Source organism: Lampris incognitus, chromosome 11, assembly GCF_029633865.1.
Source record: "Lampris incognitus isolate fLamInc1 chromosome 11, fLamInc1.hap2, whole genome shotgun sequence".
NCBI classification, from domain to species: Eukaryota; Metazoa; Chordata; class Actinopteri; order Lampriformes; family Lampridae; genus Lampris; species Lampris incognitus.
Window position 1 is genome coordinate 31631394 of NC_079221.1, and position 72089 is coordinate 31703482.

At 44.0% G+C, this 72089-nt stretch overlaps 2 protein-coding genes across 2 annotated transcripts; one reads left to right on the forward strand and one right to left on the reverse strand.

Moving 5' to 3' along the window:
• Positions 1 to 21184: 21184 nt before the first annotated feature.
• LOC130121196 (melanoregulin-like) lies at positions 21185 to 44479 on the reverse strand. Its single transcript, XM_056290066.1, has 6 exons — positions 44453 to 44479; positions 44285 to 44316; positions 36346 to 36607; positions 30228 to 30318; positions 29761 to 29927; positions 21185 to 21262 (listed from the first exon to the last, which is right to left on the reverse strand). The coding sequence occupies exons 3-6, from the start codon at positions 36604 to 36606 to the stop codon at positions 21185 to 21187; spliced, it is 597 nt and encodes a 198-aa protein (XP_056146041.1). The 5' UTR covers position 36607; positions 44285 to 44316; positions 44453 to 44479.
• LOC130121197 (carboxypeptidase O-like) lies at positions 38455 to 54003 on the forward strand. The gene is made up of 11 exons (XM_056290067.1): positions 38455 to 38534; positions 39129 to 39192; positions 40561 to 40662; positions 41540 to 41650; positions 42260 to 42376; positions 42778 to 42871; positions 43350 to 43449; positions 43856 to 43958; positions 44479 to 44563; positions 53190 to 53270; positions 53417 to 54003. Exons 1-11 carry the CDS (start codon positions 38455 to 38457, stop codon positions 53641 to 53643), a joined length of 1164 nt encoding a protein of 387 aa, XP_056146042.1. The 3' UTR covers positions 53644 to 54003.
• Positions 54004 to 72089: the final 18086 nt, after the last annotated feature.

Consider the following 72089-nt stretch of genomic DNA (forward strand, 5'->3'; position numbering starts at 1 on the left):
ATGGAACCCAGGAGAGGTCAGAAGTTTCCTTGGCCTTGTCACATACTGTGGTCGTTTCATTGCAGGTCTAGCCACCCTGACACAGCCTCTCAGAGAGCTCACAAAGAAAGACCAGCTGTGGGACTGGTCCCCAACCCACCAGACAGCTTTTGACAAACTCAAAAATGCACTGAACAGCGACACAGTCATGGCCTATTTTGACCAATCGAAACACACAGAAGTTATTGTGGACGCAAGCCCTGTAGATCTAGGGGCTGTTCTTACCCAAACTGACTGATGGTACACTGCACACACTTGCCTATGCCAGCAAAACACTGTCGCCTGTAGAACAGCGATACTCACAGACTGAGAGGGAGGCTTTAGCTATAATCTGGGGCTGCCTTCATTTCCAGCTATATCTGCTCGGATGCCCATTCACAGTGGTTACTGACCACAAGCTGCTGGTGCCCATGTTTAACAAGCCATCTTCCTCTCCCCCTCCCAGAATTGAACGCTGGCTACTAAAGCTACAGAACTTCAACTTCTCTGTGACCTACAAGGCAGGTGTTGGCAACCCAGCAGACTACTTCTCCAGACACCCAGTCCCCACACACGAGTCGAATAGCACACATGCCACCGAGCTGGCTGAAGCACACGTGCGTTTCATCATTGACCATGATGTTCCCCGCGCTATGACACTGCAGGAGATCCACACTGCCACACAGTCTGACCCATGCCTCCAGCGGGTCATAGCTGCGGCCAGAACAGGACAGTGGCACACTCTTCTGGAACAAACAGCAGACATGTCTCCAGCCCAAAAATCACTCCTCCGATGTTTTCATGCACAGAGGTCAGAGCTCATGGTGTCCACATCTGATCTCCTTCTCAGAGGTAACAAGCTGGTAATACCCTCATCCCTGCATAACCGAGTGATTGACATTGCTCACGAAGGCCACCAGGGGTTGGTAAAGACAAAGAAACTTTTGAGGGAAAAAGTATGGTTCCCTGGTATAGACCAAAAGACAGAAGACTGCGTCAAAACCTGTCTTGCTTGCCAAGCAGTGACAAACACAACACAATCTCACGTACCACTCCAGATGACTCCCCTTCCAGCTGCACCCTGGACTGAGATGAGTGTGGATTTCTGCTCATTGCCAAATGGAGAGTACTTACTTGTAGTGATGGATGATTATTCAAGGTTCCCGGTGGTGGAGAAGGTGTCCACCACATCTGCAAAAGCTGTTATACCAAAGCTAGACAGCATGTTCTCATTATTTGGCATCCCAGAAGTTTTCAAGAGTGACAATGGTCCTCCTTTCAATTCTGAGGACTTCTCTAGGTTTGCTTCATACCTAGGCTTCCACCACAGAAAGATAACCCTTATATGCCCCAAGCAAATGGGGAGGTTAAGCGCTTTATTAAAACGTTGAAAAAAACGATCCAGATTGCCACACTTGAATGCAAAAACACTCAACAAGCACTGAATCGCTTCCTGAGAGCATACAGAACAACCCCACACAGCACCACTGGGAAACCACCTGCCACAGCCATCTTTAGCAGGCAGGTACGCACAACACTACCCAATGTCCAAAACACAGCTCCAGACAAGCTTATGAGAGCCAGAGACACACAAGCAAAAGAGAAGATGAAAGGGCATCACGACAAACACTTCTGTCACCCATCCCCTGCTCTGAAAGTGGGTGACCATGTGCTGGTGAAAAGACTGCGACCAGAGAACAAATTCCAGTCCTTTTTCCATCCGGAGCCGTTTCAAGTCACTGCAGCAAAAGGAACAATGATCACTGCTCAACGGGGGCAGCAGGTGGTGACAAGAAATGCGTCACACTTCAAGCGAGTGTCCCCCACACTTGGTCCAACTGGTACACTGGGAGAGGACAACAGCACGCGGAGTGAGACTGACCCAAATTACTTTGTTTACAATGATGAACCCAACCCAACATCAGGCCCAGTGACCTCAGGCGCCCCTCGCTACCCAAGAAGGGTTGCCATGAAGCGGCCAGAGTACCTTAATGATTTTGTGCCATAACATAACACCTTGGACTGTGTTGTAGTGGAGCATTAGTTTGGTTTTTGTATGCCGTTAATTAAAAAAAAAGTTTATGTTGTGATACCTCTAGTGGGATTTGATACAAAGAAACTTCAACCCCTATCCTATAGTACGGATGTAATGTTTAAACTTCAACCCCTATCCTATAGCAGGAATGTAATGTTTACTTTCTTGGGAATGTTGGAGGGATGTGATGTTCAGTATTAGGGGAATACACCTTTAAGGACACAGGGAGTTATGGGATAGTAAACAGAGCAGCCACGGGAGCGGGAAGGTAGATGAGAGTCAGTCGGATTATGTGCACGTTATGCGTGGAGCGAAATAAACATGCCGAAGTTCCACGGCTAATTCAGAAACGGTGTTATAATCTGTGAGAGTGAAAAGTAGGTCATTACAACAACCAGACAATTCCAGTTGATCCTCTCTGCCCTCTACCTGTCATGGAGAAACCTTTCTCAAGAATATATATTGATTGTGTTGGCCCTTTGCCAAAAACTAAGAAAGGTAAAGAGTATCTCCTGACTATTATGGATGCTGCCACCAGATTTCTGGAGGTGGTGCCATTGAACTCAATTAAGACCAAGGTCATAGTGGAGGCTCTGCTCCATTTCTTTTCTTGGGTAGGTTTACCACTAGAAGTCCAACATGATCGTGGGTCCAACTTCACTTCTGGTGTATTCCAGGAAGTGATGCACGATCTGGGAGTTAAATTATGTCATCTGCCTATCCTCCTCAGTACCAAGGTGCAATCGAGAGGTACCATCAGACTTTAAAGTCTATGATTAAGTCCGCGGTGGCGTAGCGGTCTAAGCGTCGGCTTGGTGTCGATGCAGTTGCCCACTGGGGACTGGGGTTCGCGCCCCGGTCTCGTCAGATCCGACTATGGCCGGACTCGATGAAGCAGCAATCATTGGCAACGCTGTCTTCGGGAGGGGGGCGGAGTCGGATTGTGTTCGTCATGTGAATGCGTCTCTGTGTGTGTCGGAAAAACAGTGGTTCGGCTTGGATTCGCCTTGTCACGAAAGTGGGGAGGCGCTTTCCTTCGAGACTGCCGGCCGGAGAGATGCAGTTGGCGAACGCATGCAATACGAGGGTGGGTGTTTGAATTAAAAATAGGGATCAATTGGCCACTAAATTGGGAGAAAAAAGGGGAAAATCAGAAATAAATTTATAAAAAAAAAAAAAAGTCTATGATTAAGACCTATTGTGTTGGTTACTCAAATGAATGGGATGTAGCTATGCCATTTTTATTGTTTGCTGTCAGAGACTCGGTGAATGAGGCTACAGGTTTTAGCCCTTTTGAGCTGGTTTATGGACATCAAGTGAGGGGACCACTGAAGATAGTGAAAGAACAGGTGTTGCAGTCAGCTTTGCAGAAAGGTGCTCCTTGTGGGGTTTTGGAGTATGTAGCATCCTTCAAGGACCGGCTGCATGCAGTTTGTGAATAGGCCAGGAGTAACTTGGAAGCAGCTGAGGGAACGATGAAGGCTCACTATGATAAAAAAGCAGTGAAGCGTACCTTCAAAGCAGGAAACCAGGTTCTGGTGTTGTTGCCCATGGGTGGAGGTAAGCTGGGGGGGAATTCTATGGTCCGTATAAGGTTATCAAGAAGGTGGGTGATTACAATTATGTTGTTGAGACACCCAACCGGAGACAGAAATCACGACTATGTCACATCAATCTCTCGAAACTTTATTATACTTGTGACATTCCATCCCCTGTGTGTATCACATCTCAGATTACTGTGGAAGAGGAGAGTGAGGATGGTGGGGTTGGATCAGTTGAACCAGTTACAGCTAGGCTTAAGAATTCCAGTGCCCTGGCCAATCTCAGAGAGTCACTGAGTCATCTCACCACAGAGTAGAAAGAGGACGTATTACATCTGGTGGATCAGTATAGTCCTCTGTTTAGAGGTGCCCCTGGCTTAACAAATTTTATAACCCATGATGTAGACACTGGTGAGGCAACCCCCATTAAACAACATCCATACCGGATTAATCCACAAAAATGGGCTCAGGTGAAACCAGAGATGCACTACATGGAATAAATTGGTGTGTTCAAACAAGGCTCAAGTGAATGGAGTTCTTCCTTAGTCCCTGTTCCCAAGCCTGATTTAACTGTGCGTCCTTGCATTGATTACCAAAAGATAAATAATGTAACTAAAACAGATGCATAGCCTGTATTGATAAGATCGGCAATGTGTGTATGTGTCAAATTTTGACTTGTTAAAGGGCTACTGGCAAGTCCTGTTGACAGAAAGGGCAAAATATATTTCTGCATTTGTGACGCAGGAGAGTTTGTATCATTGTCAGGTTCTCCTGTTTGGCATGAAAAATGCGCCAACAACCTTTCAGATTGCAGAACACTGTCACATATCTAGATGATGTGGTTTGCTGTAGCAACTCATGGTCTGATCACATGGAACACATGAGACAGCTGTTTGAATGTCTTAAACAAGCGGGATTGGTAATCAACTTGCCCAAATATGAGATTAGAAAGGGGCAAGTCACATATTTGGGGCACCAGGTAGGTCAAGGTTCAGTGAGACCGGGAACTGAATGCCAAGGTGCATGCCATTTTAGACCTGCCTGTTCTGAAAACAAAATGCCAGCTAATGCACCTTTTGGTCATGTGTGGCTTTTATAGGTGGTTTGTTCCCAACTTTGCAGCTGTGACAACACCACTTACAAACCTGTTGAAGAAGAGAGTTAAGTTTAGCTGGTCAGCGGACTGTCAGACAGCTCTGGAAATGGTTAAAGCCATTCTAGTTGTGAACCGGTGCTGGTTGCTTTGGATTTCTCTGTCCCATTCAAGCTTGCAGTGGATGCTTGTGATGTTGGAGTGGGGGCGATGGTGCTACAGACTGATACTATATCAGGAATAGACAGGCCTGTTGCATATTTCTCTAAGAAACTGAATCACCATCAGAAGCAATATTCCACCATTGAGAAGGAGGCCCTGGCTCTTGTCCTAGCAGTCCAACACTTTGAGGTGTGTCTCTAGTGCCAGAGCTGATCAGGTAGTCCTCACTGATCACAACCCACTTACATTCCTGTCAAAGTTCAAAACATCCAGTCAGAGAGTGTTCCACTGGAGTTTAATTTTACAGCCATATAGCCTGAGGATAGTGCATTTGCTAGGCAGAGAAAATGTTATTGCGGACGCCATGTCAAGGTGATGAACGTGTGGTTTGGGTATTTTGAAAAGGTTGGGAGTGCATTGTTGATAGTAATGAACGTGAATCAGTTGAGTCAAAAAAAAAGAAAGAAGCAAAACATGGATTAAATTATAATTGTACATAGTCTTGTTGTTGTTTTAAGAAATGAGAAAATTATTGATATAAAAAGGGTAAAACAAAAAGGAAAAAAAAAACAAATACATTGAAACCAGCACTTTTTTTTTGTTTGGTTGTTTGTTGTAAGGGGGGAGGAATGTTAGAAGTGATGGAGGTTATAGTTGCCCTTTCCCCTTCCTTTTCTTGCATACTTGGACTGGTTTTCATTGAGAAATGATTGGAGGTGTGGTTAAGCAGTGTTTATAAAAAGACATCACTGTGAGGTGCCGGTGCATCCCCTGGAGTTAATTAAAGCCGGCAGTTTGCATACATATGCCTGAGGATACGTCATTTGGAACATGCTGTCCAGGACACTACAAGTCCACACCTTTCCAGTTCAACACCATCAACCTAAACTGAACTAAGTCTGCTGCTTATGGGAGCTGAGACCTGCTAACTGCTAGCCTGCTACCTCGGTAAGCTAGCCTACCTCCCAGCTATTTCTTTAGTCTTGAAAATCAGTCCTTCTTTCTGTTTCTTCCCTCGTTTTTCATCTTTTCTGCACACTCCAGGTTAGTACTAATATTGGATGCTCAACCCTTAACCCCTAGACCCGACTAGTCCATAACAATATAGACTTGAGCTCGTCAGCTTTCTTTGAATGAAGCGTGCTCTTTAGTGGGTAGGTGTCTTTGAACTTGGGGTGGATGGTGTTTGTGGCGCCGCTCTACATTACCCATTTTTGCGACTGCTACAGCCTGGTGACAAATCAGGCAAATCGTTTTGTCCTTTACTGTAGTGAACAGAAAATCGTGTACCCATTCTATGTGAAATTTATGTTTTTTGCTTTTTCCGTTTTGCCTCTGCCATCATGTATTGTTAACTTGATAGCTTGTGAGTGTAACAAAAAGTGCCTGAGCTAGTTAATGCGGGAGTCATGGACATAATGTGTCTGCTGTTAACCTAGAAACTGTATTTGATTGGCCAGATATACCCCTTCTCTGCCCCTCGAACACCATCACTACACACAGGGCTCACACAGGACACATTTGAAATTAAAATAAATAATAATGAATAAATAGAAACGTTTTGACATTTATGGGTTTTTTCCGCTGATTTTGAAAACTTCTCACGATCGACTTGGAATGCTTCCAAGATTGACTTGTTGACCACGATTGATGGGTTGAGGACTCCCGCTGTAGATCCTGATGAGGTGGATCTGTGAGTCAATGTCTCACTCATTCATACAGCTTGATGTCATCCATGTATAGGAGGTGGCTGATGGTAACTACACTTCTGAACCTGTATCCATATCCACTTTTTGTGATGGCCTGACTGAGTGGGTTCAGGCCCATGCAGAATAATAGTGGGGATAGTGCATCACCTTGTTTTATACCACATTTGATGGTTACCTGTGTGACTGTCTTTAAATTGGCCTCTAGTGTTGTTTTCCACTGCCTCATTGAGTTCTCAATGAAGGCTATTGAATCATAGACTTTCATGTCGTCAACTCAGGCTGTTTTCAGGTCAGTATCTCTGGTCTTAGAGTCTTGGGTGACTGCTCTATCAACCGTCTTCTCCATAGCTGCCCCCTCCCTCTGGAACCTCCTTCCCAAACACATCAGAGACTGTACCGATCTGTCCACGTTAAAATCATTAATCAAAACTCCCCTCTTTCAGAATTGCTTATGTTTTTGGTGTGTTGCTTTTATGTTTATTTTAACTTATGTAAAGCGTCTCTTAGCACGTTGAAAAGCGCTCAGCAAATAAAACGTAGTATTATAATTTTACTGTTAAAATAAAGTGCTTAATTGGAAAAACCATGTCATACCAATACATATGAGCAGAGAGCTCTTTGTGTCTGTATGTGTGCATGTGTGTGTGTGTGTTTATGTTCTTCTGTCACTTTGTTTGTGGTTGATTGAATTATGAAAATAAACATGAAGTTACAGAATCTTACACTTAACCTAAGTTGAAAAAAATCAAGTCTGTGTGTGAGAGAGAGAGAGAGAGAGAGAGAGAGAGAGAGAGAGAGAGAGAGAGAGAGAGAGAGAGAGAGAGAGAGAGAGAGAGAGAGAGAGAGAGAGAGAGAGAGAGAGAGAGAGAGAGAGAGAGAGAGAGAGAGAGAGAGAGAGAGAGAACGAATCAAAAAGAGAATGAGGTAATAAAATGTTGGTTTGGCTCATCCAGGGGTCCATAGAATCATGCAATCTGAAATAGAATCCGATTAGAATTCCAGAGTGGGTTTTATTTCGGAGACAGAACATCTCTCTCTCTCTGTCCATGTCCTCTCCCTACATCTAACCTCAACACAGCTGCACATGTATCCACATGTGGCCTTACTCACACACACACACACACACACACACACACACACACACACACACACACACACACACACACACACACACACACACACACACACACACACTGTCTGGTAGTGATATCTTAAATATAGGATTAGAAGTATCTCAAAGCTTTAAAGAGCCATATGTTCATGTTTTAAACTGCTAATAACTATGTGTGTGTGTGTGTGTGTGTGTGTGTGTGTGTGTTTCAGTTTCAATGGCATCAAAAGCAGAACCTCTCTTCCTTCTATACTATCATGACATGATGTCATGCACAAAGCCAGGTAGCTGTTATTACAGAAAACTATGTTTTAAATTCAGTCGAGCAACAACTTCTCAATTTAATTTATGGAATAATGAGCGTCGTTTTGTCAGAAAAATAAAAATCCATTTGTACTTTCTAGAATGTTGATTTAAAAAAAAAATGTCTCCCCTGTCCAATGAGATGTTTTATCATTGTCGCTGTTTTGAATTGGTGCTATCAGGTCCATTAGATATTTGTTTGGGTTTGACTGGAGGTATTTTCACCTTGAAGACCAACATATTGAGGATGGGTTACATGTCGGCCATGTCTGAATGTGTCACAGGGTTTTTGCTTTATCACGGTGGAAGTGTTGAGGTCCAGCTGGATCCCTTTGTTATCTTGGTTGCTGCACATTATCTGTGCTGTATCATGTGTCATGGTGCATTTAAGTCGTGGCACACTACAATGTTCCTAATTTGATCTTTATCAATCACAGCGATGATGCCTTTGCTTCTGATGGACCCCGAGGGAATGATGAATAAACCTGGCATTCAGGCGGGCCTGAATACAAGTCTGTCATGTGGTTTGTGCAGATAAAGGTGAGGCCGCCGTCGAGAGAACATCAGGTGACGGTTAAAAGAAATACGCTGGCCAGGTGTTGATAGGAGTGAGTCACTCACTCTTCTGAGAGAGAGAGAGAGAGAGAGAGAGAGAGAGAGAGAGAGAGAGAGAGAGAGAGAGAGAGAGAGAGAGAGAGAGAGAGAGAGAGAGAGAGAGAGAGAAACAGAAAGAGAGACAGACAGACACTGTGTGTGTGTGTGTATGAGAGAGAGAGAGAGTGTGTGTGTGTGTGTGTGTGTGTGAGAGAGAGAGAGAGAGAGAGAGCGAGAGAGAGAGAGAGAGAGAGAGAGAGAGAGAGAGAGAGAGAGAGAAACTACAAATTCTCTTTCCTCACAACCCCTGATATCTTTTCTGTCTTATTTTTCTCTCTCACACTCATTACTTCTCTCTCCCCCTGCCTCTGCTATTTGTCTATTTTTCTGTTTTTGTATTCTCTTTTTGGTCTTTTCCTGGTTTTTTTTGTGTTTTTTTTTACTGCGATTTTTCAACTGTATTTCTCTTTCCTTGTTCTCTTACATCTGTTTGTGCTTCGTGTCAATTCTTCCTTCATTTTTAAAGCATTACCTCAAATTGTCCTATTTCTGTCTTCACCGACCTCTCTGCTGTCTTATCCCCTCCTGCTGTCCACACTTTTTATCGCTGCCTTGTTTAGTTTTTTTTTTTTTTTGGTTTTTGGTTTTATTTCTCTGTTTGTGTTCCTTTCTCTCTCTCTCACACACACACACACACACACACACTGATTACATTCATTCCCTAACACTTTACCCTAACCTTAACCTAATCCTAATTCTACCTTAACCCTAAAACCAAGTCCTAACCCCAAAATAGAGCCATAAAGAAGTGTGGACCTGTCAAAATGTCCTTATTTGGTAAAAATATCCTCGCTGTGATGGCTACAAACTAAAATTGGTCCCATCAAAGATAGAAGTACAAGAGCACACAAACAAACACAGACACATGTATATCTACACTCGTACACTCATATATACACAGACAGTATCCATACACACACACACTCATACACACATATACAGTATGTAGGCAAACCGTCAGACATCTGGGAGTGTCTGCTTTGGCTGGTTGGAGGGCAGGGCTTGCCTTCACAGCTGTGTAGGGGCTGAAAGACCTAAAACCACCTCAGAGAATAAACACACATGCACACATCTGGACATATCCTCTCACTCCCATGTCACCAATGAATTTCAGTATTCAAACTCCGGCCCGTCAAAGCTGTGTGGATGGCAGTTCATGGGCTTTAAATCCAGCGGGATCCCCCATTCATCCCCAGACAAAGAGGATTTATCTTTTTACAGCACAAATGAGTTGTTTATTCTCATTGGACAAGGTCTGTATAACGTGCGCTACAGCAGAGGTGCTGTAACAGAGTTTAACTTATAATGTCAACTCATAAAAAAGAACAAGAAAAAAAAGAAACAGGAGTAATAGTCTTGGAAAAGCGCCCTTCCTATTCATTCCTTCTCCTCCAGGGGAGCTCTAGCATGTAATGAATTTGCAGCTCTTCAGCTCTGACTTTAAAAATGTGTAAAAAAAAGAAAGAAAAAAGACCAGCCCATCCAAGTTACACTGAGGTCAAGGCCATCTCTCTCGACTTCCTTTAACACTCTGATCTGAAGAGAATAAATCAAGATATTTAGAGAGCATCAGCTGACTTGTGTAATTACTGATCTGCCATGAACGATGACCACAGATACACTGCCTGCCCTGCCCAAAACATCTGGCCTGTGTGCCTGTGCGTGTGTGTGTATGTGTGCACATGTAAGTGCAAGTATGCGTATATGTCAATAACATTATGAATGCTATTCATTTGCACGTGCATACATGTATGAGCTTGTGCATTTAGTTGCACAGCCTACATACTTACAGGAGCATGAGGGGTTTGGAAGTTGTTCAGTTTGAATCTGGCTTCATCAGTGATTCGGATGACTAGATAACAGAGATCCATTTGAAATGAAACAGTCACCGGTGCTGTTGTGTCAGGACCTTCTCCACCGCCAAAGAAATCAAACAAATTGCCTCAAATTACAGCGCATGTGTGTACCAGTACCTCTGTTTTGTGTGTGTCAAGATCTGTATGCTTAGACATTCATGTTAGTGGGTGTGACCATAATATACTGATTTATGTGCAATAAATTATCCTCACTGAGTTGAGGAGTCAAGGATTTGAGAGGGTTAAAAGTGGGGATCTTATTCAAGCAAATTATCAAATCAACTCAAAGATTTACATATTGGAAATGTGGAAGAAAACGTATCTGCTGTGACAGGTTAGGGTCTAGGTGTTAATTTGGAGGCAGGTTGAATCTGGATAAGAAGAATTAGATGTTCATAATAGACCTCTTCTTATTTCTGCAGACAGAGAGCCCAGGAGAATGCCGAGATCATGTTCAGTGATTGAAATGCATGTGTTGATTATTTTTTTACATTTTTTAATTTATTTATTTTCTGCTTTCCCCAATTGTACTTGGCCAATTACCCCACTCTTCCAAGCTGCTCCACCCCCTTTGCCAATCCGGGGAGGGCTGCAGACTACCACGTGTCCTCCGATACATGTGGAGTCGCCAGCTGCTTCTTTTCACCTGACAGTGAGGAGTTTCACCAGGGGGATGTAGCATGTGGGAGGATCACGCTATTCCCCTCAGTTCCCCCTCCTCCCTGAACAGGCGCCCCGACCGACCAGCGGAGGCGCTAGTGCAGCGACCAGGAGACATACCTACATCTTGCTCCCCAGCCGTCTGTAGGGACGCCCGACCAAGCCGGAGGTTACACGGGGATTCGAACCAAGGATCCCCGTGTTGGTAGGCAACGGAATAGACTGCTACCCAGGCGCCCCATGTGTTGAATTTAATAGACTTATTCACCTGCAGTGGATTAAATCTGTCCGGCTTCCCTGTGAAGTTGTCCAATAAATATTAAAACAGTGAATACTGTTTCCAAACTGACCTTTCCTGAAGTGCCTGAACACCATCACATTTACCTCATGTGGTAAGGCAAAAAGAATATGAAATTATCAGTAAAACACAAATTAAGGTTGCACATACAGTACAAGGACTTTGCACTGTATGTGCAGGACTTGACTTGGTGGGATACACATATTAAAAAAACACATGAAACAATAACACAATCTTTTTAATACTATTTGTACAAAAGTATTGGGACACACCTCTTAATCATTGAATTCAGGTGTTTCATTCAGACCCATTGCCACAGGTGTATAAAATCAAGCAGCTAGCCATGCAGTCTGAATTTGCAAACATTTGTGAAAGAATTGGTCGTTCTGAAGAGCTCAGTGAATTCAAGCGTGGTACTGTCATAGGATGCCACCTTTGCAATAAGTCAGCTCATGAACTTTCTTCCTTGCTAGATATTCCACGGTCAACTGTAAGTGGTATTATTGAAAAGTGGAAGCGTTTAGGAACAACAGCAACTCGCCCTTTTCTGTTCCAACATGACTGTGCCCCAGTGCACAAAGCAAGGTCCATTAGGACATGGTTGGGTGAGTTTGGTGTGGAAGAACTTGACTGGCCCACACAGAGCCTTGACCTCAACCCCATCGAACACCTTTGGGATTTACTAGAACAGAGATTGCAAGCCAGGTCTTCTCATCCAACATCAGTGCCTGACCTCACAAATGCTCTTCTGGATGAATGGGCAAAAATTCCTACAGACACACTCCAAAATCTTGTGGAAAGCCTTCCCAGAAGATTGGAAGCTGTTATAGCTGCAAAGGGAGGACCAACTCCAATGCCTATGGATTTAGAATGGGATGTCATAAAAGCTCCTGTAGGTGTAATGGCCAGGTGTCCCAATACTTTTTTACATATAGTGTATATCCATCCATCCATTGTCCAAACCGCTTATCCTGCTCTCAGGGTCGCAGAGATGCTGGAGCCTATCCCATTAGTCATTGGGCAGCAGGCAGGGAGACACCCTGGACAGGTCGCCAGGCCATCACAGGGCTGACACACATTCACACCTAGGGACAATCTAGTATGGCCGATTCACCTGACCTACATGTCTTTGGACTGCGGGAGGAAACCGGAGCACCCGGAGGAAACCCACGCAGACACGGGGAGAACATGTAAACTCCACACAGAGGATGACCTGGGATGACCCCCAAGGTTGGACTACCCCAGGGCTCGAACCCAGGACCTTCTTGCTGTGAGGTGACCACGCTAACCACTGCACCACCATGCTGATATGTGATGAGTGCGTGATGCACGAAACAAGCTTGTACTGTAACGTATAAAAGTGTTTTTTCCTACATCTATCTTAATATTCCGCTCCTCATTTGTTGAGCACTTTCAACAACAACACCATTGATGGCTTCTGGAAAAAAAATGCTATATATATACACTACCGTTCAAAAGTTTGGGATCACCCAAACAATTTTGTGTTTTCCATGAAAAGTCACACTTATTCACCACCATATGTTGTGAAATGAATAGAAAATAGAGTCAAGAAGATGAGCGAGATGCAGGGATGTAACACTGTGCAGCACTTTCTTCATTTACTTTTTGTATGTGGCCACTGTTGGCATTGATACGATGTTACGCTATTGATGTTGAACACAGAACATATGTGCTCATTATTACCTACATTCCCATAGTCCCTTCCTCACATGATATCCCCAAAAATGGACGGCACGGTAGCCCAGTGGTTAGCACTGTCGTCTCACAGCAAGAAGGTCCTGGGTTCGAACCCCAGGGTTGTCCAATCTTGGGGGTTCATCCCGGGTCATTTCTGTGTGGAGTTTGCATGTTCTCCCCGTGTCTGTGTGAGTTTCCTCCGGGTGCTCTGGTTTCCCCCACCATCAAAAAGACATGCATGTTAGGGTTAATACTCCTGTCTGTGCCCTGACCAAGGCAATGGAAAGAAGAACTGGAGTTGGTCCCCGGGTGCTGCAGCTGCCCACTGCAGAGAAAGAATTTCCCCATGGGGATTAATAATGTAGTCCCAAAAAAAAAAAGTATATATAAATATATATAGCGTTTTTGGGGGGGGAGGGGGGACCGTCAATGATGTTGATAAGAGTGCTCAACAAATGAGGAGCGGAATATCAATAGCAGCTGATTAGTGCTGATTATCACTGGCAGCTGATGAGCATGCGACACACGAAGCAAGCTTGTACTGCTATGTATTAAAAGCTTTTTTTTCTATATTTATATATATATAAATATATATTTATATATATATATATATTTATAAATATATATTTATATATATATATATATATATATATAAATATGTGTGTGTGCGTGTGTGTGTGTGTGTGTGTGTATATATACACTACCGTTCAAAAGTTTGGGATCACCCAAACAATTTCGTGTTTTCCATGAAAAGTCACACTTATTCACCACCATATGTTGTGAAATGAATAGAAAATAGAGTCAAGACATTGACAAGGTTAGAAATAATGATTTGTATTTGAAATAAGATTTTTTTTACATCAAACTTTGCTTTCGTCAAAGAATCCTCCATTTGCAGCAATTACAGCATTGCAGACCTTTGGCATTCTAGCTGTTAATTTGTTGAGGTAATCTGGAGAAATTGCACCCCACGCTTCCAGAAGCAGCTCCCACAAGTTGGATTGGTTGGATGGGCACTTCTTTGAGCAGATTGAGTTTCTGGAGCATCACATTTGTGGGGTCAATTAAACGCTCAAAATGGCCAGAAAAAGAGAACTTTCATCTGAAACTTGACAGTCTATTCTTGTTCTTAGAAATGAAGGCTATTCCATGCGAGAAATTGCTAAGAAATTGAAGATTTCCTACACCGGTGTGTACTACTCCCTTCAGAGGACAGCACAAACAGGCTCTAACCAGAGTAGAAAAAGAAGTGGGAGGCCGCGTTGCACAACTGAGCAAGAAGATAAGTACATTAGAGTCTCTAGTTTGAGAAACAGACGCCTCACAGGTCCCCAACTGGCATCTTCATTAAATAGTACCTGTTAGAGCCTGTTTGTGCTGTCCTCTGAAGGGAGTAGTACACACCGGTGTAGGAAATCTTCAATTTCTTAGCAATTTCTCGCATGGAATAGCCTTCATTTCTAAGAACAAGAATAGACTGTCAAGTTTCAGATGAAAGTTCTCTTTTTCTGGCCATTTTGAGCGTTTAATTGACCCCACAAATGTGATGCTCCAGAAACTCAATCTGCTCAAAGAAGTGCCCATCCAACCAATCCAACTTGTGGGAGCTGCTTCTGGAAGCGTGGGGTGCAATTTCTCCAGATTACCTCAACAAATTAACAGCTAGAATGCCAAAGGTCTGCAATGCTGTAATTGCTGCAAATGGAGGATTCTTTGACGAAAGCAAAGTTTGATGTAAAAAAAATCTTATTTCAAATACAAATCATTATTTCTAACCTTGTCAATGTCTTGACTCTATTTTCTATTCATTTCACAACATATGGTGGTGAATAAGTGTGACTTTTCATGGAAAACACGAAATTGTTTGGGTGATCCCAAACTTTTGAACGGTAGTGTATATATATACACACACACACACACACGCACACACACATATTTATATATATATATATATATATAAATATAGAAAAAAAAGCTTTTAATACATAGCAGTACAAGCTTGCTTCGTGTGTCGCATGCTCATCAGCTGCCAGTGATAATCAGCACTAATCAGCTGCTATTGATATTCCGCTCCTCATTTGTTGAGCACTCTTATCAACATCATTGACGGTCCCCCCTCCCCCCCCAAAAACGCTATATATATTTATATATACTTTTTTTTTTGGGACTACATTATTAATCCCCATGGGGAAATTCTTTCTCTGCAGTGGGCAGCTGCAGCACCCGGGGACCAACTCCAGTTCTTCTTTCCATTGCCTTGGTCAGGGCACAGACAGGAGTATTAACCCTAACATGCATGTCTTTTTGATGGTGGGGGAAACCAGAGCACCCGGAGGAAACTCCCACAGACACGGGGAGAACATGCAAACTCCACACAGAAATGACCCGGGATGAACCCCCAAGATTGGACAACCCTGGGGTTCGAACCCAGGACCTTCTTGCTGTGAGATGACAGTGCTAACCACTGGGCTACCGTGCCGTCCATTTTTGGGGATATCATGTGAGGAAGGGACTATGGGAATGTAGGTAATAATGAGCACATATGTTCTGTGTTCAACATCAATAGCGTAACATCGTATCAATGCCAACAGTGGCCACATACAAAAAGTAAATGAAGAAAGTGCTGCACAGTGTTACATCCCTGCATCTCGCTCATCTTCCTTAGAGCTCGCTCCTGACCTCATTTCAGATCAACAGTCTGATTACATTGAACACCAAACGGATGACAACAATTAGAGCAGCACAAGGATGAAGGATTTGCTTGTAAAGTGAATGCATGCGTGCACCCACACACATATTAAGACACGTAAACGCATGCAGGGACCAGAAACGCATATTCCCTGGTCCAGTAAAACGAAGAGTGAACCAGCTGAACCCTCTGAACTAGGTCATCCAACCCCCGACCTGTTGAAACACTCCAATTTTACGAGGTTGTGACCTACGAACTTACTGCACTTAACATTTATAATCAGATCTGCAAAACAGAGACCTGATAGCTATATTATGTTCATGTCAAATTGACTTAAGTCAGGGCATGGTGACTAGTTGACCTCGTTAACATGTAAAAGCTCTAAGTCATCACGTCTAAATCATGCTGAACACAAAGGCCTCTGACATGTTTTTCCTTCCCGTGTTCCCATTAGAAACCCAGTAAGAAACAAGATGTGTTTTAACAACAGATTTGGACTCTGTTTTCACATCAGAGTCTGATTCTTATCAATTTAGATGAAAAGCAAAGCTGTATGGCACGTGGTACTTGCCATCATGTTTATACTGTGACTACTCTCCTGGCTAATAATGATCCCGTGGGTGTCCCCGCGGCAATAAGCATATAATGTGAGTCACCTGGATCTCATTTTCACCGTAACCTTTTATTAAGAGCTTTTAAACAAGGGCAATGTGTAGCTTTCAGAGGTGATGGATTAGAATGACTTACACAGGCTGTTTTAGGTGCCCACGATAAGAAAATTCATGTTAAGAGGGTCCAGGATGATGCAACTGGACAAAAACACAGAGGTCATGACCCCAGAGTCTGGGGTCAGCACGATAAACTGCCTAAGACAGAACCAGCTAATGAAAAACAGCTCACGCTCAGACACACACACACACACACACACACACTCACACACACACACACCAGGAGAAAGGGAAGGAATGGGAGAGAGAGTGAGTGAGTGATGACTGCCTGAATGAGAGAAATAAATAAAGGAGTAGGGATGTGACAGAAGGACGGTGAAGAAAATAGATGCGGGAACAGCGTTTGCAAATAAAGGAGGAAATAAGAATGACACACAAGAGGTCAGTTAAAGGAGAGAGAGAGAAAAACACCCTTATCAGGGCTGACTTGTGTAGCCCAGGTCCTTAATGACACCGCAACGTTGCAGTGAACCTCCAGCTACCATTTAACAGCAAAACACGGAAGAGAAGCGTAGTGAGAGCTAAGAGAAGAATACAAAGTCCAAAAGAAGGGGAAGCTCTCAGGAGGAGTGTGGGGATATTGTACAGGGGAAACACAGCGAGACAGTAAATGCTGTAGACTATCAGTGAATGTAATGTCATATTTTTGCACCCTATTTATCCATGTCCATTGACTATGAGTACATGTTTGTTTAAGACATTAACAGGATAAATGGCACAAATTACGTTATGTGACGAAGTGCCTTTTTGTTCTACATGCCTGATGGTCCGTTGTCTCTGAGACATGTATTTGTTTAATCCCTGCTGAAGCAACTGGCTGATGGATGATACTCCCATGGTGTCCTCACATGCAGCTATGAGTCAGAGCAGCTGCAGGTAAACACCATGGGCCAGTCCTGGTTCTGTCTTGCTCAAGGGCACGCTGGCTCAAAGAAGCGAGTGGATTTTTTCCCCCGCTTCAGTTTTTACAGCCATCAAGTTACACACTCAGTTAATATGAAAATACTGTTCAGTATCATAACATGTCCAAAAAGATTCATCAGACTGAAATGTCTTGCAAAGATCATGCAACTCTAAAGGTTATAAGGGTCAAATAAAATGACAATACAGAGAAACTGATAGGACTGTGACAATCCCGCCACTCTGTATGTAATACTCCCAGTGTACAAGTAAAACTGACAGGGTCGAGATAAACAGGCAGGAGTAGTGGCTAGAGTGACAGACTGACTATTTGGCTTTACTAACAGTGGGCAGAATAATCTACCAATAAACAGAAAGACAGACAGACACACACAGGCAGACGGACACACAGGCAGGCACGCAGGTAGACAGACAGACGGACAGGCAGGCAGGCAAACAGATGGACAGTCAGACTGGCAGACAGACAGACAGCCAGGCAGGCAGTCAGACAGATAGACAGACAGGCAGGCAGGCAAACAGACGGACAGTCAGACAAACGCACACAGGCCAACAGACAGACAGGCAAACAGACAGAGAGATAGACAGACAGACAATCTGTCAGATTCATAGCTGCGGTCTGACTGCCCCTAATATTGTGGTGAGAAAAACATCTCCCACAATTTATACATTGGTGTGTGTTTGCGTGTATGCAATATTGTTAAATGGACAATGCCCCCTTGTAGGAGCCTCTGACAAAACATTTGACCTTCAGTGGAACTTGTAACAATGGCCGTCTGTGCATCTACCTGTCATGCACAGCATGCCCTGGTCCAGGCCTTTGGCGGATTGTATCCCCCCCCCCACACACACACACACAAACTGGTTCGTAGGAGGTTAGTGGGTGAGGTGAACAGTGAGAGGTGAGTCTTGAGGTTCAAAACCCAGAAAAAGACCACAAAGCACTCCTAAAATGTATTGGACTCATCGTTTACGCTCCCCTTTTTTCATATAACCCATTTCTACACATCTTTCATCATCTTGCCCTCTTTCAGTCCAATAAATGGAAGCAGACCAATAAGAATCTCTCTCTCTGTCAAAGTTTAGAGGAAAAATTTAGAATTTCAAGATTCAGCGATGACGTAAAGAGCATAAAATCTCACACACACACAGACCTACACATACGCTGACATTGTTTGGCATGCTGTAGAAACTGAAGTGATGCGCTTACAGACACACACATGTATGCCAAATTTTTTCTTTTCTCCTCTTTTCCTTTCAGTCAAATGCACGCACACACACACACACACACACACACACACACACACACACACAGAATGGTATAATGAGAACAAGGTGTGAGCAGCACAATGCCTGTTAGCCTTGCCAAAGCATTCGTCCGCCCCACATATTGCTTCCCTCCCCCAAAGTCTCCCCCCATTTAGTTCCACATCTGTTTCCCAAACTCGGAGGCCTAGGAGAGAACAATATCTAGGTCAGAATAAACTCTGTGTGTGTGTCTGCATGTGTGTGTGTGTGCGCGCGTGCGTGTGTTTGAGTACATGTCTGTGTTTTTTGTGTGCATGCTTGTACATGTCCACGTATGAGTGTATGTCTTGTATGCAGGCACATATGTGTGTGATCGAGTGTCTAGCCCAATTTATCACTCCTCATAAAGAATGACTTTGAAATCGTAATTGCACGTTGTCACAAACTGTTAAAATTATTATCCGTTTTAAATGATGATAATCGGTTAAAGCCGAGAGTTTACATCTTCATATGGACTGCATCCTGCTGAAAATCCCCTCCTTATGCTTTATTGCTAACATTTCGAATTGTATTAAAACATGTGGACCTTTCATTAGTGCCCCTTTCACACTGGCCAAAAACCTGCTAACATCTGCCTGTGGTGGTCAATGTTACATTGACTAAAGGTGGATGTTGGCGGGTTTTTTGGCCAGTGTGAAAGGGGCATAAGAAGTGATGGTACCTTCTTCGTAAGAAAAATACATCTATTATGCATCATGGATTGATGTTGGTGTTGTATACTTAGTAAACTATAAGTTTCACAGAAAAAGGTGCCTGTTGTATAGTCATGACTGGCAAACCTATCTCACAAGTCTGATTCACTCACATGATGCATGCAAAATGTTAACCGACTGTCATCAGTTGATTATAATCCACACATTTGTTTATGTCCTTAAAATAAAGGAGCAATCCCAGATAGCAAAATTGCTGTGGCCCCGACCCGTCCCACACCCGACACTTTCATCCGGCCCACATACCGTGTGGAATGATGGCACGTGGGCGGTCTGCTCCTGTTTGCCAGATCTGGGCCAGAACCAAGCCATAGCAATTCCGCATGTGCCACATATTTGCCAAAGGTGGCCCATATTTGTTTTGTGATATTTGGGCCATATTCACCATTTACCACAAGGGCCACTTCAGGGTCACATCCAGACTACATGTTGCAGAGAGCACCACATCTTTGCCAAAAAAGGCCACATTTGATTTGGCATAGTTGGGCCATATTTGCTGTTATACATGTGGGCCACTTCAGGCTCAAATCCATTTTGTCAGGGCCAGAAGACGGCCATCAGTGCCGCATCATTGCCTGAAGTGGCCCACATCCAGATGCTATCTGGGATGAAAGCCTTCAAATACACTTCCTGATCTGAATCACCAGATAATGTTGAAATCCATGTCTCATTTAATTACCAAGCCCTTTGTGTTTTACAGGTTGCCAGTTTGTCGTATGAAATACGGATCTATGCTGTTGCCTTTTGGACAAGTATGAAAGCAAAATAGCAGAGCCTTTCTAGTCATGCTGATGACAGATCGATTTGGTCCATCAGAGACTCCTGTACATAGACTTGATTGACCTATTAGCACTCTATTAGCAAGTATCAAAGTAGCTACATCTGTTTGATCAAATATTGCACAACACAATGTAAATATAAAATATAATGTGCAACATTTCCAGGGTCATCTGGTATACCACCAAGGGTTGACCTGTGTACCACTGATCTAGGACACAGGTGGGAATAATTGACGTAATTGGAAGGAGACAAAGTCAAGTGTTAGTCTGCCACCTAGCGGCCATTAGGGGCAGCGGCAGGAACCCTTTTTATATTCGTCTTGAAAAGGCCAATTTGGCCAAATATATTGTTTCATGAGATATTCAAATGGATTTGTACTTTTGAATTAGATTCACAGCTCATTTCCCGCAACCTAACAACTTCCCAGTTCAACTGAATACCGAAACCTGCTGTCCACTGCAAAGGACACTCAATAAAAACTCAGTGATTTTTTTTCTCCATGTTTTTTCAATGTAACATGACTCTTTTTCCATAACAGTTTTGTGATCTCATCTGAGTTCTGCATAACATAAACAAGATAAATACAAGACAATTAACTATTCTAACCATTTTGTTTTAACCAACCTCTGAGAAGGATGAAATGAAACCAAGAAAAGATGTTCAGTTATTTCAACGAGTTGTCACAAGGAAAATAAAATCTTCTCTTACAAACTCAACCAGGCGGTAAACAACACTGTCACAACACAGAGCCACCAGACTCTTAGGTCAAACGTTACTTTAAAACAAATACTAAAATAATACTTGATAAAGAAATATAAGAGAAATCCCCATCACAAAGTTTACCCATATGAAGTTAAACAATACAAAATGTTGCTGATTTCTCCCTCTCTCCCCCCCCCTCTCTCTCGCTGTCTCAGCCTTTGGTCTTGGGGTACTTCTGCTGGGCCAGTCTGACAAAGTCTTCAGCGCTGTCCAAAGAAATCAGGCGATCCTGGTGAGGAAAAGAAGAGAGGTAGAGGATAGCATGAGAAAAATGGATATCAGGAAAAAGAAAAGACAACGTAAACAAGGGATGATCGGGGTCAGGTGTGGTTGGATGGGGGTAGGGGTGTGCAGATGAGGGTAGAGAGACAAGAGGACGGGTGAGAAGGTTGGGAAGAGAGGAATGTGAGAGAGAAAGAGAGAAACAACAGGAGAAAATACAGAAATTAAGAGGAAGGATGAAAGAGAGGTATGGATTTGAGATTAACAGTAGGAGGTAGACATGAAGGATACATAGAGCAGTTGTTTACTGTGGCTGCATTATCATATCTTATCATACCTTGTGCAGCTATTTAATAGTCTCGGTTCTGTGGTTTCCAACTTTAACTTGTTAGTGATCAGCAGTCTTACACACACCCATCAGCCAAACCATTAAAAACACCTGAGGCCAGTGCCTTCAGGGAATACCGTTGCCATGAAGGAGTGTACCTGGTCTGCAATGATGTTTAGGTAGGTGGTGTATGTCAAAGTAACATCCACATGAATTAGTCCATGGGCCAGAGCCCCAAATTTCCTATTTCGGTACACTCAAGGTGGCAAAACTTACTTATAATTTTTGAAAGGATCCATGTCTGTAGATGATATTTTGGTATGATAACCATTCCTGAGTGGCAGCTGTATCACAGTTATCAGCTCATGAAGTTAACCACCCCCTAAAGTAAATTGCATTTTAGACGCTGGTGCATATCCTGGTTTAGCCTCATGGTCAGGACATTTTTCAATGTTCTATAATATTGTCTTTGGTATCATTTTAAAGGGGACCTTCTTAGCTTTCATTCAAGCCCTGTTGTGGATATTTCTCACAAATATAGAGGTCACTTGAGCTCTTCAACCCGTCAATAACACACATCTTTCTGCAATGTTCGCCTAAACTATATACTTTCTTTTAGCCCTGTGGCATCTAGGAATATCAGGGACACAAAACACAAAAACTGGAATACTCACAGGACTGTAAAGATTCAGGAAATGTATAATATACCCATACTATTTCATTGTGTGAGGTGATTGTGAACCTTAAATTAGAAGGGCATTATTACTAAGAAACTAACTAGACCAAAGCCAGTTAGTCCATGGGTCAGACCAGATATCGATATCACCCAAGGTGACACAACTTCACTGGTGCCATTTTATTTGGTACACTAACAGAAGTAAAATAATACATGATAACCTTTCCAAATGAGCAGCTATTTCATTTTTCTTTCAGGAAACCTGTTTCTGTGCCTCTCACGATTGTGTATTTTCCCAGATTTTTACAAATATAGCATTTCAACACCCCTGGTACTGATTAGCCTAGCTTAAACTCTGGGACAGTTCTTAGTTGGCCAACAACCAAGGATAACCAGTACTGTGTACTTCCATTCATTGTGCTAAGCTAGGCTAATGTGCAGCCAGATAGCTTTCTACTAAACACATATAGAGGAAACTGGTATCTATCTTCTTGTCTCACTCTGGAGAAGATTGTAAGCTAATTTCCCATAATGTTAGCATGTTCTTTTAATGTATATGTTAATATGATTAGTTAAAGTGGCTACGAGGAACTTTCATCTTGTGTTGATTTTAGCGGCCTCATGTGGACAAAATACAGCTGTTGCATAGCAACTAGGTAATGTATCTATTTGTGGCTATGTAAGATAAATAATGGTAATATGACGCTGGTGAAGCAAAGTAAACTTTGTTTTAGTAGTGTTCATACACCTAAGTTACATGCATTTGTTTGTATGTGGCAGGTGAAAACTGACTGAATATGGCCACTGGTGAACAAGCAAGTTTTTACCCAATACCAAAGCGCCCACGGGTGGAGTGCATTATCCACTGTTCTGATGATACAGATAAGCTGGTTTCACTACAAAGTGTCGACTCATGGAGAACTCTGCTCAGGGCAGCTCAGATACGAAATCATGCACCAGTTTTGAAACTGGCAAAAGACATTCCTGAGGGACAGATTCCAGCAATCTACTACCACAGAAAGTGTCGCAGTATCTTCACTATGAAGCAAATTCTTGATGGCCCTTTGCAAAAGAAAAGAAAAGTTGTGTCTCTGCTGAAGAGAAACAATCTAAGAGTGTAGCTCGACATGCTCCAAGTACATCTAGGACTTATGATGCAGAGTGCATATTTTGTCAGAAAAACAGCAAATATTCCAAGAGACAGAATACGAGAGAAGTACTGGTGCAGTGTCGAGAACTGCGAGCTGATGCAAAGATCAGGAGTGCAGCCACAAAGAAAAGGGACAGCAGAATCCTTGCCATTGTGAGTAGAGACCTTGTAGCAGCTGAAGGGCACTACCACAGGTCATGCTATAGACTTTACACCAAAGAAGAGGTTTCCAAAGGAGAGGTTGCCAGAAATGAAGATGATGATGCTGCAGCCCAGTATGAAGCTGCTGTGAATAAGGTATACAATGAGCTGTTCCTCTTCATCAGGATGGAGCTTTTTGGCAATCCTCAAGTGATGACAATGACTGATCTCTCTTCTAGACTGGTAGCTTCAATGAACTCCCAAGGCATTGCCCAAGTCAAGGAATCAACCAAGAAGCACATAAGGCGAAACCTGGAGAGTGAGTTTGCTGGAGCCTTGCAGATATTCCCTGATGAGAAAGGAAATTTCCTCCTCTATCCCGATAACTTGTCCATGAGGGAACTTGCCAAAGAAAATCAGTCTCTCAAAAGGGAGCTGCAGACCCTGAAAAGTGTCAGTGCACAAGATGTTATAGCCAAAGCAGCCATCAAATTGAGAGCAGACATTAAAAGTCAAGATGTTCCTCAAACCTGGCCGCCTGAAGTCAAACCAGAAGCAGAATGTCCTACCATTCCAGAGTCGCTCATTATCTTCCTGTACTCTCTACTCACAGGCTCAAATGATCCTGATCATGCATCCCAGAGAGTGCAGTGCCTTCTGCAGTCATTTGGCCATGACATAGTATATGCAGTGACATGTGGAAATACCAAGCCTTCCAAGCACATTGTTCTGCCATTCAGTGTCAAATCGTTGACAGGAAATGTAGAGTTGATAAACATCCTCAACCGACTTGGTCACAGTGTGTCCTATTCACAGATGGAAGAGATCAACACTGCCTTGTGTCTGCAGAAACTCTCATCATCAGGGAGTGGCATTGCCCTTCCAGCTAACATCCATCCTGGCATATTCACAACTTTAGCCTGGGACAATATCGACCGTCTTGAAGAAACTGTCAGTGGTGAGGGAACATCTCACAGAGTCAATGGGATTGCTGTGCAAGCAAAGCCAGTCAACCCACTTCCTGTCCAACCCATGCCCACTGTTCCCAAAACAAAGAAGAGAAGCATTGATGGACCCCCACTAATGTTACCAACTTACAATGCTGGACGACGGGTAGGGCCACCACAAAGCAAAAAGTCAGATGCCGATACTGCAGCCAATACTAAGCTTGCCAGAGAGAAAAACCTTCTTTGGGTCCTAGCACGCATGTCACAACAAGAAGAACAGTCAGTCAGCAGCTGGACAGGCTTCAACATCCTGACTCGAGGAGAGATGACGGTCATCCCCGACAATATAGGCTATCTGCCTACCGTCAATGCTCCAGCGACACAAATGTCTACTGTCAACGAGGTGCTTAACCAGTCACTGAGCATCATGCAGTGCTTAGGCCTGAGGAAGATTGTCTGTGTCTTTGACCAAGCCCTGTATGCGAAGGCTGTCGAGATCACATGGAAACACCATGACAAGTTCCATGATATCATCGTTAGGCTTGGGGTATTCCACACCATCTGCACACTGCTGGCAATAATAGGAAAGCGTTTCCAAGATGCTGGACTCAAAGACCTCTGCATTGAGTCTGGCATGATTGCAGAAGGCTCAATTGCTGGTGTTATGGATGGCCGCAAGTACAACAGGGCAGTGCGACTACACAAGCTCCTGTATGAGGCTCTCATGCGACTGACCTTGAATGGTTTCCTGTCCTGGTTGGAAGAAACTCACAGGAATGACATGGTTCACCTGAATGAGACACTGAAGACCATTGACAGCCTTGGGAAAGAAGTCTCACAACATGCTTTGAAGGAGGTCCTCAAGAACAGCTCTTGTACACGCATCATGGATCTATTTGAAGTCTACCGTGAGTTCCTTAGAGGTGGAAACGGCAGCCTCTCGAACTTCTGGATGTCCTATTTGGACATGGTTGAAATCTTGTTGGGCTCATCCGAGCATCCAGAGAGGGAGACTGGGTGCTACACTTGGCTAGCATTCGAGCAATGATCCCATGGTGCTTTGCTTATGACAGGATGAATTATGCATGCTACCTCCCCTACTACTACGCCCAGATGTCTGAGCTGCCCATCACACACCCAGATGTGTACACAGAATTCATGGAAGGAGGCTTCTCAGTCCAACTGGGCTCCACCAATCCCTTTGGCCGAATCCCTGTTGACCAAGCTATAGAAGAAACGGTGAACAAAGACACCCAAACAGCTGGAGGGACAAAGGGATTCAGCTTGAAGCCAGGAGCTGTGACCAAATATTATCTCACAGCTGAGTATAGAAGCATGTACCTCAGACAGCTGAGAGACCTGACAGGTCAAGGCAGGTGCAAATGGTCTCATCCAGATCTACAGAGTCCAAGGATCAAGAGAGATGAAGCAGATGTCCAGTCTCTCATGGACCTTATGGAGAATAACTGGCTCAATCCTATGTCCCCTGATGAGATTGATTTGGTTAGCCTCTCCACTGGCAACATGGTTCCACCTGATGTGACCATAGATCTCTTGAGAGCTCTTGAGAAAGGAGAAGAGGCCTGCCAAGCATTCCAGCAAACAAGGTTAGATGCAGACCCACCACCTGTGAAATTCCACGACAAGATGACCAAGCAAAGTCTGAAAACATTCTCCAATGTCAGCACAAAACAAGCTCATGGAAAGAAAGCACAGGATGTGGTTCTGAAGGCAGATAGAAACCTTTTCAGTCACATGATCCTGGTGGCTGAAAGCAGGAAGGTGAATCTGAAGGATGTCCTTGCCTACTCATTGGGCCCACTACCATGGGCACTGGCAAATGCTGATGGGTCCTTACGAAAAACAAACAAGGCTGCACTTGCCAGAGAGCTTGAAAAGAATGTATCTCCTGCAGAAGACATCCCAATCCCATCTACTTCCATCATTGATGGGATGAGCCTGGTCCAAAAAATGAATGGCAACAACAAAACCTTTGCACAGGTGGCAGAGTCAGCCTTGACCCAGGTCCTCCATGAGGGAGCACAGAGTGGGAGGATTGATGTTGTTTTTGATGTCTATCACCAGACTTCGATCAAAGATGCTGAACGACTGAACCGGGGTGGAGACATCACTCTCCAGTACAAGAATCTTGCAGGGGGACACCACGTCCAGCAGTGGAGAACATTTCTGTGCAGTTCCTCCAACAAGACCAGTCTCATCAAGTTTCTGGTGGAAGAGTGGAAACTCCCACGATACAGAGCTATGCTGTATGGCAAGGTGTTGTACATGACCTGTGAGGAAACCTGCTACAAGTTGACAGAAGATGGGTGTGAGGAAGCAGCAGAACTGCACTCCACACATGAAGAAGCTGACACCCGTCTGCTCCTGCATGCATTGCATGCAGCAAATGCGGGCTCAAAGTCAGTTATCATCACAGCTGAGGACACTGATGTCATGGTGCTTTGTCTTGGCTTCCAGAAGGACATCACCTGTCCCATCTACCAGAAGTGTGGGACTCAGAACCGCACACGGTTTGTCGACATCACCAAACTGGCAAGTTCACTTGGAGACAGCATCTGTGACAGCCTAATTGGCTTACATGCCTTCACAGGCTGCGACACTGTCAGTGCATTCGCTGGTCGAGGGAAGCTGAATGCCCTGAAGATAGTGAGAAAGCACACTTCCTGCCAAGAGACTTTTAGTCAACTGGGACAGACATGGAATGTGAGTGATGAGCTGTTCCAGAAAATTGAGCAGTTCACCTGTCGGATGTATGTTGCTAATAGCAGCACTGCTGAGGTGAACAAACTGCGTTACCAGCTCTTCTGCACCAAAACGGGAGAGGTTGAGTCCAGCCAGCTGCCACCATGTAGAGACTGTCTCTTTATGCATGTTCAATGAGCCAACTATCAGGCAGCAATATGGAAGTGCTGTCTGCAGGCTAACCCTGTGGTGCCAAGCCCTACTGAGTATGGATGGACAGACGATGAAGGCAAGCTGGCCATTTACTGGATGCGCTCCCCACCTGCACCAGATGTGGTCTTGGAAATGCTAACATGCAAGTGTGTGCATTCATGCAAAATGCCGAGCTGCATGTGCCTGTCAAATGGACTTCCATGCACAGACATGTGCAGGTTACAGACCTGCAGTAACCAAAAACAGCAGGATGGTCCAGAACTGGACTTTGAACTTGGGGAGTCAGATGATGAGAGAAACGAGCAGTTTGATGAATGACAGTGTGATGATTCTGATGGTATTACTGTGGTAGTAGTCTATTGATGCACAGGATGTTGATTCTGGACTTGGTTACCCAGAGCTTGATAACAATAAGGTAACCATATTCACATATACCCATTACCCTACCCATTACCATTACATATACCCACTAATGATATGGGATTACATGTATCATTGACTAAGTATATGTAAATGTCAATGTTGTTTAAAATATTAAAATAGTTCACTACCTCACTATGGTATTCCTTTTTATCATGTATTTTGATTGTGTATTTAAATAAATGTATAGAGACCAGTTTGTGACCTAACTGGCTTTGGTCTAGTTCTCATTTAAGGCTCACAATCACCTCACACAATGAAATAGTATGGGTATATTATACATTTCCTGAATCTTTACAGTCCTGTGAGTATTCCAGTTTTTGTGTTTTGTGTCCCTGATATTCCTAGATGCCACAGGGCTAAAAGAAAGTATATAGTTTAGGCGAACATTGCAGAAAGATGTGTGTTATTGACGGGTTGAAGAGCTCAAGTGACCTCTATATTTGTGAGAAATATCCACAACAGGGCTTGAATGAAAGCTAAGAAGGTCCCCTTTAAAATGATACCAAAGACAATATTATAGAACATTGAAAAATGTCCTGACCATGAGGCTAAACCAGGATATGCACCAGCGTCTAAAATGCAATTTAGTTTAGCGGGTGGTTAACTTCATGAGCTGATAACTGTGATACAGCTGCCACTCAGGAATGGTTATCATACCAAAATATCATCTACAGACATGGATCCTTTCAAAAATTATAAGTAAGTTTTGCCACCTTGAGTGTACCGAAATATCGTCTGGCCCATGGACTAAATGCCAGGACCCAAGGTTTCCTAGCAGAACATTGCCCAGAGCATCACACTGCCTCCACCAGCTTGCCTTCTTCCCATAGTGCATCCTGGTGCCGTCTCGTCCCCAGGTAAATGACACAGACACACTCAGCCGTCCACATGATGTAAAAGAAAACGTGATTTATCAGACCAGGCCACCTTCTTCCATTGCTTCATGGTCCAGTTCTGACACTCATGTGTTGTAGGCGGTTTCGGTGGTGGACAGGGGTCATCATGGGAACTCTGACCAGTCTGCAGCTATGCAGCCCCATACACAACAAGCTGTGATGTACTGTGTGTTCGGATACCTATCTGTCATAGCCAGCATTAACCTTTTCAGCAATTTGAACTACAGTAACTCTTCTGTGGGATTGTACAAGATGGGCTAGCTTTCACTCCCCACATGTACCAATGAGCCTTGGGCACCCATGACCCTGTCACCGGTTCTCTGGTTGTCCTTCCTTGGACCACTTTTGGTAGGTACTGACCACTGCATACCGTGAACACCCCACAAGACCTGCCGTTTTGGAGATGCTGTGACCCAGTCATCTAGCTATCATAATTTGACCCTTGTCAAAGTTGCTCAGATTCTTATGCTTGCCCATTTTTTCAAACTTCCAACACATCAGCTTCAAGAACTGACTGTTCACGTGCTGCCTAATATACCCCATCCCTTGACAGGTGCCATTGTAATGAGATAATCAATGTTATTCACTTAGCTGTCAGTGGTTTTAATGTTTTGGCTGATCAGTGTATAGTAGGTCCTGTTTCTGAGCTATTTTGAAGTTTAATTCAAAGTGGATTCAGTGAAAGTAAACATGTAACTTTCTGCTTTAAATCTGTAATTCTGCATCTTTAGTCTCCTTATAAGCGGTAGTGAACTCACGTCCCATTAAGCTGTCAGTCCCTCTGAAAATATAGAAAATAACAATGTGTATGTCTGTGTATGATCAAGTGACCAAAGTTGTATTTCAGTTGATATGAAGGGGAATTTAAGGCCACAAACTGCTTTTGTTGCTGCCTGACCCCCCCCCCCCCATAGCATATGACTAAAAAACAGGGTAGGCCTCACTAGTGTCCAAAACAATGCAGACGATCAGAAAAGTGTGTAAATGTGTGCATGAGTGTGCATATGCATTCGTGCGTGCATGTTCACCATAACGTAGAGGTATCGGTTCTTGGGTCCAGGTCCCGGGGGAAACAAAGCGGTGTGGTCCAGAAGATATTGTAGAAGCTCCCGAGCTCTGCCAAAGTCCTCCGACTCTCTGCTCAGCCGGCTCTGTCTGTTCACACACAGCAAGTTCTCCACCTCACACTGGTAACCTGCACAGAAGAAGGTGTGTGTGTGTGTGTGTGTGTGTGTGTGTGTGTGTAGAGAGAGTTAGGGAAGCAAAGACAGAGAGAAAGGGAGAAACATGAGGTTGTAATAGTAGAATAAAGTTTAATGTGAGCCGCATACAACAGAGGTCAGTTTGCCTGAACTAATAGACTGCATTAACCGAGTCCCTTAGCAGATCAGTATAACTTAGTATATTGAAGTACTTGTTGAAAAAACACAGTATGCATAACAAAGTAAAACTGAAAAAAAGAGATAGACTGGAATAAGATGGAGGATTATCACACCTAGCTGTAGTAGGATTTTCCGCCATCGAGCACCAACCTCTCGTCTGACACACCGAAGAGAGTGTATATCGTAGTTCAACTTCTCCCATTCCTACACACACACACACACACACACACACACACACACACACACACACACACACACACACACACACACACACACACAGACAGACATATAATTTTATGTAATCTTTTTGTAAAATAATATCCATTTTCAGGGTATTTAACGCTGTTTAAAAGTCAAAACCAGGGTCCAAAACAATGTTACATTGAACTGCTCAAGGTTATTTCATATTGGCCAATGCCAAGTTTATATGGGACAGTTGTAGTAACCCTATCCCCGTTAAATATAAAACCTCTCTTTTTATTCCCATGTTGGATAATCCAGACTTTTCATCAGGGATGTCAGGATCCCTGATGAAAAGTATCAAATGGTCAAATATATCACCTATCAAAGAAGGACTTTTTCCAGATTTTTACCAATAATTTTTTATATTATGCATAATACCACCCTGGTGGAAGATCCAAGAAAGTCCCCTGCAGAGAGGGCATCATTTCCACGTCTGTAGGTTCATTCTGTGGCCTGCTGAGCAGTAACTCTGCTATTGACTCACAGGGGTTTGAGAATGTGTCAGAGGAGTTATCTGTTTCAACAGAGGATGATGAAGATATTTGGAGATATGCAAAATCTAATTCAATTTAAACATAATCATACTTAATCTACACATAACCAAGCCACTGAGGATGCACAAGCCAGTGCATTCTTAGTACCCGTCCCAATAAATGGTGAGGGTTGCATCAGGAAGGGCATGCGGCATAAAATTTTGCCAAATCAAACATGTGCATCATAAAACAGATTTCCATACCGGATTGGTCGAGGCCCAGGTTACCAACAACTGCCACTGGTACTTTTGGCCAGCAGGGTGCCGGTGGAAACTATGCTACTATTGGGCAAAGGAGAAGGAGAGGGGGAAGGCATGTCCAGACACAGCAGGAGAGGAGGAAGGGTAGGAGTGTGGAGGTGAGAGTCAGTTAGCATGTCTGTGAATGTTCTCATTCACAGACAAGATGCTAAGATTTTAATTGGGAGTGATGAAGAAGGGCAGGATTAGGAACGATTATATTAGAGGGACAGCTCAGGTTGGACAGTTTGGAGACAAAGCAAGAGAGGCAAGATTGAGATGGCTTGGACATGTGTGGAGGAGAGATGCTGGGTATATTGGGAGAAGGATGCTGAATATGGAGCTGCCAGGGAGGAGGAAAAGAGGAAGGTCAAAGAGGAGGTTTATGGATGTTGTGAGAGAGGACATGCAGGTGGCTGGTGTGACAGAGGAAGATGCAGAAGACAGGAAGAGATGGAAACGGATGATCTGCCGTGGTGACCCCTAACGGGAGCAGCCGAAAGTAGTAGTGGTAGTACTAATTCTACACATATATCTGTCCCAATCATAGACATTCTTTTAATCCCTCCTCTTCCCGTCTATGTCCTCACACATGGCCTCTGGTGCTTTGGCCGATCACAGGCATTTTGGGTTAGGATCGTTCCAGAGATTGAGAAGATCTTGGGAGCCCAATTAGACGTGGATCCTGTGTGATTACTCTACATGTCATTTGTATCAGAAAGAAAAGGCTATAGTATAACATATTTATACCTTTGCAGCAAGGACATTTAACCTGTGGCTCCGGATTGGATTTTATGTTTTGCACAATGATGTCCTACGCCTGCGTCATGTTTTGTGTGAGCTGAGCTGTACACCTGCGTGTTTGTGTGTAAGCATGTGTGTGATGTTCAAAAATCTTGAAACACAATAAACATAGTATTAAAAAATAAATAAAAGTTAATCCAGTCCATTCGAAATGATGTATATGTGTGAAAGCCACCTTACACAGTTTAAAAATAACAAAACAACAAAGTTGTTTTTTTTCATCATGTTTTTAGCTTGAAAATGAAAATACCTAGACAGAGAGGTGTGTCCATTGACTGCAGTTGGATTAAATTTCAGTTGCAGCATGACCTTTAACTTCAGCTTTAGCCGCTGGTCTTTACTGCAGCTCCGTTATGTGTTCCTGGAAACAGGCTTTTTTTTTTTTTTTTTTTTTCTCCAACCTAAAAACAATGCTGAATTATGAATCAGGTTTAAGGCTGGCAAATCACTGGAAACCTCATCGTTTCACAGCAGTTGAAGCATTATGGGGGAAATACAGCCTCATCTCACCTAAAATGATCATGTTTGCAGTCATTTAAAGCTATTTTTTTATCCATCCATCCATTATCCGAACCCTTTATCTTGCTCCCAGGGTCGCGGGAATGCTGGAGCCTATCCCAGCAGTGATTGGGCGGCAGGCGGGGAGACACCCTGGACAGGCTACCAGGCCCTCACACAGGGCTGACACACACACACACACACACACACACACACACACACACACACACACACACACACACACACACACACACACACACACACACACACACACACACACACATTTATACCTCTTATTTATTTGTTTATTTATTTATTTACTTACTTATTAGAATTTCCCCCTTTTTCTCCCAAATTGTATCTGGCCAATTACCCCACTCTTCCCAGCCGTCCCAGTCGCTGCTCCACCCCCTCTGCCACTCTGGGGGGGGGGGGGGGGGCTGCAGACTACCTCATGCCTCCTACGAAACATGTGGAGTCGCCAGCTGCTTCTTTTCACCTGAGAGTGAGGAGTTTCACCAGGGGGATGTAGCGCAGGGGAGGATCACGCTATTCACCCCAGACAACCATCTCTCACATTATGTGTTCAAACACACGTTCCTCTCTCTTTTAGGATTTAAAGAAATCTTCCCATGTGATCACGTGGAGACTATAGAACTATAACTTACTGAGTTACTGTTGTTTCTCATTTAACGCCTGAAATCACATTATGTGCCAACAGAGGACATTGTCTCATATTTCCAAACCTGTTGTTTTCTTTCATTCTCAGTTGGTTATTACATGTGTTCTTGAGTGTTTTTGTTTTTTGCTAACCAGTAGGATATTCTACTGATGCTTAAAGCACCGATATATGTATATTTCATTGTATTGGGCACATCGTGCATATATTCAAAGCATATCCTTGCCAACAGTATACTATGTATAGCTTGTAAAGTAGTTGTGGTGTTATATTGATTTTTTATTTCTTGAAGTGCTTGGAGTAGGCATTGTTGCGGGGGTTGTTTGTTTTTGTTTTTTGTTTTTTTGTAGTCTCCTTGCTGCCACACTTAATGCTTTTCCTGTGAGGCCAAATATTTCAGGAAAAGGTCATCCCATCTTAATTGACTACTGTGAGATCCAGGAAAAGTCTCGTCAGGTAAACGTGAGTGACGGTAGAGCTCGAGACGAGCAAAGAGTCTGTACGACAATGATACAAAGGCCACCTTGTAACGAGTGAGACCGTGTCCTCTCCTGACTGGATGATTCAATTAAACTGCCAGAGAGAAGGAGCAAGAGAGAGAGATTGTGTGTGTGTGTGTGTGTGTGTGTGTGTGTGTGTGTGTGTGTGTGTGTGTGTGTGTGTGTGCGTGCGCGTGTGTGTGTGTGTGCGTGTGTGCATGCGTACATGTTTTATTGGTAGTCTTTCCAATCTACCAGACGTCCTCACAAAACATCTTGTCATTGACTTACAGATTTACAGGCCTCCTTTACATCTGGCGCAAACATGTCATTTGTGATTGGATTTTACTTGGCTAATGGATTTACCATGTAAAAAACAGCTTTAAATGCTCCCCGGATGTGAGCCTGACCACTTCCAGTTACATCAAAAACAATAATAATGTTTCCCACATCCAAAGAGTCCTCTGGACACTGAGGCTTTAGATGAGAATGGCCAGGTTTATATGTATTTAGATGAGAATGGCCAGGTTAAAATGTATTTAGATGAGAATGGCCAGGTTTAAATGTATTTAGATGAGAATGGTCAGGTTTAGATGTATTTAGATGAGAATGGCCAGGTTTAAATGTATTTAGATGAGAATGGCCAGGTTTAGATGTATTTAGATGAGAATGGCCAGGTTTAAATGTATTTAGATGAGAATGGCCAGGTTTAGATGTATTTAGATGAGAATGGCCAGGTTTAAATGTATTTAGATGAGAATGGCCAGGTTTAGATGTATTTAGATGAGAATGGCCAGGTTTAAATGTATTTAGATGAGAATGGCCAGGTTTAAATGTATTTAGATGAGAATGGCCAGGTTTAGATGTATTTAGATGAGAATGACCAGGTTTAGATGTATTTAGATGAGAATGACCATGTTTAGATGTATTTAGATGAGAATGGCCAGGTTTAGATGTAATTAGATGAGTGGATGCAGGTTGGTTGTGTGTGTAAAAAAAAAAAGGCACTTAGATCTCAGTGTGGGCACCGGAGACATATTAAAGCCAGCAATAACTCTTAATACGGATGAATTGTGTCTAGAGCTATCTGCAGAGGAGGTTAATGCCACGTGTAGAGGGGATCACAAAATGTTTTAGTACAACCATTAATAAAAGTCTCTTCAGAGGCATCCATGTTCTCTTCCTAAGACAAACAACAACCTCCATCGGGTGACAGAGCTGGGTGATGTCCATCCCATGGTTCTTTGTGTTTGTCACGGAGGGCATGCTGCATGCAAAACACCAGAACCGAATGAGGCGGATTTACCAAGCGTGTCAGAAAATATGTTCCCATTAAAGTTTAAAATGTTAGCATTGCCTTTTTTTTTTGACCCCCCCCCTTTTTTTTTTCTCCCCAAATTGTGTCTGGCCAATTATCCCACTCTTCCGAGCCATCCCGGTCGCTGCTCCACCCCCTCTGCCAATCTGTGGAGGGCTGCAGACTACCACATGCCTCCTCCGATACATGTGGAGTTGCCAGCCGTGTCTTTTCACCTGACAGTGAGGAGTTTTGCCAGGGGGACGTAGCGTGTGGGAGGATCACGCTATTCCCCCCAGTTCCCCCTCCCCCCTGAACAGGCGCCCAGACCGACCAGAGGAGGCGCTAGTGCAGCAACCAGGACACACCCACATCCAGCTTCCCACTTACAGACATGGCTAGTTGTGTCTGTAGGGACACCCGACCAAGCCGGAGGTAACACAGGGATTCAAACCAGTGATCCCTGTGTTGGTAGGCAATGGAATAGACCACTATGCTACCCGGACGCCCTAGTATTGCCTTTTTATGTATGTAAACTGAAATCTCACCCCTGTATTATTCGGGCATTGTTTGGATTAACAGTTGTCTGTACACACCTTTACTCAAAGTTGACTGATTGCCCGGTATTGTGAATATAGTGTTGATTTAACTTAGTTCAAAAATGACTCACAGCCATGATCAAATTAGTGCAACTTGCAAAAAACATTTTGAAATTTTACATTTGAAAACCATCCACTATTTAGACACATGGTTTTGACCACCAGGTTCTCCTGTTATAGAAGTATTCTTTTGACAGTTTATCATGTTACATTTCATTACGCAATTTTCCATAAAAATGTGATGTATAACAAATTTAATGGGCAGCCCTAAACAAACACCGAGGATGTTGAGATGCGCTTTAGCTAAAATGTCCCTTAAAAGGAAGGGAGAATAGTGTAAACCTTTAGAAAAGAAACCATAGCTCTTTTCACCAAGACAGAAAAAAAGAGAGAGAAAAAAATCGTGTTATATGTTGAACTAATGTGATTAGAGTAATGAACTTTAAATTGAACATTCTGATTCTTGCCTTGATTCAATCATGGCATCTGCCTCTTGGCCAGGAATTAACTGTGGAAGAAGGCAGAGGTATGTGTAGAACTGGTGTGTGTGTGTGTGTGTGTGTGTGTGTGTGTGTGTGTGTGTGTGTGTGTGTGTGTGTGTGTGTGTGTGTGTGTGTGTGTGTGTGTGTGTGTGTGAGTGAGAAGGGTGTGGGTCATCTTTGACTGTGTGTGTGGGATTGTGTAGGTACATTAAGCATGAGTGTTCACTTGAGTGTGTTTGTCCCCATAAAGGTGCTTGTGTACATGTTGTATTATCTCTCTCTCTCTCTCTCTCTTGTTCTGTCTTTCTGTCTTTCTCCGTCTCTTTTTCTCGCTCTCTCACTCTGTCTCTCTTTCTCCCCCCCCCCCCCCCCACTCACCTCAGTGTCTTTGTCCGTCTGGTTTCTCATGTTGATGAGGGCCTGTAACTCCTTGTCAGATTCTCGTCTTATGGTAGGACTTTGGGGGCTGTCTGGAATGGGCCATGTGAAGGTGTTGCTCCTCTGGCTCTCTGGGGTGTCCCAGGGACTCCCTCTTGGAGGCTCCGGCCTATACAGTGTCTCATCACCTGGGTCTGGGTCACTGTCGCTGGACTCACTGTACACTGGCACCGGCTGCCAGGGAACTCTGGTGGTCTTCATACTGGTGAAAGTAAAGACAACGATAAAAGAGAGACGACTGAGACCACAGAACCAGATTACAGAGCAATAAAATAAGACCTGGACGGTTCAAAGACAATGCTGATGCATTCTGTAAATTGTCTTTACTTGAAGGTTTGGGGGGAAAGCAGGGGGGGAAAAAGTCCTACCATAAAATAGCATTCCTCTCCTCTTTGTTGTGTTGCACATAGCGGCAGCAGCAGAGAGCATACGATGCACCCATCAGCCCTTCCCAAATATCCTCAACGAACGTTATCAATCATTCCCAAGACAGTCCATCGACCACGAACATCTACTACCTCGACCTTACTGCAATCTCAGTCCAAGCTAAAGTATTCCCGATAGGACACACACAAAAAAAAAATCTGAATATCCAGTACATGCAGCGGTTTGATATCTTGTCCTGCACCTCCCTATGCTCTCTCTCTCTCTATCCTGCCCTGAGCGAGGGCTCGGCGGTCAATTAAATTATCCACGTGAGTCGGTAAAGGGGTCGACAACAACACAGACACAGGAGAGTCTGGGAATGAATGGCACATTGATTCAGTTGCTCTGGACGGTGGAGAATGCTGCAGAGAGGACTGGCCCAGTATCTCCACAGCACATTCTTTAAATTTAAACCAGGTTAGTGTCAACATGTGCTGGAACACATGAAGTCAGATGCACGCGCTTCGTTTTATCCACACACACAGGCGTAAATCTAATTTTAAGGTTATGCTTGAATAAGGAACTGTTGCTTCATGATCTTGCCATTACGGGAAGAAGTGTTTAAGATAGAAACTGCGGAGAAGAAAAAATATGTCTTCTCATTTAAAGGAGCGGTGCAATGAAAGTAGCTGAAACTTCAAAATTAATCTCAGTAAAGTGGTTTGTGACGCTCTCTTGCAGAAACCGCTTTGCTATGAAAACAGTCGTGTGTTTTTTTTAGGATAAATTTACCTGTTTCAAAGCATAAAACATCCAGATATGACAACTTTTTTGTGGCCTTTTCCCTTCGTTCTCCCCAATTGTACTCGGCCCATTACCCCACTCTTCCGAGCCCTCCCGGTCACTGCCCTCCCCTGCTGATCCAGGCAGGGCTTCAGACTACCACATGCCTCCTCCAATACATGTGGAGACACCAGCCGCTTCTTCTCACCTGACAGTGAGGAGTTTCGCCAGGGGGATGTAGGGCGTGGGAGGATCACGCTATTCCCCCCAGTTTCCCCTCCCCCTGAACCGGTGCCCTGACCGACCAGAGGAGGCGCTAGTGCAGCGACCAAGACAAATATCAATTAAGTTATATACCCACATCCGACCACACACAGCCGCAGACATGGCCAGTTGTGTCTGTAGGGACGCCCAACCAAGCCGGAGGTAACACGGGGATTCGAACCAGCGATCCCCATGTTGGTAGGCAACGGAATAGACCGCCACGTCACCCGGACACCTTTTTTTTTATGATTAGCTTTTACAGCAGACCACTATCATGCAAAGTAAAGGGCAATGCAACCAGCTCATAATCTGTTAACACTTAACTGATTCACACATCTCTTGCTAATAACTCCGTTTGTGGCTTTTATATGTGTATATATTCACCCCACTAATGAATAACTATGTGCAACGGTGTGAGTGTAGTCAGCAGTGTGTGCAGAGATGTGATAAACTGAGGCAGTAAAATGCTTGAAGTTATTATGTGTCAGCAAGACGACAGGGCCGATAAGAGAGATCCAAGACCACCTTGGTGCAAATGCAACCGATGTGAGTGCTGGTGTCTACAAGCGAGTGTGAGAAAGGGAGACGAGAGCCAGACCGCACGGAGACACCTGTCAGGGAGCGAGGAAGAGACAAATGGAGACAACAACCTTGACATTATGGGGGCTCACTTTGTTCCTCCTGCTTTTAAATCGGGATTTGGAGGTTTGTGACGGGTGAGTTGTGAATTTGCAGTCCATCGTTTAATGCGAAGAGGGAAGAGACCGGACGGATGAAGTAGAAAAAGACCAGCTGTTCTGTTTTCCACTTTCACCTTCCCTTGGTGATTGTAAAAGCCTTAGAGGATTGCCGGGGATGAACTCAATCCATTATGTGAGGGAGTATCATCACTACTTATTTTCCCTTATTTTGCCTGTGGTTATTCTTTGATGGTTGTTTCTAATTTAGTATTACTTGTGGGACCGTTCAGAATGGGATCAAAACGTTTGAAAAGTTTGATATTTCGTTTGATGTGGTTAGTTCTTGGTTTTGCTAACAAGACAAGTAACATTGTATTCTGATATATAATCTGGCGCCATTGTTACCATCATTAATATATTGCAACCACATCTTTTTATAGGGTGTTAGACACCACACACACACACACACACACACACACACACACACACACACACACACACACACACACACGCATACTCACATATCTACTCGGGATATATCTGTGATGATTGTTATATTGATTTATGAGATCTACGTAAGCTAAAGTATCACAATTAAGGCAATGTGTTGTTGTTGTTTTACATTTACAGTTCATCAGTGGCTGCTGAGTCAACATTGAATTACAACTACACCAAATACCACCCTATGGATGAGGTGAGGGGTCATAAAATGACAGGATGATGTTACCAAACACAAAGGCAGGTGTTGGCTAAGATTGCATTGAGAATTAATCTAACATAGCAGAGCTTTGTTGTGTGTATTGATGGGGAGGGGGTTGGGGGGTCTTTTTTTGTCATATGCCTAACTCAAGGAAAGGTGCCCACTTGACAACCCCAATAAGAAGCCTTCACACACAGACTCCACCCTGCAATAGCTGGGTGAAATCTACAGGCCAGTGGCCACTCTTTCAAGGATGAGGATGTGCACATCGTTGATAGGGAGGAATGCTGGTTTGAATGGGGAGTCAAAGAGGCCATTTATATTCAGAAGGAATGACCAACCCTGAAACCAAGGAGTGGGGGGGGGGGGGCGCTGAGAGTACATATGTCACCACCTTACAACGCTGTGATGGCAAGCATTCCCCAGTCCTCCGTGAATAGTGTCTGTGAATGTTCTCATAAATCCAGGTCATTGTTATCCAAAGGAGTTGAATCAAGTGCAACTGGACTTGGTATATATCCATGAAGATGTTTCGCCTCCCATCCAAGAGGCTTCCTCGGTTCGTGCCTTTCTGACTAGACCAAGCTAGACTAGCTTGGTCCAGTTGCACTTGATTCAACTTCTTTGGACTCCGTGAATAGTACACATGGCCATTGAAACTCTAATTAATGGTCATGTAATTTGCATATGAAACTGGCCATTGGTTTTGGTCATTATGCCACTGTATTGTTTATTGTGCTGCATTGAGCATAAGCCATGCAGTCATTGCAGTTACTTTCAACAACATCTGAAACTCATGTCTGACTGTCACATCCTATCTTTGCATGAGTCACTTTGAACATGAGAGAAGGTGCTTTAATCTGATGGAGTAAACACCCACCAAGCCTGTAATTGTGTCATCTTGACACTTGCTGTAGGTATCAATCTATTCTGTTGTAGATTATGTGCATGGACTTTTAGTGGAGGTTGGGCATATTATTATCTCCCCGGTGGCCGTTATTTGTAGCACGAGTGGCATGTACTCTGTCATAATGTCGTAGCTCTGTCATAACTCTGTCATAATGGACAGTGCAAAGTTGTTCCTGGGAAGCTCTGTGAATGTTTACCTGCTCCTTTCTCCTGCAGCCATGTGCAGAAAGCCAGAGAGGGACGAAACACTAGCATAATAGCAGACTCCCTACAGAAAGCACAGTTTTAAGACCGGTGGTTTGCCTGAGGGGACGTATCACTGAAAATGCAATGCCAGTCTATTTAAGATTTTTTTTAAAAATGGATGATTAAAAACAATTCCTTATCACCTCTCCTTGAGTTTCTAGAGTCTCTCTCCACTGTTTTCAGTGTCTCTCCTCTCACTTTCTGTAGATATATAGATGGATGCAAGAGGTGGAGAAAGAAAACCCTGACCTGATCTCTTCTGCTGTCTATGGACACACCTTTGAAGGGAGGAAAATAATACTGCTAAAGGTACAATATGTGACATCGCTCACTGCTTACTTTCTGTCAGGTCACTGGGATGGAAAAGCCCACAGCGGGTACCATCACGGCCAGTGATGTGTTTCCACAGCTAAGAACTGGGACCACAACGTGAATCTGATTTGATTTCATTCAATATTAGGTAGGTCAGGTGAATCGGCCATACTAAATTGTCCCTAGGTGTGAATGTGTGTGTGTGTGTGTGTGTGTGTGTGTGTGTGTGTGTGTGTGTGTGTGTGTGTGTGTGTGTGTGTGTGTGTGTGTGTGTGTGTGTGTGTGTGTGTGCGTGTGTGCGTGTGTGTGTGTGGGTGGGTGGGCCCTGTGATGGACTGGCGGCCTGTCCAAGGTGTCTCCCCGCCTGCCGCCCAATGACTGCTGGGTAGGCTCCAGCATCCTGCGACCCCGACCCCGGTTGGGATAAGTGGCTTGGATGATGGATGGATGGATTAAAATTCAGTTTTTAAGCTGGGCTGGTTCGAAGCGTTTATGAAGAACAGTTCCCTGTTGGAATATTTTTTTTCTTACTAAAGTGTGAAACAAAACAAGAGGTATATAAATAGAGAGAAGATAAATACAGAAAAACAGAAATATAAATATAAAAGCAACAAGACATGTAAGAATATGTCAGACAGTGAGAGACCAGTGAATAGAAATGCGCTTAAAGGGATGTTATCAAAATTTCGACGGATGAAAATGATCGGTTGCTCTGTGGAGGGCTTTCCCCGAGTCCTGGAGCAGCCACGGCCGCTTGTTTCTCAAGCAGGGCTACTAAAGATGTCATCAGTGTTGCTTTTTGAACTCAGAATTTGGAAAATGAATTGAATTGAATATTAACTCCATCCCTTTGTTTCCCATTGTATACTTCCAGCTGGGACTAAAGCAGCCAGCAGGTAATGTGAAGAAGGCCATATGGATGGACTGTGGTATCCATGCTAGGGAGTGGATCGCCCCTGCCTTCTGCCAGTGGTTTATCAAAGAGGTCAGCCTGTGCGCGCGCACACACACACACACACACACACACACACACACACACACACACACACACACACACACACACACACACACACACACACATTCATACCTAAGGACAATTTAGTACGGCCAATTCACCTGACTTACATGTCTTTGGACTGTGGGAGGAAACCATGTACCATGTCCCCCTATACTTGTGGGGACCCCTCATTGACTACATTCATTCACTAGCCCTTAACCCTAACCTTAACCATCATAACTACATGCCTAACCTTAACCCTTACCCTAACCTTAACCTAATCCTACTTCTAACCTTAACCCTAAACTCAAGTCCTAACCCTAAAATAGACCCTTTTCCTAATGTGGACCCATAAAATGTCCCCACAAGGTAAGTGGTTTCAGGTTTTTCTATCCTAATGGTGGCCAAATGTCCCCATTAGGATAGACAAATCTGGTACACACACACACACACACACACACACACACACACACACACACACACACACACACACACACACACACACACACACACACACACACACACACACACACACACACACACACACTTTCACTCTTCCCTTTTTAAAGTCTTCCCATTTTCTAATGCTGCCACCAGATTGTCCAGGAATATAGAGATAATGCGAAGTTGACGCAGATTCTACAAAACCTCGACTTCTATGTGACGCCCGTGCTCAATGTGGATGGATACACGTTCTCCTGGACCAATGACAGCGTAGGTCCACCCCACTGTCCGTCAATCCAACTCTTTTCCACGGTGTTTACGTTTTAGCTGTCCGGTCGGCTGCCTGGTAAACTCAGATCACTGCACAGATATAATGGACTAAAAACCTTGAAAACCCCCAAGCATTTGTTTTCTGATTTCCATGTAATGCTTTCGCTGTTCAACATTAATTTCTTGATTATTTTTTTCTTAATGTTACTTGTTTTAATGTTTCTTATGAGAGTGTTATGACTGAGCAGCTTGTGATACGTAAGTCTTGTACACCACTAACTCACCACTAACTCACCTCCATGCAGTCTGAGTTACTCATCTTGCTTCGTGTGTGTGTGTGTGTGTGTGTGTGTGTGTGTGTGTGTGTGTGTGTGTGTGTGTGTGTGTGTGTGTGTACATAGACCCGTCTGTGGAGGAAGTCGAGGTCGGTTCCTCCTGCAGGCTGTGAGTGTTATGGCGTCGACCTGAACAGGAACTACAACGCCAACTGGGGAAGTGAGTCCCACATGTGAAGTCAGCGTATCAGAGAGCAGCAGAGGGTCCGAGAGCGGACAGCGTTTCTTACTCGCTGATAACTTTAAACGGTGTCACAGCACAGGGGTCAAACCATGACCCTGCATTTAGAGACGGTCCTGCTCACAGCGAGACCATCCCTCTGACCAACAAGCTGTCTCTATGTGTTTCACACAGCACGGCTGACACTGTGATAACCCGCAGCACCGCTTTTCAAGTTCTATGTCCACATTGACAAGCTTGTTCTCAACCTGGCACTGACTTTGCAGTGTGATCCCTTATTTATTTATTTTTTCGGGCTAACTGACACACCCGTCGTCTTTTTATCTTCGTTTTAACACTTTTTTTTTGTGCATCAACTGTAAACGTTACCTGCTCATGCCTGCTTGGCTTCTTTTATCGTGACTTTTGAATGTTAATCCTGAAAATGCATCGCTCCGCCGTCTCTTCCCCCTTGCAGCTGTAGGTGTGTCGCTTGACTGCTGTGACAACACCTACTGTGGGACATCACGGCAGTCGGAGCCTGAGACCCGGGCCGTGACGGAGTTTGTGGGTAAACTGTGGAATCGATCTGTATTTAGTTTTTTTTGTGTTTTTTTTTAATCATCTGTTTAATGCTTTTCTTTGTGTGTGTTGGCCTGTTCTGTTTATTTGCACAACACAGGTTAAATGATGGTCCTCTTGAAATATCCTGACCAAAAGCCTGGTTATAATGAACACCAGTGCTCGTGGCAATTTTTTTATTTATTTTTTTTGGTTTCTAATTTATAGTAACTGTTCTCACAGCCAGAACGAGATAAGTCAGTAAAGTTATTGTTATTATGGACAAGCTTTTTTAAAAATTTCTTATATCTTTATGACCTTTGTGACGTACATTATTGCGTATAACACACTTAGAATTCAGAAAATCTACAGAATACAGAAAGTTTTTTTTAATTTTATTTATTTATTATTTTCAGAAAGCAGGACAAAAGAACTTTTAGCTTTCCTTACCATCCACTCTTCTGGGCAACTGATACTACTTCCATATGGACATCCTCAAATATCAGCACCCAACTACGATGAACTGGTGAGAGTGTGTGTGTGTGTGTGTGTGTGTGTGTGTGTGTGTGTGTGTGTGTGTGTGTGTGTGTGTGTGTGTGCGTGCAAAAGATGCGTTTGTTTGTGCTTTAATAAACCTGGGCAGCACAACTAGCCATGCTGATGAAGCTTCTCAACAAAAATTAGCAACGATGCTAATTTTTGTGACGTCATAACTGTGCGTGCGCGCGCGCACACACACACACACATGTTCAAATCACTAATCAAAAGTCACCTCTTCAGAATTGCTTTTAATGTGTGATTTTTGTTTTTTCATGCTTTTGGTGTGTTGCTTTTATGTTTATTTTAACTTACGTGAAGTGTCCTTGAGTATCTTGAGAAGCCCTCTGTAAATAAAATGTATTATAATTATTATTAGAGTATGAGAATTTAAGGGCCCTAAGCTAGCAAATTGCTATTGTAACTGCAATCACACAAATATGCCTCTCTGCCTTTAAAGGTTCATTACAAATACGCTTTTACCAGATCAGTCGGTGTGCTTTGTGTAGGTTTCAGTGGGCAGGGCAGCCGCAGCCAAGATGAAAAAGCTGCATGGGATGGACTACAAAGTAGGAACATCTCCAGAAATCCTCTGTAAGACACACACACACACACACATACACATACACACACACACACACACACACACACACACACACACACACACATCACAAACACTCAGGTGTGCAAACACATCTGTCTTGTTCTGTTCTTCGGTGGTTTCCCATCACCGGCCATTCGCGAAATTTCACACCAAGCTCTTTGTGTTTGGTGTTTTTGCTTTATGTTTGTTGGTTGTTGTTTTTTTTTATGTAAATGCAACTGACATCATGGACTCTGCTTACAGTAGTTTACTTGTGCCAAAGTTGAAGGAATAAAGAAAATGTAGAGCATTTGCCCCTGGAGTGTAGTGGAGGGAGTGCTGGCATGCTCCACTGCCGGGGGCACCTGGGGGAGCAGCACTGTAAACCGCTTGTTGTTCTAGGGAGGTCGGGGAAAGTGCAGTGAGTAGGTTATGTTGCAGTGGACATCGACCGTCAAAGCAGGAGCCTCTTAATGCAATAGCAACACAGTCGGTGATTTAGGACCCTGCCAGTAAAATTAAACAGGATAAAGTCTTCTTTTGTTCTGTCAGCCATCGCATTTCGCAGCTCATAAAAAGATAATCACCCCGTTCAAGCCTATTTCTACTGCCTGCCCTTTTGCACATGATGTTTTTGCACTCTAGCGTATGAAGTGGTGCGCCTGTGTCCAGCTGAGGCGGGGAACCTCTGTGGTGTTGTTGATGGAAGTGTTTCCTGGTCTCACTGTGTACTTTGATTGCCTCTCGTGTGTTTGTTGGGATTTTCCACCCTGTTTCTCCCCAATTATACTTGGCCAATTACCCCACTCTTCCAAGCTGCCCCGGTTGCTGCTGCACCCCCTCTGCCGATCCGGGGAGGGCTGCAGACAACCACATGCCTCCTTCAATATATGTGGAGTCGCCAGCCGCTTCTTTTCACCGGACAGTGAGGAGTTTCACCAGGGGGACGTAGCACATGGGAGGATCACGCTACTCCCCCAACCAACCAGGGGAGGTGCTAGTGCAGCGACCAGGACACATACCCACATCCAGCTTCTCAACCGCAGATATGGCCAATTGTGTCTGTAGGGACGCCCGACCAAGCCGGAGGTAACACGGGGATTTGAACTGGCGAGCCCCGTGTTGGTAGGCAACGGAATAGACCGCCATGCTACCTGGATGCAGCTCGTGTGTTTTTCATCTTTTCATATTTGCCATTCGGGACAATAAAGTAATTGATTGTCAGGAGGCAACCCATGTGACGCAGGTTTTGCCCGGTCAATAAGTTAAGACTGTGTGTTTGGTCGGAGAAACGTTTCATCACTCATCCAAGTGACATCATCAGTCTCAGCCGACTGCAGGTATCTCCCAACCTTATAAACAGCACAGTTGCATAATGACCGAAACCAACAATTGGTTTAATATGCAAGTTGCACTTCCTCCCTAGGCAAGATGGCCACTATAGGTGAAACTGGGGATCCCATAGCACACCCATGCCTCTGCCTATAATACTATGTCCCCCTGTATGTGAAGTACATGGGTTGAAGACACAGCTTCAGGAGCAGACACTTGTTCAGTGTTAAGGGTGGTCCTATTGCTAAAGGTGAGATCGTGTTGTAATTTCATATGGACCACCTCCACTGCTTCATCAGCAGGAACGCACATGAAGAGAGACTTAACATCATACAAGACCATTGTTTCATCCCCCTCCATAATGATGTCCCTCACCTTATCCACAAAGTCCATACTGTTCTGAATGTGATGTTCATTACGGCCTACCAACAGGTTAAGAAAAGATGCAAGAAATTTAGAAATCTTATAGGTCACTGAGTTAATCATACTAACAATAAGCTGTAATGGCCCATCCTGTTTATGTATCTTAGGTAACCCATACAGACTAGGTGTAGCTTCCCCTGGGTATAATCTATGGCATGAAATTCTGTCAATAGCATTGTGCTGTTCTAACGGTTTGGAAAAGAGGGCTCTGATGTCCTATCCTGGGACACCACCTAGCCATTGTTTCTGATTTGTGAACAACACCTGGGTTAAAATTGAATCTCAGGACGTACCACATTTCACTGACCACATTAACTCTGTGGACAGCCACATCAAGTTCACCAGGAAGGATGTGAAAAATTACAGGTTAGCCTTCTTAGATTGTGAAATTGCAATTGGTGATGAGGACATTTAATTATTGATGTCTACTGTAAACCAACACATACTGATCAGTACTTAAGGTTTGACTCTCATCATCCACTGGAGCCCAAACTAGGAGTCATCAGGACGCTGTACCACCGAGCTGACGATACAGCGGCTGGAGAAGGGGAGAAATCCCACATTCAACAGGCCCAGGTTAAGTGTGCTCAGGGTCTCAAGTTTTGAACTGAGTTCAGAGTGAGATTTTGGCGGCGGCGGTGGTGGGGGTTTGGTTGGGGTGGGGACGGGGGTCTGATCTGATAAATGACACATAAATTCATACAAATAAAAATATTTATTTAATTCATAATTTTTTAGTGCAGGTAGAACTAAATTATTATCATGGCTTTTTCTCTGATTTTTACATTTTATTTTGATAGAATACTTAAATCTGAGACCACACTTAATATTTAAAAATAACATAACTTCTGTCACATGAAATGTTATAATAACATAAATGTATAGAAACCTGTAGGTAATCTGCTGCTCTGTAACAGCTGCTGTGAGCTTTTCTAACCTCACCTGAGATTCTGGCTTTCAGTTTGTGTATTTCATGACACAGACCCACAGTGATGCTCACACTATCTCAAAAACTTTTTATTATTTTTCTTTCATTCAACTCCTGAACTAAGATCTCAGATCTTTCACTATGACATCAGAGCTCACCTGAGGGGCTGCAGCTCACCTGTCTGTGTGTCTCTGTGCTGCTCAGGCTGCTGCTGACAGGATTTTCAGAATAAAATTATGCCTGATAGTCAAACAAATCAGTTGGACAAGCTGTGACTAGTTTAGCTTATAAATAATACTCATGTCTTACTACAATACAAGTAGCAGCACATTAATGTCACATATACTATAATAACTCTGCTCTTGAGCCACTAATGGAAAAGGAAGGGTTGGCATTAAATAGTACATAATTCTCACACTAATTTCAAAGATTAATATTTGGATTAATTACAGAACATTCTCAGTTAATCCTGTGTAAACAGTTACTGACACTTTGGTTCTTCTTTAAAAAGGACCAGATGTCTTCATTTGCTTTTGAGAGGAATTTTCACCAACATTAAAGTTGTTTAATTATCAACATGTCTGAGCAACAATCGCAAATTAGCTAACATCACCTAACGCCAGAAATTAATATAATATCAATATCTTAGTTTAGTTTCAGGGGAAGTCGTTTTAAATTCTGTGACGTTTGAAATGTTTAAACTTTAAATACTGACCGCTGCAGATTCTCCACCTCACAGGTGGAAAGAGGCAGTTTGGTCACCCCAAGCTAGCTAGGCTAGTTCACACACTCTGGTTAAACCAACTGCCTGGACACAATATTCATAGAGAGTAAAAAGAGACAATATTCCCCAGCAACGGAAATCAAATGATGAGATAACTTACTGTACACATAGGATATGGTCTTCTCCCACGTTTTTGTCGTCCTACTTCGGATTTGTGACTAAGTTAGTAGATAGCTGTCCTCTTCTGTCAAGTTGTTGTGGCGGGAATCTAAATCTTACCCGGATACAGCAATGCTATTATTTGATTGGCTGTTTGGCAGCTATATTCTTTAATTTGATTGGCTGGTGCGTGGCAGGCCCTTCTCAACGCTATGGGGAATCCACTTGATTCCTACCTGTTCCACTGTTATAAAAAATAGTGGTGCAACTTGGTGGGCGTTACCCTGGTTCTCTGCGTGAGAAATACAAGGTGTGGCGTGTGAGCGTGTGAACAAGTTGAAATGCGTGTGTCTCACGCCCAATGCGTGAGACTTGAGAGCCCTGTGTGCTTATCCTAACTGGGCGTTTTTCAAAGCCAGGAAGACGCCCAAACAGTGCACCAGCCGATCGAAGAGAGGAGAAGGACAGCAGCTGCCTAAGAGTAAACCAGTGGTGATTTCATATGTGGCAGAAAAGCTGAGACACATATTTTCCAAACACTGCATCTCAGTTGCTTTGAAACCCCAAAACACGCTGCACCAAACATTGGTCCACCCCAAGGATCGGGCCCCCCAGCACAAGCAGCAATATAGCGTATGCTGTAAGTAAGTGTAATATAGTGTAAGTGTCAGGAGGACGGCCGTGATTTGTACATCAGGGAAACCAAACAGACGCTGGCCAAGAGGATGGCACAACACAGGAGAGCTAACACGTCAGACCAGGACTCTGCAGTCTACACCCATCTACAGGCCCGTGGCCACTCTTTCAAGGATGAGGATGTGCACATCCTTGATAGGGAGGAACACTGGTTTGAACGGGAAGTCAAAGAGGCCATCTATGTGAAGAGGGAAGGAACGACCATTCCTGAACTGGGGGGGCTAAGAGTACACCTGTCGCCATCTTACAATGCTGTGATTGTAAACATTCCCAAATCCTCTGTGAATAGTACACATGGCAATTGTAACTCTAGTCTAGTTAATGTTCGTGCCCATATTTGCATATGAAACCAATCATTGGTTTCGGTCATTATGTAACTGTGTTGTTTATAAGGGTGGGGATACCTGCAGTCAGTTTAGACTGACGAAGTCACTTAAATGGGTGATGAAACGTTTCTCCCACTAAACGTTGTGTCCAGGTGAACTGATTCACTTTCTGTGATTTCCTTACCTGGATTACTGACCGTGCATATAGACTCTTAACACTGTGTGCTGTGCATACATTAAGAGCCATTCGTCCTTCACTATGGATGTTCCAGTTGGTTTTGTAGCGGGAATAACCATACTATCCCCATCTCTAATAATTTTAGGGATATTGGCAAAGGTATGAAGACGAAAAGTTCATTTCCCTCACCTCTCAATGGGAAACGGGGAATCTAATATAGTCAGCAGCAGCTGCTTTGTGGTCGAGGCCTCACTCGTTGTTGATTTAATCATTCTGTCTGCTCCCCCATCAGCCTGTAAAACTGCTCCTGTGCCATAAAAACAAAGGGCAGCATGCGGGTGGACTTTTGTGCTTGGCACATAGTTTGGCTCTCCCCAAAACCCAACCAATAAATCCAAGGAGCTGTTGATCTTCTTGCCTTGGCAGTTGTATGTTTATGACCGTGTCATCCTTGAAAAATGTTCAAAGCCCGATTCTGCGCTGATAATCACTAACAGGCATCATGTGCTTATCAGCTGCTGGCTGTTTGTTTTTTTTTCTCTCCACCATGCAGTAGAAAGGGCATAGGTCCTGCAGTGAGGAGGACTACAAAACAATTAAGCACCTTTGCTTATGCTACCCTGTACTGTCCTGCAATAACACACTGCACCCAAGGGTCCAGTTCCTTCGGTCTAAACTACTACTACTACTACTTTCGGCTGCTCCCGTTAGGGGTCGCCACAGCGGATCATCCGTTTCCATTTCTTCCTGTCTTCTGCGTCTTCCTCTGTCACACCAGCCACCTGCATGTCTTCCCTCACCACATCCATAAACCTCCTCTTTGGCCTTCCTCTTCTCCTCTTCCCTGGCAGCTCCATATTTAGCATCCTTCTCCCAATATACTCAGCATCTCTCCTCCACACATGTCCAAGCCATCTCAATCTTGCCTCTCTTGCTTTGTCTCCAAACCGTCCAACCTGAGCGGTCCCTCTAATATAATCGCTCCTAATCCTGTCCTTCTTCGTTACTCCCAGTGAAAATCTTAGCATCTTCAACTCTGCCACCTCCAGCTCCGCCTCCTGTCTTTTCGTCAGTGCCACTGTCTCCAAACCATATAACATAGCTGGTCTCACAACCATCTTGTAAACTTTCCCTTTAACTCTTGCTGGTACCCTTCTGTCGCAAATCACTCCTGACACACTTCTCCACCCACTCCAACCTGCCTGCACTCTCTTTTTCACCTCTCTACTGCACTCCCCGTTACTTTGGACAGTTGACCCCAAGTATTTAAACTCAAATGCCTTTGTCACCTCCACTCCTTGCATCCTCACCATTCCACTGTCCTCTCTCTCATTCAGGCATAGGTATTCCGTCTTGCTCCTACTGACTTTCATTCCTCTTCTCTCCAGTGCATACCTCCACTTCTCCAGGCTCTCCTCAACCTGCACCCTACTCTCGCTACAGATTACAATGTCATCCGCGAACATCATCGTCCATGGAGACTCCTGCCTGATCTTGTCTGTCAACCTGTCCATCACCATTGCAAACAAGAAAGGGCTCAGAGCCGATCCTTGATGTAATCCCACCTCCACCTTGAACCCATCTGTCATTCCAACCACACACCTCACCATTGTCACACTTCCCTCATACGTATCCTGCACCACTCCTACATACTTCTCTGCAACTCCTGACTTCCTCATACAATACCACACCTCTTCTCTCGGCACTCTGTCATAAGCTTTCTCTAAATCTACAAAGAAACAATGCAACTCTTTCTGGCCTTCTCTATACTTCTCAATCAACATTCTCAAAGCAAACATTGCATCTGTGGTGCTCTTTCGTGGCATGAACCCATACTGCTGCTCGCTGATCATCACCTCTCCTCTTAACCTAGCTTCTATTACTCTTTCTCAAATCTTCATGCTGTGGCTGATCAACTTTATACCTCTGTAGTTGTTACAGTTCTGCACATCGCCCTTGTTCTTGAAAATCGGTACCAGTATGCTTCGTCTCCACTCCTCAGGCATCCTCTCACTTTCCAGGATTGTGTTAAACAATCTAGTTAAAAACTCCACTGCCATCTATCCTAAACATCTCCATACCTCCACAGGTATGTCATCAGGACCAACTGCCTTTCCACTCTTCATCCTCTCCATAGCTGCCCTCACTTCCTCCTTGCTAATCCGCTGAACTTCCTGATTCACTATCCCTACATCATCCAACCTTCTCTCTCTCTCATTTTCTTCATTCATCAGCCCCTCAAAGTATTCCTTCCACCTTCTTAGCACACTCTCCTCGCTTGTCAGCACATTTCCATCTCTATCCTTGATCGCCCTAACTTGCTGCACATCCTTTACAGCTTGGTCCCTCTGTCTAGCCAATCGGTACAAGTCCTTTTCTCCTTCCTTAGTGTCTAACCTGTCATACAACTCACCATACGCCTTTTCCTTTGCCTTTGCCACCTCTCTCTTTGCTTTACGCTGCATCTCCTTGTACTCCTGTCTACTTTCTTCATCTCTGTGACTATCCCACTTCTTCTTTGCCAACCTTTTCCTCTGTATAATTTGCTGTACTTCCTCATTCCACCACCAAGTCTCCTTGTCTTCCTTCCTCTGTCCTGATGACACACCAAGTACCTTCCTAGCTGTCTCCCTCACTATTTCTGCAGTGGTTGTCCAGCCATCTGGCAACTCTTCACTACCACCCAGTGCCTGTCTTAACTCCTGCCTGAACTCCACACAACAGTCTTCCTTCTTCAACTTCCACCATTTGATCTTCGGCTGTGTCTTCACTCGCTTCCTCTTCTTGGTCTCCAAAGTCATCCTACAGACCACCATCCGATGCTGCCTAGCTACGTTCTCCCCTGTCACCACCTTGCAGTCTCCAATCCCTTTTAGATGGCACCTTCTACATAAGATATAGTCCACCTGTGTGCACTTTCCTCCACTCTTGTACGTCACCCTGTGTTCCTCCCTCTTCTTGAAATATGTATTCACCACAGCCATTTCCATCCTTTTCGCAAAATCGACCACCATCTGTCCTTCCACATTTCTCTTCTTGACTCCATACCTTCCCATCACCTCCTCATCACCTCTGTTCCCTTCACCAACATGTCCATTGAAGTCGGCTCCAATCACCACTCTCTCCTCCTTGGGTACCCTCTCCACCATGTCGTCCAACTCACTCCAGAATTCTTCTTTTTCATCCATCTCACACCCAACTTGCGGGGCATATGCGCTGATAACATTCAGCAATAAACCTTCAATTTCCAGCTTCATACTCATCACTCTGTCTGACACTCTCTTCACCTCCAGCACGCTCTTGACATACTCTTCCTTCAGAATTACCCCTACCCCATTACTCCTCCCATTCACACCATGGTAGAAGAGTTTGAACCCACCTCCGATGCTCCTGGCCTTACTCCCCTTCCACCTGGTCTCTTGCACACACAGTATGCCTACCTTTCTTCTTTCCATCATGTCAGCCAGCTCTCTCCCTTTACCAGTCATAGTGCCAACATTCAAAGTTCCAACTCTCACCTCCACATGCCTACCCTTCCTCCTCTCTAGCTGCCTCTGGACATGCTTTCCCCCTCTCCTTCTCCTTCGCCTAACAGTAGCATAGTTTCCACCGACACCCTGCTGGTTAACAGTACCGGTGGCGGTCGTTGGTAACCCAGGCCTCGACCGATCCGGTATGTAAGTCTTATTTATGATCCGCATATTTGATTTGGCAAAGATTTTACGCCGGATGCCCTTCCTGACGCAACCCTCCCCATTTGTCCGGGCTTGGGACCGGCACTAAGGATGCACTGGCTTGTGCATCCTCAGTGGCTGGGTTTTCCTTCGGTCTAAACATTTCTTTTTTATATCCTTCTCTGTCTTGCTCCTAGACCCAAACTCAGGTTCTAGTCGGGACTGGGCTCGACTCATTGGCATCCCCTTCTCCTACACCTTTGAGCTGAGAGACACAGGTGAGTCCGACGAGTGAAAAGTTGACATGTGGTTTAATCTCAGTCCCTCATTTTACTGCTGAGCACTGTACTGGTGATACCCGAGGACCTGCTAGAGAACCGCTGCTCCAGTATCATTAAAGTAATAGCTCTGAGTATTATTCCAGGTGAGTTCGGCCACTTGCTGCCAGAGGACCAGATCCAGCCTGCCTGTGAGGAAGCCTACGTGGGGGCTCTGTCCATCATCACGCATGTTCACGACCAGGCCTTCAACATCCTCATCCCTAACGCCGCTCTCACCACAGTGACGGGCATTACCACGGTTACGGGAGTCGTTGCCGCACTATGGAGCAGTGTCGTGGCAATGTCTCTCGCCACATGGGGACTGGTATAGGACAACAGAGGCCACAGAGATTAAGGCGAACTCTACACACACAGAGCATCATCTAGGGATGCAGAGGGACCTTCTCTGCAGACAGTATGGGATGCCAGGAGAGACGAGCTGTGCCTCAAAAATAACACTCAATAGTTAAAGACCTTTGAATGTTTTATTTTCCCCCTAGCAGTCTTGGATCTTTTCTGTCCCAGGCAAAAATTAAAAATTGTTGATTTTTTTTAAAGAAGATTGGAAATTATTTTTGATAAATATCTGTGGGTTTATGATTCAGTCATTGGGTCATGATTCAATATCCCGATTAAACATCTAAATGGCCAAAAAAGGTTAATCCTGTAAATGTGTGATTGATTGACACATTGGTCGATACAAAAAAAATTTTTATAGTTTAAATGTCAATACTGACAGTAAATAAGTTTTTACGACTAACGTAATCACGAAATGCTGCAATCATTACCGAATGAGTTTATTTAAAGGCAACTGTAGAATGAACAGGAATAGAAGAGTGCCCTCACCCTCCGACAGACTAGAATAAAATGTATTTGGAAAATAGTGGCTTGGTTGTAAAATTTTTAAATAGTTTGTGTTTTTGTTTTGTTAAGCAAAGTTATAAGAAAACTATCGAACAGTACATAGTATCAGTTTCACTACGGAACAAAAATCAATTATATTCCTTATTCAAGCAGCAGGGGGCAGCATTTCCCCACTAATGAGGGACACCGCCGTTCCTCGTCATAGTAATGGGTGATTTCTCTATATTCTGTGGTATTTACATAAATCCATGAAGGAGTTGGTGTTTAATATACTCCCCATGACTATATCTGTTTCCTCAGCTGTTATTCCAGCGGTAACTTATTCTGCTTCAATCCAACGCCTGGCTGCATCCACCATCATGTAGACGGGACCGTAAATCGTCAAAAATACATATTTTTAAAGTTAATATTTAACTTCCAAATAAGTTCTCACATAATCGGACGAGAAATGTGTCTTTTGTTCACATCAATATAATGTTTTAAAATGTAATAAGAATAAGAACATCGAATATTGCCTGTGAAATGTCCATGTACCAGGGATTATCGAAATGTCTAATTTACAAGTGTGTCAGGTAATGGGAGGGGTCCTTTTTGTTCACAGTGTTAAGTGTTTCTGAAAAAGACTTTATGAAAGGGTTTGTGGGGAAAGTATTGGCATGCCTGAGATTATATCTGTTTGTCAGTAAATCTGATTTTCACCCAAAACTTGGTCATGAACTCTGTGTGTGTGTGTGTGGGGGGGGGGGGTTGTGGTTGAAAAAACATCATACCAGAGTGATTTATGTTTATTTATGTGTAGTCTGCCATTAATTCAGGAAATTATTAAATGGCTTCATCAGATAAGGCCCAGTCTAAATGGCAGTAGTTACATGGTTAGGGTTGTTTCATGTGACGGACTTTCTGATGACGTCAGTTACATGGGCATGTGATCGGGTGAGAGACCCTGATGAAGATTTATGACATCAGATGGGGAATTAAAATAATTTCATACAGGGTAACTACTAAAAGTCTCTCTCTTTCTGTATATTTTCTATGTAGATGTACAGGTATAGGAGATAGTGGTGTTATCATGTTTTTTTCTCTAATTTCCTTTGAATAATTATTCAAGCAAAATGTGATTCATCCTTTGCGTTGCGTCTCGTTACTCTCGTCCCCTCTACATGGTTGATTGTACCCAAAGCCCCCATGAAGTCATCTATAGAGTACCGTGTTTTCAGAGGGAAAGATCTTTCCCTGCTCAACCCCCTCACCTTTTCTCTCCTACCCCCCCCCCTCTCTCTCCGAGATTTATATGCCCACAGTGTATTCTTTCCTGCTATTTCGTTGACTGAAAGACCACCAGCCACACACACACACACACACACACACACACACACACACACACACACACACACACACACACACACACACACACTGACAGCATGACATTGACATACTGCAGTGGAATAACTTATGTTAGGGTGAATGATGGACCAGAGAATGTGCTGTACCCCAATGTTTGTGTGTGTGTGCGTGTGTGTGTGTGTGAGAGAGGGGGGGGTGGGGAGTGAGACAGAGGGAGACAGAGAGGCAGCAGTGAAAGAGGAAGAGGGGTCAAGCATCAGGAGAGCAAAAGAACAAGAAAGAATGGAACACACCCATGTGCACACACAATCACTGTTTCACATACAGACACATTCACACAGATCGTGTGAACAAGCAAACTATTTTTATTACATGAGTGTGTGTGCACGTACAAACACACAATCCTCACATAATCATAAAACACACAAATCACATGTACAAATTAGCAAACCATCACTTACTTACATTTACTAACACACACACACACACACACACACACACACACACACACACACACACACACACACACACACACACACACACACACACACACACACACACACACACACACACACAAAGGAACTGGGCAGGGACTGACAGTCAGTCAGATGGAAGATGGTTATAATTCAAAATCATAACAAGCCATGTGTGTGTGTGTGTGCCTGCCAGTGGTTGAGCACTCGTGAACATAGCTGGGGAAAGTGCGGTACACAATAGACAATGTAATCCCAGATGTATTTCCAGATGATCCCAACTCTTCCGTGTCCATTCCTATGCTCAATATGGTCCAAACACACATAGTTTCGTAAAAAAAAATATCACTAGATAAACCACTTCTGCTTTTAACCCTCACGCACGACCGTGTCACGTTCACTCAATAAACTCGAGATCAGGGGTCCCCAACCACCGGGCCGCAAAGCATTTGCTACCGGGCCGCAAGGAAACGATATGCTATACGATATTCAAATAAAAGCCTGGGACCGTGTAACGCTAGAGGGCTTTTAATTTGAAACGGATACTTGAGGTGTACAATGATGTAATTGTATTACTCATTCACGTGGCATGCGGCAGACCAATGGTAACTAACTTCATAACTCAAGAGACCACTCAGTCAACTCGCTACTAGCAGCTAGTTAGCTACCATGAGCAGTAAAAAACAAATGTCGCTTGAGAGTTTCTTCGGAAGAGGTAGGGGAGATAAAAGGTCTAATGGCGATGATAACGCAGATACAGCAGAGGCAGAGACGGCACAAAACAAAACAACAACAAAAACGTCCTTCAATAGGAAATACTACGAGTCGTACCCAAAATACAGTTTTATTGCGACCGGCGACTCGCATGCTCCGAGCCCCTTGTGTGTGTAAACTACTAATAAGACACGCTAGCCCCTAACCAACGGGTCTGACCCTTTAGCCGAGCGGTTAGTGATGTCGCCTTGTGGCGCAGTACACCTCGTATCGAATCCCGCACCGGGCAAGAAAATAACCGGTTACATAGGTGGCAGCGGTGGGATTCGATACGGGGTGCACTGCACCACGAGGCGACATCACCAACCGCTCGGCTAAAGGGTCATACCCGTTAGCTAGGGGCTAGCGTGTCTTATTAGTAGTTTACATGTGTCATACGTGGAGACAAGCTGTCTAATGAGGCAATGAAGCCCTCAAAACTACTTGGGCACCTTGAGTCCAAGCACCCTGCACCTCAAGACAAACCCGTGGAGGTCTCTGAGCGAAAACAACGCGAGCAAGCGGACAGAAGCAGGTGCCGAGACCAATCTACCCACGTCCTCCCCGGAAAATAAGAAGCGTCGCGCAGCACGTGGGACAGTGGCCCGGAAGTGAACAAGTGCCGCGCTTAAAAGAAAGAAAGAAAGAAAGCCGACGCTGTAAAGAGTTCCTGAACAGTATTGTAATCAGTAGTAAAACTATGCAGAGCAGATACATCGACAAAATCCAGAGAGGCAGCCGGTAAGATGTTGAACTTTAATAATTTGAGAGACTATCCAAAGGTCAAGTCCAGTTGCACTCGATTCGATTCCTTTGGATAACCGTGACCTGGATGAATGAGAACATTCACAGACAATTTGAGAGACTGTTTCCCTGGCAAAGGTTACTGCCGCTGCCAAACCAGTTCGGGGTTCGCCTTACTGGCATGCCACAGAGGTCGGCAGCCCATTTACATGTGGTTCGATAGTTTAACTATTTAATGTTCATGGGTGCAAGTTGGTTTGTCTGTTTTTCTATATTACAAGTATATTGGCTGTAAATCCGTTTGCAAATCTGATAATTCTTGTCAAGTAGACGTACGGGGAATGGAGGTGATAAAACAGCAGTGGGTATTGGCTTTATTTGCATTTGATGTGTAAGAAAATGTATAATTAAGTGAAATAAGGCACAGATGCTTAGTGATTTCTTGCCATAATTGTAAATGCTTATATTTTTGTTGTCCATTTATATTTATTTGCAATAGCATATTTTTACATTTTTTCTTTTCTTTTTTTGTATTCAAAGGTTTTCCACCTTATTACTTATGGCTTGTGCTTTATGACTTGTGACTTTTGGCTAATGGCAAATGAATGATGGATCAAATCAAACTGCTGAACCTGCCAAAATAAAAGGAGAAAAGAAGGAAAAGCTTTTTGGTCATTGAGTGGAATCCAGTTAAAAACCTTCAGGTAGATGCATCAATCCCTTTCAAGTGCACATATTTCAAAAACACAACTTGATATATATATATATATATATATATATATATATACACTACCGTTCAAAAGTTTGGGATCACATTGAAATGTCCATATTTTTGAAGGAAAAGCACTGTACTTTTCAATGAAGATAACTTTAAACTAGTCTTAACTTTAAAGAAATACACTCTATACATTGCTAATGTGGTAAATGACTATTCTAGCTGCAAATGTCTGGTTTTTGGTGCAATATCTACATAGGTGTATAGAGGCCCATTTCAAGCAACTATCACTCCAGTGTTCTAATGGTACAATGTGTTTGCTCATTGGCTCAGAAGGCTAATTGATGATTAGAAAACCCTTGTGCAATCATGTTCACACATCTGAAAACAGTTTAGCTCGTTACAGAAGCTACAAAACTGACCTTCCTTTGAGCAGATTGAGTTTCTGGAGCATCACATTTGTGGGGTCAATTAAACGCTCAAAATGGCCAGAAAAAGAGAACTTTCATCTGAAACTCGACAGTCTATTCTTGTTCTTAGAAATGAAGGCTATTCCATGCGAGAAATTGCTAAGAAATTGAAGATTTCCTACACCGGTGTGTACTACTCCCTTCAGAGGACAGCACAAACAGGCTCTAACCAGAGTAGAAAAAGAAGTGGGAGGCCGCGTTGCACAACTGAGCAAGAAGATAAGTACATTAGAGTCTCTAGTTTGAGAAACAGACGCCTCACAGGTCCCCAACTGGCATCTTCATTAAATAGTACCCGCAAAACACCAGTGTCAACATCTACAGTGAAGAGGCGGCTGCGGGATTCTGGGCTTCAGGGCAGAGTGGCAAAGAAAAAGCCATATCTGAGACTGACCAATAAAAGAAAAAGATTAAGATGGGCAAAAGAACACAGACATTGGACAGAGGAAGACTGGAAAAAAGTGTTGTGGACGGATGAATCCAAGTTTGAGGTGTTTGGATCACAAAGAAGAACGTTTGTGAGACGCAGAACAAATGAAAAGATGCTGGAAGAATGCCTGACGCCATCTGTTAAGCATGGTGGAGGTAATGTGATGGTCTGGGGTTGCTTTGGTGCTGGTAAGGTGGGAGATTTGTACAGGGTAAAAGGGATTCTGAATAAGGAAGGCTATCACTCCATTTTGCAACGCCATGCCATACCCAGTGGACAGCGCTTGATTGGAGCCAATTTCATCCTACAACAGGACAATGACCCTAAACACACCTCCAAATTGTGCAAGAACTATTTAGAGCAGAAGCAGGCAGCTGGTATTCTATCGGTAATGGAGTGGCCAGCGCAGTCACCAGATCTGAACCCCATTGAGCTGTTGTGGGAGCAGCTTGACCGTATGGTACGCAAGAAGTGCCCATCCAACCAATCCAACTTGTGGGAGCTGCTTCTGGAAGCGTGGGGTGCAATTTCTCCAGATTACCTCAACAAATTAACAGCTAGAATGCCAAAGGTCTGCAATGCTGTAATTGCTGCAAATGGAGGATTCTTTGACGAAAGCAAAGTTTGATGTAAAAAAAATCTTATTTCAAATACAAATCATTATTTCTAACCTTGTCAATGTCTTGACTCTATTTTCTATTCATTTCACAACATATGGTGGTGAATAAGTGTGACTTTTCATGGAAAACACAAAATTGTTTGGGTGATCCCAAACTTTTGAATGGTAGTGTATATATATATATATATATATATATATATCCTCATGGTATACTTAATAACTTCTGGACACCATCGACAACAGGATTTAAATGAACAATTTTTCAACCACTTTGATTAATCACAAGGAGATTCTTGGAAATTGAGCTTTATTGTCCTTGTAACCAGATACCTCAAATCATAGTAGTACTCTTTAGATTGGTTGTACCCATGAGCAATAAGGGTGCAAACATGTGGAAGTCTTATAAACATGGAACCATAAAGTAATAACGGTGGCCATAATGTAAATGGGATTGCTCTTCAATTTTTCTAGGCAGTGATGAGACCTAAATACTTTTCAAAGAGAAACCAGCATTATACAAAGTTTAAAAAAAAAGGCTTGTCTCGATCCATTCCCAAGTAATCATCCCCAAATTTCATGTTATATGGAAGCCAGACTGATGTTTTCTAAATGTATTGATATGTTGATTAAGCACTGTCTGTGTACTGGAGAATATAAATATTCATATGAATGCTTTGATCAGTAATGCATGAGACGGAATCATCAGAATTTCAGCATTGTTTACAACCGACACCAAAGTTCCCAATGTTTGTGCTTATAAAAAAAAAAGATTGACGTCAGATTATGTATAATGGGGAATGCAAGGTCATGTGAAAACGAAGTATTACCCAGGGGCAAGGGGGTTTTACAGAGATGGAACGTTGTAAAAGGTTGTGCACCAGAAATGATATCTAGGACCTTCTAGGATCATAACCTGGGTGGACAACCTGGTCAACTAGCTACCGGAAAGGTACTGGAAAGCTACAGGCAGCGAAAATTGCAAATCGCTGCCACGGTTTCTGCACCACCCTTTAATTGAATATATTGGGTGTTGCAGGTCAAACCAAACTGAGTTAAACTTATCTGGGAATTGAAATGTTAAGCTGTTACTGCAAAATTAATACCCTGCTATTATTTGTGCAAATCGATGTCTCTGTTTTTATGAAAAATATCCTATTTTGATAATGAAAGAAACAAAATTCCTGGCCGCAAAACATTTATTTCATTTTAACACTCTCTTGGTTATAAACTACAGAATATACAGATTGACATTTCCCATCAGCAGATATGACACAGAATTAACAGAAGTTGAACACAAAATAATCCTTCACTTGGCCAGAACTAGAAAACGGGATTGCCATTTTAAACACGTAATCTACACTGAATATAAATGTCCAATGTTACAACAAATTTTGGTATCCATGGTAGTGTCATAGCAGCTATTTTGAGTAAGTTTTTGCTTTCTAGTCATTTTCTGAGTCACTGCTGCTGTCACTGCTATCAATTGTTGCAGTGTGTATCCTGCTGCATTTGGTTGTCAGTCCCTGGCAACAGCACCCATGTAGCATGGGACTGCCTTCTTTGCACAGGGACGGTTCTTCTGGCAGCCTTTGACACATCCACATGAGATTGTCTTGTTTATCGACACCGTCCAGGCTGGCTGTGTAGATGGAACCGGAACTGCATTTCCATTATCCAGAGACCATCCAAATTCTGTGCATGAGGGAATTTTTCGACTGGCGATGTGTGCATTCTTGTCAATGATGGTTGCCAGAGCAGCCCTTCTCAGGTGCAGGAGAAATGCGTTCTCTGTTGGGAGTTGTAGCTTTAAAAGCATTGATCTGTTGTCCAGGAACTTGTGTGCTCTCAGTTTGCCCATCCTCAAAGTGATCAGCTCTGGTTGTGTACACAGCTATGGTGAGGTATTGTGCCTGGTTGAGGAGGTCATCTGTTATGGCATCGGCAGGGTTCTCACCACACTCTTCAAGTGCAGGTGTGTCCAGACTCATGTTTTGCTTGAAACATGCCTTCTTTCCAGTGAAATATGGATAGCTAGTGGTATCTCTACCACTCAGACTGTGGACGAAGGGCATGGCACAGCACTGTGAAGGTCCCAGTGCCACAACCATTTCATGTATAGGCAGGTATGCATTCTGGGCTGTTCTCACCCACAGCTCTGGTAGATCGCTGCGGTGCATTGCACCATAGTAAAGGCACATGGTAATGATGTTGGTGTCATTGGCATGGATGACAACTCTGTCAACTCCTTCATTCTGGACACTGTAGAGGGTGTGGAGTATTATCCTAATATTAGACTCCTGCTGTGTGGATTCCAGAGCAGGAACATCCATAACATACCCTTCTGTGAGCACCACGCTCTTTGTCTCTTCTTTGAATCCACCACCCAGGTAGAGATGAGTTGGGCTAACAGCAAACTCCAGTTGCTCATTCTCACACCATTTCTCTCAGAGGAAGCTCAGAAGGTTTGTTTTGTTAGCTGACACTGCAAAAAAAAAAACTCCTTTGGATCAGGAGCTGTGTACTGCTCACTTATTTCATATACTTTGGCTGGTTTTGATCAGGCATATCTTTTTGATCAAGCATATCTCTGTTCCTGCTCAGCTGATTTAAGGCTTGGTGCACTGTACCTGTCACAACAGAAGTGTATGAGCTCAGTGCCGGCAGGCACATCATTCATTAGCAGGATTTTGTATCACTCAGCGATGGTTCCAAATCTTTCATCTTTGTGAAAAGACCAGTGTCGTACTGCACACCTAGCATCAATGAGTACTGCTGTCTTTTTGTCATCTTGAGACAGATTAGAGATGCTGGTCACTTTGGCCTCCTCTTTCAGGATCTTCACTAGGCTTGCCTTGGTACCAGTTCTCATACTGCCATCTTCCTGGAAGAGGGATGGTGGAAAGTCACTGCACTCGTGTTTGCCTATGAAGTCAACAATGTTGAGTTTTCCATCACTGGCAATGATCTGTGTCATGCACAGAAGGGTAGTAACTTATTTGCTCTTGCCAGGTGCAGAACTTTCCCCCCCAGACTTCTTTGGTTTCATGTTTTGTGTGTGGAAGGTGTTCAGCTTGACAATACTGGTCTTCTTCTGATCACTGGTCAGACAGTGCTTTCAGACCCAGTACTTTCATGCTCGTCAGGTTGTCCTTGACTGTGGAATCTGCACACTGTCCAGTTGATATATTGATCAGAGATGTTGTGGCTGCTGTGAACGGGTTGGTCTCTTCTGCTGCTATGACCTTGACTACCATCTCTGTATCCCTGGTGACACGACTCCAACCAGATTCATGGTGTGAGTTGGAGGAATGGAGGTGCAGCATAGACTTGATCTCTGCAGAGATAGCTGCAGTGAGTGGTTTTGTGTAGATTCACTTCATCTGGCAGCAGGGTTGAGTGTAATGCCATCCAGACCACTTGCCTCCTTGGCATCTGCATTATAAGTCTGCTCCAGAAGCATATCAGGAGAGACACCATTGTGATTGCCATCTGCTCTCCTCCCAACAAATGCACCTGCCATCAGTGCTTCATGTACCTCTGGGGCTGTTTCTGGCAGTTTCTTTATCTCAGCCAAATACAGAGGAAAAGACTGTTGCACATATTTGTAGTGGCCTGCTGCAGTGAGGTAGGGTAGCATTCGTGCTGATTCACAGAGATGTCCTACCTAGTCACCTTCCCGCTTGTAGTAGAAAGCCCTGTGGAGAATGTCTGACATCTTCAGGAAGATCGACCAGAAAACTGCTGTTGGTTGCTCATTCAGTGATTCCTGGAAAAGTAACATCTGCTCTCGTAGGACTGATAACTCTGGATGTGTCATCTGGATGATCTCTAACTTCTGAGTGGCATTGGTGTCTTTCTCAAACAACATCTTCAAGACATTTTCTACCTGTGACTGCCAGTGTTGTTTCTCTTGTCTGCTGCCCATGCCTCAAGTGCTTCCCAGTACAGGCACCACATGGCCTCACTGAGGAGCCTGAGGGCATGTATGGTTTGGTAGTAGTCTGCCTTCTCACTAAACATCTTCTTGGTGGTCCCTCCTGACACAGACCAGCTGCGACAAGAAGATCCTCTGCACCTGCATCCCTGATGATCTTGCAAACAATCTTCATGTAGTTATGAGCTTGGTGAAAGCCCCCAGCAGCAAGACTACACTGCAGAACTCATCTCTGTGCTTGTCTCTGATAGCAACTGTGAGTTCATATGTAGCCTGCTCTCCAGTGAAAATGGTATATTTGTCTCCCAGTGCACGTGATGTCTTGACCAGCCATTTCATTCATCTCTTCTTTCAGGATAGCAGGATCAGTTGGAGATGCTGGGATGAGAGGAAGATAGCCAATGATGCTGGCCTGTCTATGTGAGTGGAGGTCTGCACAGTAGGCAGAAAAGCCAAACAGTCTTGATTCTGCATCTGGAGGAGCATCCAACAACTGTGAAGTTGTAACCATTCTCACTAGGCGCCACACAAGCAGCAGGTCTTCAGCTGTATCATCTGAGGAAGTCACCAGACTCTAGCTTCTCAATGTGCTCAAGTGACCAGTGGCCTCATGTATCAATCGTTACTATGGGCAAATTTGTGCGGACACACCCATGGAATTTTTTAGCCCTCAAGATTGTCTGACAGGCAGCAGCAACGCATGATGGTTATTTGTAATTCCTTTCTCCTAACATCTATTGTCTACCTCTTGCAATGAGCAATCACCCACATCTACAAAGACATAAGTGTTAGCCAATCGGTGTCTAAATTCAGGGGTTACCCAGGTTCTATACTGGTCTCTGAGACCAACTTCAGGGCTAAAAATCCCATGGGTGTGTACGCACACATTTGCCCATAGTAACAATATATACATGAGGCCCCTGGACCTCTGCCTGTCTTTAGCTGAGATATGACACATGGGAGCAGGTGGGTCAGCAACATCAGAGTCTTTCTTCTGTCAGAAGTGGAAGTGGTGAGTCTGGCACCCTCCTGCACTCTCTCAATCTCTTGTTTTTCAATTATGATTGCAGTGGTGGCATTGAAACTCCTACCCTGTAGTGTCTTCTTCTTCCAGTCCAGATTGTCCATGGCAAACACATGGGGAATCTTGCAGTTTTTCGTCATGATCTCTGTAACGTAAACACCATCAGTTTCAACCTGCACAGTGCCATCTAGTGGCTTTAGTGGGAACATGCTTAACCATGCATTGGCAGGCACAGGGGTGTCAAACTCCAGGCCTCGAGGGCCGCAGTGTCTGCAGGTATTCGTTGCAACCGTGCACTACACCACCTGATTTAACTAATTAGCTCACCTCCTGGATCAAAGAGGGAAAGGAACTAGTTTAATCAGGTGGTGTAGTGCATGGTTGCAAGAAATACCTGCAGACACTGCGGCCCTCGAGGCCTGGAGTTTGACACCCCTTATCTAAAAGCTTATATTCTGCTCTTTCAGTAGGTGGGCTGAGTTTGTTTCTAGTATGAACTATCACGGAGATATTCAGTCAGAAAGAGAATGCTGGAATCTGATCACGCCAGCATAATCGGTGTTATTTCGCAATAGGGGTTGCATTGTTTGGACCCACCTTGTAGCTTTCCACTAGCTAGTTGACCAGGTTGTCCACCCAAGTTGAGATCCTTGAAGATCCTAGATATCATTTCTCGGTAACAACCTTTTACAAAATTCCATGTCTGATTTCCAAAAAAGGGGGGGATTTGCCCCCCTGGGTATATGGAAGTGTGAGTAGCCTAGACATACCTCACACTAGGGTTATGGTAAAACCTTTAACTATTATTTTAACTAAGTTGTTGTTTAGAAAGTAACTCATGTAGACAGGTGATGAAGTTGTCACTCATCTGCTGGTGTTTTTCATTTTGTATTTGATAACAAAATTAATGGAAATGTGATGATATCCAAAATGATATGAGACATTCTGACATCCAGTTTTTGCGTTCGTCTAGGGTGGAAAAGGTGACGTCTTGCGAAAGGGATCAAGCAATAAAAGAGCAATGAAAATGGCAAGTAAATTTCATCAACCTTTCTTTACATTTCTCTCTTGAATGTTTTTGATAATGCCGTCCTGCACGCTGAAAGTTAGTGCAATGGCTTATAACCTGCTCAAGCAGTAGAGATGCTTGTGTGTGGAGGTTTTCATAACAACTCAAAACTACATCAACTGGGGCGTCCTGGTGAAGTGGCGGTCTATTCTGTTGCCTACCAACACAGGGGTCGGCGGTTTGAATCCCTGTGTTGCCTCCAGCTTGGTCGGGCGACACAATTGGCTTTGTCCGCGGCTGGGAAGCCGGATGTGGGTATTATGTGTCCTGGTCACTGTACTAGCGCCTCCTCTGGTCGGTCGGGGCGCCTGTTCAGGGGGGAGGGGGAACTGGGGGGAATAGCGCGAGCCTCCCATGCGCTATATCCCCCTGGTGAAACTCCTCACTGTCAGGTGAAAAGAAGCAGCTAGTGACTCCACATGTATCGGAGGAGGCATGTGACAGTCTAGCCCTCTCCGGATCAGCAGAGTGGGTGGAGCAGTGACCAGGATGTCTTGGAAGAGTGGGGTAATTGGCCACGTACAATTGGGGGGGAAAAGAGGGGGGAAAAATTACATCAACTGATTTTGTCTCATTCGTCCTCCCATGTTTGACTTAAGGAGCATTAGTCAGTGAAATCAGCCAGTGGCAAATCTGCAGGTGCCTGGCCTTCCATGACATGGTTGATTATCACAGAGCTACAGGAAACACACCTGATTTGTGCTTGATTTTCTTGGTCTTTCCAATAGTTTTCTTTAAAGTCCTCTTGAAATTTGGAATAAAACATTGCAGTAAAAATACCCAGGCCTGCAGAGGAGCATACACCTATTCAGGGTAGATGTGAAAAGTGTGTGTGCACCTTTGTATTTCCTAGTGAGGAATGGCGATATCCATCTCGTAATAGTCCACTTTACTGTGAGACTAAGATGAGAGAAATGTTGATGACCAGCCATTTCCTTTACTGTCAAGACAATTAAAGACCATGTTAATGTGTTCATACTAGCCAGTTAATAGGAACAGTGTTTGTCTGTGTTTTGTTTTTGTTTTTTTCCAGGTTTAAGAAGGTATTCCAGGGACAGTCATAAGACTGCCATGAAGCCAGTTTGTTTTGTGGGCATTGCGCTTTTAAGGGGGGGGGGTCAAGTTTTTTGTCACTGAAAAAGTTGGCCCTTTTGTGAGAGTTTGTCTAAATTGACTTCCTAAATGCAAAAACATTGACATTTTTATGTCTTTATGATGATTGTCTCACCAAGACAAATTCCTAGTATGTGGTTTCTTTGTTTTTTGGGGAGGTCCCCCCCTTTTTTTTCTCCCCAATTGTGTCCAGCCAATTACCCCACTCTTCTGAGCCGTCCTGGTCTCTGCCTCACCCCCTTTGCTGATCCGGGGAGGGTTGCAGACTACCACATGCTTCCTCCGATACATGTAGAGTCGCCAGCCTCTTCTTTTTTCCTGACAGTGAGGAGTTTCGCCAGGGAGGCGTAGCACATGGGAGAATCATGCTATTCCCCTAGCTCCCCCCCCCCCCGAACAGGCACCCCGACCGACCAGAGGAGGCGCTATGGGAGACTCATGCTATTACCCCAGTCCCCCCCCCCCCGAACAGGCGCCCCGACCGACCAGAGGATGCGCTAGTGTAGTGATCAGGACACATACCCACATCCGGCTTGCCACCCGCAGACACAGTTGTGACACAATTGTGTCTGTAGGGACGCTCTACCAAGCCGGAGGTAACACGAGAGGATTCGAACTGGCAAACCCCATGTTAGTAGGCCACGGAATAGACCGCTACGCTACCCAAACGCCTAGTATATGTTTCTTACTTGGCTGTTGATCAACTCAACTTTTAAGTAAATGACCTGCGGACTCATGTGAAGACACCGCAATATTGCTTTCTTTCAAGCAACATTTAACCTTCACGACATTTTCCAGATGAAGATCCCCGGTGATGATGGTGCATTTGTGAAACTGCGGACTCTGGTTGAGGTTGACGGGGCTCTTAACCTCATCATGCATGTGCACAATACCCATTTCAGTGATGAATAGGTTTGAATGTTAGAGGGCTTCCCATCCGTAGGGCGAGACGCATCTATGTGGCATACTTCCACCCCTAATCAATGTAGATGATGCCGTTTCATTAAAAACTGCCACTGGCGATCAATGAGAATTATGCCATGCTTCATAACTGTCACCACTAATCAATGAGGATGGCGCCATCATCTGCATGTCCTGATCATTACAGTGGGTGATCAATAACAGAGCTGGGTTAGAGATGAGACATGGTAGTCATATGTCACATCTGGATGTATTATGATGGGTTAGTGTGAGTGTGTGTGCATGTGTTTGCATCTATGTGTAAGAGCGGTATACCATGGGGGCCAAGGAGACCATGACGATGGACGGAAGTGTACGTATGTGTATCTGGGTTTCTGTTTGTCTGAGTGACCGTCTGTATCTAGTGTGTGTGTGTGTGTGTGTGTGTGTGTGTGTGTGTGTGTGTGTGTGTGTGTGTGTGTTTTAAGTGTATTATGGTGCTTGACAAAGTAAGTGAAATGGAGATAAAGACCAAGACACACAATGGAAAGGCAGACAGGGCAATCGACAGTGAGACACAAAAACAAAAAAACCCCACACAGTCATGAGGTGTCTGGAAAAAATGTGACACCAGAGATCACCTCAGGAAAAGGACCTGTCATATTTTAAACCATCATTCTGTCATACACACAACGCAAAACACAGCAGACACAAATTCTGCCTCCCTCCCTTCCTTCCTCCCTGACGGTCTACCGTTGGCGTGGTGCAGTTCACACTGAAAATATGGGCCATTGTGCGTGAGAAAGTCTTTTCCTTCTCACTCTCTCTTTCTCTTGCTCTTTCTTTCGCTTCTCTAGGTGTTGGGATGTTGTTATGAAAACACGAAAAGAATTCAGTGCCCCCCCCCCCCCTCGTCCTAGTTCACACCAGTGACCTTTAGCACCGTGAACCCATGTAAAATATTGTATTTACCTAACCAGGATGAACCTTTCAACTGAGCCCGGCTTCCTCTCAGGCCTGAGCATTTTACAAGCGTAGAACATGGGTGGAATTCATTACACCTGTTTTATGTTTCATCCCTAGTTCACCATTTCTCTGGCTGTCTCTTTCTCCATCTCCTTTTCTCTGCATGTCTATCTCTCTTTCTCCCCCCCCCCCCCTCGCTCTTAGAGGCCCGGATACCCTCTGTAGTGAATTCGGGGGCCAGCCGGGATGCGAACCCGGGTCACCCACACCACAGGCAACTGCGCTAACCAGTCAACTAAAGGGTCCTACCCTTTAGCCGAGGGCTAGCGAGTCTAGACATCCGTGGTCGTTACACCTCTATGCATTGGTGTCTTTCGCCTCCATGACTGATAGGTGTGGTGTGGCAGACAGCTACGGTCAATTACATCGTCTCGAAGTTGGAAGGGGCGTTGATTGAGACTTGTTCCTCTTTCTCGCCGTCATTAGGTGGTGACCTGCCGAAATGAGAAAAAAGTTTGAAAAACTTACTCTGCCTTTTCGCGCACAGAAAATATGGCCAAACAGAGAGAGAGAGAGAGACAGTTGCAAGAGAAAGAGAGAGAGAGAGGGAAGAAGAAAAATAGATGTGGGAGAGTGAATGAGACGCAGAGACACAGAGAGCGAGAGGGAGGATACGGCACGTAGATACAAACTGACAGAGACCACACACCAATCATACCAGTCACAGACCATCAGCAAGAGGTGACCAGGCCATCTGTGTCTCTGTGCGCCTGTGAAACGACTTTGCCATCAGGACAGGAAATAGCCAATATCTCACTAACACACTGTGAAGCATGCCGAATGCCCTGGTGGACATCTCTCATCTGATGCCACTTACTGCAGGTATAACGTGTGCTATGTGTTTGTGCACGCTGCTCGTGCTTGGTAGAGCTCTCATAATACCATTGTTGCTGTGTGTGCGCACGCGCTGGCATGTGTGTGCGTGGCCTCAAATGGACGAGTGCAATGTGTGGCTTGTAAAGGTTGAGTAGAGTTAGTCATGTATTTGAAATACAAACTGACTTTCACGTCATACATGCGCACCTTTTCAACTCTAAACGTGGTTTCTTTTGGGCACGGAAATCAAGCTAGAACTTACGGAGAAGTCATGGACAAGTCATTGGAAACCATTGGGTGAAAAAATGTATGAGCTCTTCATTATGGATGGCTGGAAGTGATCGATGACACATTTGCACACACACACACACCTTCCCTTTTATTATAATACAAGAAAGTCTCTCTAAAAACGTTCTAGTTGGGACAGTGATATAAAACTTCAGAATCTCTCTTTGTGACCTACATAAGCGGAGCAAAAGCAGATCCAGATTCAGCAGTGACATTACCACCTGAGGCGTTGCCCGCGGGTTCCTTGTTGCGCCTATACTATCCTCTACCGCTAGATGGCACTGTTGAACAGGAGCGAGACCGGCACTCTGACACGCAAGTCTAGCAACAACTTTTATGACGGCCGCCGAGCAGCGTGAGGAAACAACCCCCGAGAAGACATTACCTGACTTGTTAAACGTGAAACTACGTGCTGAAGTCAAACAACACAGGAGAACAGATGCCTTCTGTCTGTGTCATCCTGCAAGCAGAGCCAGATGACTTGTAGAGCATTAATTTACCCTTACATGGTCACAGAGAGATCAAAATGGCAACTAGAGAATGTCTTTGCTTTTCACTTTATCTATCTTTCCTTCACACTGTCTCTCTCTCTTCCCCTCTTTCTAAAGGGTTGATATCCTTGTGTGTGTGTGTGTGTGTGTGTGTGTGTGTGTGTGTGTGTGTGTGTGTGTGTGTGTGTGTGTGTGTGTGTGTGTGCTGGGCGTGGTCCTCCCGTTGTAAAAACATGTGAAATCCCTTGCTCCTCTTGTACCAGTTCCCGGCAGTGACGGCAGAACTGGGAACTCCTGGGTTGATTTATTTTGTTTACCTAACCAGGATGAACCTTTCAGCCGACACCGGCTTCCTCTCAAGCCGGTATGTTTTACAACTGCAGAACCGGGCTGAAATTCTTTTCAAACAGTTTACATTTCATCCCCTTCTCACTATTTTTGTCTGTCTGTCTCTGTCTGTCTGTCTTTCTCTCATGTGTTTTGTTCTCTAATCTCATCAATTTGTCTTTGTCTCTCGATGCTGCCGAGTCACAGCCTCATGCCACCCACTCACCCCTGCGTAAGGATGAGACACGAATAGGAACACAGAGACACATGAACACCAAAATGATCGTACCCATACATGCGCGCACACACACACACACGCAAACGTACACACAGGACAAGATGGATAATGCGCTGGTATAATGAGAATATGTTACACATGCACCATCATCTCTGTGTCTCTCTCGTTTGCTCTCTTTGCTCGCTCTCTTTTCCCTGTTTCTCTCTCTCTCTCCTTCTCTCGCACATAAGCACATATACAGGCATGCAGACATGAATGTTGACACACACACACACACACACACACACACACACACACACACACACACACACACACACACACACCCTGTCTTGATCAACTGTCTAACTCCTATTTATGATATCTGACATGACTTGAACATATGGTTCATGCTGTGGAATTCAAAATAACTATTTACTCTCTGCAAACGTATTTCAAAAAGCTTTTTTTTTTTAAAAGAAAATCCCATGATATACCTGTAGTGTGCCATGGAGCGTCTTGAGCACCCAGGTTGTTGTTGCAGCTGAACCCGACACCGGCTCAGTAATTAGTTTCCCTTTTTCTCCAGCCGGAGGTGTGTTATTAGTGAAAGTAGCGTCGTGTTTCACTGAAAAGTAACCCGCCTCGTGCGTGACTTTCCCCGGGGAATAATTGGCCGCCGTCGCTTTAGAGAGCAGAATTATGAAATGTTTCAAATTCACACTGGCGTGTACAAATTCTTATTGTTTTAATGTTATTTTCTTTCTTTTTTTCATTCTGTTTCTCATTCTCTCCATTTTTACATGCACGATGGATGTAAATCACAAGGATATTTTGCACACATCTTTCAGCTGTACTTCTACGCATGAAAAGATGTTTACGCACACACACACACACACACACACACACACACACACACATCATGTCCCTGTAAGCCCTACAGTCTGATTTAGTCCTGATAAATTACCTTGGGAAACAAAGTGGGGAAAGGTGGAATGTGTCCTGTGAATACACAAGTGCACACACACACACACACACACACACACACACACACACACACAAACCCTGTAATCAAACACACAGGCAAAGGGCACGCTCACAAACACTTACATTTCACTCGCTGGTCAAATCCGTACTTTGCGGCCATAAAGTGATAAAAGAAA

Excerpts from the sequence above, each read along its gene's own strand:
- LOC130121196 (XM_056290066.1), bottom strand. The coding sequence starts at position 36,606 with ATGAAGACCACCAGAGTTCCCTGGCAGCCGGTGCCAGTGTACAGTGAG. Across the intron at positions 30,319-36,345 it reads AGACGGACAAAGACACTGAG|GAATGGGAGAAGTTGAACTA; the intron begins GTGAGTGGGGGG and ends GTGTGTGTGTAG. Across the intron at positions 21,263-29,760 it reads ACCGATACCTCTACGTTATG|GATCGCCTGATTTCTTTGGA; the intron begins GTGAACATGCAC and ends TTTCCTCACCAG.
- LOC130121197 (XM_056290067.1), top strand. The coding sequence starts at position 38,455 with ATGGAGACAACAACCTTGACATTATGGGGGCTCACTTTGTTCCTCCTG. Across the intron at positions 39,193-40,560 it reads AATACCACCCTATGGATGAG|ATATATAGATGGATGCAAGA; the intron begins GTGAGGGGTCAT and ends CACTTTCTGTAG. Across the intron at positions 40,663-41,539 it reads GGAAAATAATACTGCTAAAG|CTGGGACTAAAGCAGCCAGC; the intron begins GTACAATATGTG and ends GTATACTTCCAG.